Source organism: Delphinapterus leucas, unplaced genomic scaffold, assembly GCF_059928025.1.
Source record: "Delphinapterus leucas isolate spDelLeu-1000000601 "Yukka" unplaced genomic scaffold, BTC_Dleu_Yukka2 spDelLeu_asBTCV2_sq40, whole genome shotgun sequence".
Lineage (NCBI taxonomy): Eukaryota > Metazoa > Chordata > Mammalia > Artiodactyla > Monodontidae > Delphinapterus > Delphinapterus leucas.
The window spans coordinates 8029779-8101867 of record NW_028322249.1 but is presented as its reverse complement, the minus strand read 5'-3'; the positions used below and the strand labels follow the sequence as shown (position 1 = coordinate 8101867).

At 45.3% G+C, this 72089-nt stretch overlaps 2 long non-coding RNA genes across 2 annotated transcripts; both read left to right on the top strand.

Moving 5' to 3' along the window:
• The first annotated feature begins 21280 nt into the window (after positions 1 to 21280).
• LOC149743979 (uncharacterized) lies at positions 21281 to 22714 on the top strand. Its single transcript, XR_016391618.1, has 3 exons — positions 21281 to 21472; positions 21944 to 22076; positions 22575 to 22714. It is a non-coding gene; the product is annotated as an uncharacterized LOC149743979 (long non-coding RNA).
• A 30402-nt stretch (positions 22715 to 53116) lies between these two features.
• LOC149743978 (uncharacterized) lies at positions 53117 to 57608 on the top strand. The gene is made up of 3 exons (XR_016391617.1): positions 53117 to 53326; positions 54313 to 54443; positions 57453 to 57608. It is a non-coding gene; the product is annotated as an uncharacterized LOC149743978 (long non-coding RNA).
• The last annotated feature ends 14481 nt before the right edge of the window (positions 57609 to 72089 follow it).

Here is a 72089-nt window from a genome sequence, read left to right as displayed (position 1 = left end):
CTGGTAGTTTATTCTTAGCGCTGTCAACGTGCTTAGTTTTTTTAATTTTTTTTTATTTTTCAGGGCACCCTTTCCTCCCTCTCTCCAGTTTTTTTGTGTTTCTGTTTTGTTTTGTTTTAGTGAGGCATTTTGTCCCTCTGATCTTGAGTGGGTGGGCTGGCAGGACACTTGGAGAGGAGGCGTTCTGTCCCCTGATCTTGAGTGGCCTTTGGAAAATGACAGGCCAGACGGAAATTTACACAGGCGTCCGGTGATTCCAGAAATGCAGGGTGTCCGGCTAGGTGGGCGCCCGGCCTGTCGTCCCCCGTGGCGGCGTGGTGCGCGTGTTCCTTGTCTCAGGGTTTACGCTTGGGCCCCGCAGCCCAGCTTCCAAAGGGAAAGCGCAGCGGGCGCCTTGGGCCGGCGCCTTTGGGGCGCCCTTTCGTGCGCTCGGCTTGCGGGGGACCGGCCTCCAGGCGACCCGGCGGGGAAGCCCGCGCGACCCGGCCCTCGCGCGGGCTCCGTGTGTGTCAGTTTGTGGAAAGTGTGTCGCGCGCGGCCGGGGTCGGGGTCGGGACGCTGGGACCACCTGGGAGCCGGTGTAGAGGGATATGATTTCCATTTTCAAGGCGCATTCATCCTGTGCAGGGAGACAGCCTAACATAAAATTTGCCTAACAAAAACTATATTAACAGGTGGAAAGACTATCTCCCAGTTGAACAGCGGATGCCTGGGACTCGTTTCATTGCTTTCAAAGTTCCTTTAAAAAAGGTGAGCAAAAGTTAATACCGTATTCTTCCAGAAATCTGAATTCACCATATAGAGAGCCCTGGCTCTCAACCCCGTCGTACTCCATTTTCCCTTTTTATAGCAAATACTTTTTAATACCTCTTTTACTATCCAGAAATGGGATTCATAGACAAATACAACCAACTTTTGTACTTAATTAAAAAACAAAAAAAAACAATGCAATGCCCTAACTATAAATAAAGAATAAAGTAATTTATAAGAAAGTAATATGTATCTCAGTATGTAAATGTTTGGGGATGACTATACTAGAAATAAAGAAATAGTCGGTTACTTGTACCATGAATGCAATAAACTGTGGACTTTGATTGATAACGATGTGTCAGTGTTGGTTCATGAATTCTAACAAATGAAGCACACTGGTATGGCATGTTGATAGTGGGGAAGGCTGTGTGGGATGAAGGAGAGAGGGTGTAAGTGGGAACTGTGTACATTTTGCTCAGTTTTGCTGTGAATCTCAAACTGCTCTAAAACTAGTCTACTAATTAAGAAAAAAAGTGTGTGTTGCTGACACTTGAATAACCAAAGAGATCAATGGAACAGGGTACATGTATAAGCCAAATACATGAAAGAATATTTAGCAGTGAAAGCCATCCTTCCTATATGTAGATATTCAAGAAGTATTTATCTCTGTGTCTATTTTCAGGCACTCCGCTTGGAGCTGGCAATACAGTGGTAGGCAAAATTGATGTGGTCCCTGCCTTCTGGGAGTTTAGAGTCAGGTTAGGAGACCAACATGAAATAAACAAACATAGAAATAACTATATAGAAGTGAGCTTATTTTCTTCGGTCTAATCTCTCTGGAAGAAAGGATTGTAATATCGCTTGTAAGCTGCAGAGGAGGAAACTTGACTTTGAATCTCATATGTTAGCATCCCAGGGTTTGAATAAATGGATAACATAGTAAAGGATTTTAAACATATGTTCTTCCTTATTTTATTCTTTCTGACAGAGTTTTGAAAAGAATCTTGCTCCAGAAGAACGTTTCTCCCCCTTGGATCTCTTAACAAAATCCAAGGACAGAATGAAGAACTTGGGCTGATTATTGACTTAGCAAATACTCGCCGCTCTTACAAGCCAGAGGTAAATGGAAGGCGTAATTGAAAATGACCTTCTTTCTGATACTGTAATAATTCATAGTAGTTCAGTAGTTATCATCTTATGCTAAGGTGAGTCCTGGCCTTCTCTCGTGGGTTCAAAAAGGGAAGCTAGTGGTTTCCTTAAATACACATTTGTAATTGCTGTTTCAAAATGAGATGAAAGATATGAATTGAACTATAGTATTTGGCAGTAGGCTCTAGATATGCTTAAGAAATTCTATAAGCTTCCATGTTCTACATTTTGAAAATGAAGTAAACTTTTAGTAGTTACAGTAGTATCCTAAAAAGAAAGAAAGGTATGTCCATTATGTCTTTAGCACTTATGTTAAGCAGTTGCCTGAGCATGTTTAAGCATCAGTGTAAAAGACAATTGTTCTCTAAGTTTTATGCTTCCTTTTCCTGATGCCTTCTGATATAGTACAGAAACCCATCTATTCTCTTGGCCCATGTAGGACATTCCAGTGCAAAAGAATTATCCTCCTCCTGACCTGTTCCATGGCCTTGGGAGACAGTAACACCTAATGTCTTTTAATATTTGTAGAGCAGTTTGCCATTTAGAAAGTTCTTTCATATCCATTGACTTAGTTAATCTTCACAGCAATCCTTTGCTCTTGAAGTGGAAGTAGTACTGATTATCTCCTACTGAGTGCTTACCCTGCACTAAGCTCAGAGGATAGACAACTACAATTACTAATTTTACGGACGATGAAACTGACTCTCGGAAAAGGAAGAATTGAAATTTCAGCTCTGTTATTGCTTTTTTTTTATTGTGGTAAAATATAGAGAAATCATATTTCTTTTAACCGTTTATAAATATGCAGTTCAGTGGCATTAAGTACAGTCACAGTGCTGTGTAACCATCACCGCTGTCTAGAACCAAAACTTTTTCATCATCCTCAACAAAAACTCTGTAACCATCAAACAGTAACAACCCCATTTTCCCTCCCACCAACCCTTGGTAACCTCTATTCTATTTTCTGTCTCTGTGAATTGGCCTATTCTAGGTACCTCGTGTAAGTGGAATCTGCAGTATTTGTCCTTCTGTGTCTGGCTTATTGCACTAAACGTCGTGTTTTCAAGGTTCATCCATGTTATAGCACGTAACGAAATGCCATTTCTTTTTTGGCTTAGAAAATCCCATTGTGTGTATATAGACCACAGTTTGTTATTCAACGGTTGATTGACACTTGGTTGTTTTCCACCTTGTAGGTATTGTGAATCATGCTGCTGTGATCATTGGTGTACAGATATTTGTTCAAATCCCTGCTTTCAGTTCTGTTAGATGTGCAGCGTAGGTAGTAGCAGAGTTGTTGGATCATAGCCTACTGCCAAATACTAAGCTCTACGCTTAACCTGTGAGAAAGTGCCAAACTGTTTTCTACAGTGTCGTCTTGTTTTTAAACAACTATCACAAATTTTAAGCATATACAAAAGTATAAAACTACTGTGAGTGTTCCTTGTATACCCAGGAACTCATCCAGCTTTCTTATTTACCAACTGATGGCTGTCATGTTTTATCTATACCCCCACCTGTTTCACCCCATTCCGTATTATCTTGAAGCAGCTCCGAGACAACATGTAAATTACACCTGTACGTTTTTGGTACGTGCATTTAAAATATAGGACTTTTATTCCTTAATATCATTTTTTAATATTAAATACCCAGGGAGTGCTCAAATTTGCAGTTGTCTCCTAAACGTCATAAAAAATTGTCTATAAGAATTTTGAATTAGATCCAAATAAGGTCCACACTTTGCCGTGGATTGTTAGGTCTCTGAAGTCTTGTTTAATCTATAGGTTCTCCCTCCATGTCTCTCTCACTTTTTTTTTCCTCCTTGAATTTTGTTTTTAAAGAAACCAGGTAATTTGTCCCATCTAGATGCCGATGATTACATTCCATGTGTTGGTAACATATTCTTCAGTCCTTTTATTTCCTGTAAATCGGTAGTTGATCTGAATGAAGCTTGCATGTTTTGTTTTGGCAAGACAGTTTCATGGGTGATGATGTGTTCTTCCATGGAGACGTATATAGTTGTGTCTTTCTGTGGTATTAGCAGTCACTGATGATTCATACCTACATCCATTAATTCAGTTGAGGCTTCAAAGAATGGTGAATTCTGTTGTTCTTTTTTTCACTTATTAGCTGGGTATATTTGTACGAGGAGAAGATTCCCCTCATCAGCTGTTTGGTTGCTCAGTTGTAGAGGCATGATTCTCTTCTTTTATTTAACAGTTTTCAAAATAATGAGTTGATTCACAAATATCCTCCAGTGTTGACCAGTTTTGTAAAATTTTATTTATTCCTCTCACCGTGGACTCCGTTACAGTTATTATTCTAACTGAGGCCCTATCTTTGGCCAGTTGGAGCTTCTCGGTGACTCCTGAGTCCTTTGGACATGACATCAGTTGTTTCTAGACTTTTTCAGTGGTCAGAGCTAGGAAATATGTACGTTTGTTTTTAATATTTTTAAAATATGTCATAGGTTCCTACTGCTACTTTCCATTTAAATTCAGAACTAGAGAATTTTCACTTATCCTTTTCTGTCTTCTATTGATAGTCTACTTTCTCCCACCTCAAGAATACCAGTTCTCAACAATGCCTGAAATTGCCTCTGTTTCCTAATTCGAATCCAAGTTCTTCTGACTCTATTCTACTACTCTCCTTAAATCACAGCCGCTTTATGGCCCTTGAAGTGTAAGATAGAACATAAATGTAGGCAGAACTGTTTATATCATTTTGAGTTACATGTGCATTCATTCACATAGATTTGCTTTTCCTTTTGCATGCCTGGTAACTGTCCGTTCTGCAGTTTGAATGAAACTCAAGTGATAATTACTGGTTAAAGCAGCTTTGGAAAAAATGGCTCTCATCAGAATGACTGACATACAAAGTTTAATGTACTCTCCTGGTTTATATTCTGCCTTCTCTAATTAATTTTTTATTCTTTCCCTACAAAGGAAATAATACATATTTTCATGGTTTTGCCTTATAGGACTTACCAGAAACTCTTCCTTATTTAAAAATGTGTACAATTGGGCATCAGGTGTCAGATGACGACACTAGTTTTAAATTCCAGTGTGCTGTTAATGGGTTTCTGAAAGAACATAAAGATAACGGTGAGTTGCTTTTGTGTTTGTTTTTGTTTTTCCTTTACCTGAACTTTGGTATGCATTTTGAGTGGGGTTGGGGATTTTTAACATTTTTAATAGTTCTGACATTCGTGTCAAGTTGTGTTTGGTAACATTACGGTGGAAATGTCAGATGGTGCTACTAGAGTACGGTGTTTTTCCTGTTTATGGTCACAAACAATTGAGTTTAGTTTGGAAAGTGATCTTTGTGAGAAATATGAACTGAGCTAGCTTACTTATCTCTTTTTTAAAAATTTGAATGGAAAATACATAAAAACATAAAAATGTTCTTTTGTCCTGTTTATTGGTTGAGAGGTGGAAGAAAAGGTTTAGACTCTCAGGTTCTTAGCGTACATAAAAGAGAAAACAAAAAGCAAAGGTTCAGAGTGAGACAGATCCCTAGAAGCAAAACAAAACAGAGTGGACCAGGTAGAGTGGCTTCCTCATCATATATGTGTTTAAGATATTTTTGCTGCTTTTACCCTTCGGGTGCAAGTGAGGAAGAACACTACCACCTCTTACTCTTATCTTCAGACAGGAAGAACTTAAAAGGCTGGTGTTTTCTTGTTTCCGCTTTAAGATCTACTCTGTTGATAGTAGGTGTTAATAGCGTGTGAATTTTAAGGATCCACTTGCCTTTTTCTAGCATCTAACTATCAGAAGGAACATGGTGTTTGCCATGTTTTAAGACTGAGGAATCTTTTGTCTTTGGAACACCACTGACGCCCATGTGAAAGTGTTCATTTTGTCCTCTTTCTAAATTTAGCCTGAGGAGTGTGCACTTTATTAAATCAATGTAACAGACAGTAAATATTCCGTGTATATATAAAATGATGCACGTATATACATAAAACAGGGAGTAGGGGAGAGGGGATAGAGATGGAGGTGGGAAGATAGGGGATAGGAGGCGAGAGAGAGAGGGAGAGACTGGAATTTCAAGATAAATGTTCATTCTATAACCTGGTTGCTTAATGCAGGTACTAGCTCTTAAATATCTTCAGCCCTATTCACAGATCTTCCGTGTACTTTAGCTTTAAAACTTGAGAGGCTTGGCCTGTCCTGTGATAACCAGGGTGTCTAGAAAGGAGGCAAATTATCTGATGTGTTTAAACTGTAGTCACAGAAATGTTACCTCTTAAGACGTTAGGGCGCAGCTGCCGGCCTACTCACTTCCTCCAGGCTCCTTTGTGTGTGTTCTGTCTGTTCCGCGTGGGCTAGAAGATCCTTACAAGTGCATGAGAACACGTTTGTAAACCTTGATTGTTCACATGTTATACCAAGTGTAGTCCATTGCATATGCTGACTCCTCTGTGGGTCTTCTGCATGCAGTGGGCTAACTTCACCATGCTGTCTGCCATTGCAGTCTCAGGACCTTAGTTATGATCCATTGGTGACTTCCTCTGCTGTAAGGCCCTCCCACAGATGCCAGGCTCACTGATAACGAGGAGGAGACTATACTACGCACTCCCTAGAATTGGTAGAGACTCAGAAAATGAATTGTTGCAGTAAACACCGAGAGCCTTATAGGTTTGTTGTTAGGGCACGGGGATACAGAGGTGAGTAGAAGTCTTTGTTCAGTAGCAACTTCCAGTTGTCTAGGAAGAGAAACATGTAGTGAGTCTAAGTGGGTTAATTATGATAAAACAATCAAGTGCAGCAGGAATATAGAGGAGAAATTGAGGAAGGCCTGACTGAGGAGACAGCGTTTGAGCTGGGCTTGGGGGAAGAGGATTTTGCCGGAATGAGGAAAGGACAGCCCAGGTATTGGGGACAGGTACAAAAGGCCCAGGGCTTGAACTTGTGCTCTGGAGGGGCAGCCTCTGGTGTGACTAGAGGGTAGTGTGAAAGGGCAAAGAAGTCATACATTCATTTTCAGCAAATATTTGTATAACACCTTCTAAGTTGAAGGCACTGTTCTAGGAAGTAGGAAGAGAACAAAGTTCTTGCCCTTACGTACTTTCCATTCTAGTGGGGGAGAGAGATGAATAAATAAGTCAATATGTGGAGTGTCAAGCGGTGGTAAATGCTTTGGAGAATAACAAAAGAAGATGAAGAGGTGAGGGAATGTGGTAGGTGATCAGGGAAGTCTCCCCTCTATTAAGATGTCGATTGAGCAGAGCCTTGCAGTGAGAAACAAGCCATTGGATATCTGGGAGAGTGGAGATGGGGTGGGAGGGTGTGTTCTGGGAGAGTGGAGATGGGGTGGGAGGGTGTGTTCTGAAGCAGAAGGAATAGTAGGTGCAAAGTCCCTGAGGCACGCCTGTGCTTGGCATGTTTGAGGAATAGTAAGGAAGCCAGTGTGGCTGGACAGGGGAAAGTGAGCGAGGGCAGGGCAGTAGAGAATGAGATCAGGGGAGGCTGGCAGGGCAAAGGAGGGAGGTGGATGATGTAGGTCCTTGTAAGTCATAGTTTGAACTTATAATTCAGTTGGAGAGACAGACTGATATTTGTTTATAAAGAGTTCTCAATGCTGTGCTAACAACCTGGGCTGTATTCTGTGCTAAGTGAAGATGTTCAAGCGACAGAGCAATCCAGCCAAGTTTATATTTTAGAAAGATAACAGCGTCACTATCCAAGACACATTGTAGACTATGTATGTAGTACGTGTATAGTGTGCTGCTCTTCTATAAACTACAGGATACCTGTTACGTACAAATACTTACATACAAGATACAAGTGTGAATGTAAGCACTTGGGAAATATCTGAAAGAACCACACAAGAAACTGGGAGAGTCGGACAACTTTCCATGTCCCGTATGATTGGAATGCTGAAGGGTACACACACGAACTAATGGACGTGTGCTACCAGCCTCCGGCTAAGGAGGGAAATTGCAGGCATCAGAATCCTCTTTACCGATCAAGCGCGTTAATCCGCCTGCGTGATGACAGTCATCTCGACACGCCACGCGGTGGCGCATGCGCGGTAGAAGGAGGTCCGCGAGCTGCGTGGGCTTGTGCCTAGGCGCCTGTGGTTCGTGGCCTTGTGCTGGCACCGGGGATGCCGGGTTGGCGACTTTGGCACTCCTGGCGGGGGTGACATGAGCCAGTTCGTCGGCCACGAGGAAGGGCGGAAAGCACATCCCGGAAAGGTAATGCGCCTTGGCCCCTGGGCGTTGCCGGTGGAGCTCGGAGCCCCTGGGCCTGGGCTTCCGTCTCTTGTGCTGTCGCCTGTCACAGTGGCCCCCGGCGCTGTGCTAGGGGGTGCTGGTCGTCTCGCGGCTCAGTTCATAGTAGCTGAAAGGGACAGTGTGTGATGTTCTGATTTCTCCCCATCGTTTTAAAAGGGAGGCTCTGGCCATTGCTCCTTGGGTAAAATGCAGCGGGACTGCTTTTTAAGATGGGACTGTCAGTGTTGGGGACCCTCCTTAATTACCAGGATGGAATCCCCTTCAGTTCCTCAAGCTGTGTTGTTTAGGCACAGAAAATGTGAGTAATAGGCACTGGAACTAAGTTTGAGTGAAAAAACGCACCGGTACCGCCGAGTTTTCCATCGAGACAGTTGATCTGTGTTGTCTCTTGGAATTATAAAGGGCGTACTGTTGCTTCCTAACCAGTGTCCTTTGAGAGCTCTACCTCTGTACGTTCAAATGATGAATTTTGAGGCTTTGCTCATACGTGGAGTAAACCCTTAAATTCCCTAAGACCTTCCTTTCCTCCGTCTCATACCCCATTAAGCCCGCTTCAGTTTATCTCCTGAATTTCTTCTGAATCTGTCAACTCTTCCTCAACATCCTAATACTGAACTTGCCTGTCTGTTGCAATGAGGTCCTAACTAGTGTCCATATATCTTGTTTCCTTCCAATCCATTCTTCACACAAGAAACCTTAGAAGCAAGTTGGGACATTGCTCATAAACATGGCTCAAAAACATTGTTTTGAGAATAGAAAACAAACTGTTGGCCTTTAACACTCTGCGTGGTCTAGAATCCTGTCTGCTTCTCTGCTACGTGGACTCCAGCTTGGTGCCTCTCCAACTTTAATATGGGTATGCCTCTCCTGTGGATCTTGTTAAATGCAGGCTGTAATTCAGTAGTTCTGGGTGGGGCCTGGATTCTGTGTTTCTAACGAGCTCCTAGGTGACGGTGACCCTGAGAGCAAGGGTCCAGCTCCTGCCTTTCTCCCTTCTTTCTGGAAGAGCAGGACGTCTGCCCCCCCGGGAGGAGAAAACATCTGCAACGTGACTACTAGCAACCAGCTTCCCTCACAGGCAAGGGACCTTTACCACTGCTCCCTACCATTTTGTCTGAGGCGCAGCAAGCCAAAACACTGACATGCTGAGGTTTGCAGCAAAGAGGAGGTTTATTCACAAGGCAGCCAAGCGAGGAAGTGACGTGACAATAGCTCTCAAATCCGCCTCCCCAAAGGCAAGGGGCTTGGGGTATCTATGGGATAAAGAATAAAGAAGCAGGGCAGTATGAGGCACGGGGAGCATGAGGAAAGGTGATTGGGAAAAGGTGTGCCCATCATTGTCCTGAGCTGGCGTAACTAGGCTGCGGGGCTCAGCACATTCTCAGGCTGTAGTTTTCGGCCCTCTGATGGCAGGAGGTCAAAAGGCACTGGGCCAGGTGGAAGATCGGTGGTCCTCTCCAGTCTTAACCAGCTCAGCCTAACTAGACACAGCTGATTCCAAGTTCCTGGACAATACCCGGGGCAAACATCTTATTGCTTATGCTACGTGCTACTTGGAGGACGTGCAAGTGTTCAAGCTACCTTGAGGAGTGAAGACAGGATTTGACTAATCCTTACACATGGTTTCACCTCCAGATGAGCAGAAGAGGCCTGTAGGCTGAATCTGGCTCCTGGCACCTGGAATTGGAGGCAGATGGTTTAAAAACAGGCTCTCCCGCCCTCTGTGTTATCTTAGGTAGATAGACTATTGAACCTTCCTGTGCCTGTTTCTCCACCAGCAGCATGGGGACACTCAGAGTCCCTCTCTTGGGGGCTGTTATGGGGGTTCAGTGAGCTATAGATGCATGCACAGGCACACGGGAGACACCCAGTGTGTGTTAGCTTCATGCTTACTTTTTATTAGGAGACCAGTATTGTTAGAAGATTTCTGGTTTGGACAACAGATTAGATAGGTGGTCATTACTATAGTTTATGCAACAGCAATTCACATTACCATTTGCAAAAAAGCAGTTGGTTGTCTAACGGGGATTATAAACATCCATTTACCATGAGCTACTGAACAGATACTTTACACAGTAACTACTTCAAGTACTATTTAAGATCAATTCTCTATGTTGTCTTAAGCAGTTGTTAACCCCCAATTTCGTGAATAGTACCAAGTAAGTCACTTGAACATCAGCTAGAGCAATCTGTTATCACTTAGCAAGCCTAAAGCTATAGTTCAACAATTTTATTTACTGTTCTATGACAAAAATGACTCTCAACAGCTATGCCCTGGATAAGTAATCAGCTAAAGCTAGTTTGACTGACCAAATCTGATGTACTGAGTTAATAAGCCAGTTGATTTAGAAAGGTCTAATGCCTATTTCTCATCCATTCAGCATTCAACTGTTTCCCATGCCTAAAATGTCTTTTTTCCCATTCGTACATATCCAGATTCCTACTTCTGTGCCGTAGGGCTTGGCTGAACTACAACTGCCTTTAGTGACACTTTTCTCACCTGCACAATTGGAGATAATTTTAGTCTCCTCAAGACTCCCACGGGGTTACCTCTGTTGTGACACTTGACGATTTGGTGGCATATTTTACTTTATTTTATTTTAAATAGCCTTCCATTACTCCGTGCACATCAAACGGTAAATGCTTTCTCCTAGTAAACGTGTATAACGATTTTCTGAACTCTTCTGCTCTGGGCAAGATTCATAAATACACCAGGCAAACATAGTGAAAGAGGAGACAGTACTTGTGTTATATTCAGTTGGGTCTTGATACCTAAGTGTGACTCTTAACCAAGGAGTATGCAGTAATTAAGGACACAGGTTAAAGTTGTTTAGAGTGTGTCCTAAAGTCTCCCTGGCAGAATTTAAATCTCTCCTCTGGAAATTGTAGACCTGAGACAAATTACTTCCCTAAACTTCATTTCCTACATCTGAGAAAGCTAATAGTATCTACCTTGTAGTAGACTGAATAGTACCATTGCCCCCAAATGTCCACCTTCTAATCCCCAGAACCTATGAATGTCACCTTAAATGGCAGAAGGGACTTTGCCAATGGGATGAAAGTAAGGGTTTTGAGATGGGGAGATTCTTCTGGACTACCTGGATGGACCCAGATGTAACCACTGGTGTTCTCGTAAGAGAGAGGCAGAGGGAGTGTTTACTCCAAAGAGAATGTGATGATGAAGTTGGGGTTGGATTGATGTGGCCAGAAGTCAAGGAATGCTGTCAAGGAAACAGATTCTCCCTTAGAGCCTCTAGAAGGTGGATGGACGGCCTTGTCAACTCCTGGTTCCAGCCCAGGGAAACTGGTTTTGGACCTCCGCCTTCCAGAACCATAAGAGAATGAGTGTGTTTTGTTTTACGCAAGCTCATTGGTAGTCATTTGTTACAGCAGCCATAGGGAACTAATGCGTACCTCATAGGAACTATTTCTCCAATGAAAATGTGTGACTGGAAACACACTTGGTGGCATGTCTGACACACGGTAGGTATGCTACTGTGGGTAGTTCTTGGAAAGTAAAGCCTTGGTTTTTGAGGAATCATCAAAACCAGTACAATGGTTGCCATGTTTCTCCTTGTTCATCCTGGTGACAAAGCTGTAGAGAGAGCTCCATCCTTTCCCACAGGACGCCCACCCCTAGTACTTACAGGGAAGAGGTTATGTCTCACTTCAGGCACCTTCCTCTTTCCCTTTCTGCTTTTTGTTTCATTAATCTTCATCCAGCTGGCCTTTCTAAGTTAAAAAAACAAAACAAAACAAAACCATTTCTCAATGGATTCAGATACTACCCCAAGTTAATATTCCAACCATGTTCTTGTTCTTCTGGGTCTCACCACCAGAAATTTCTGAGCTGAAATCCTCTCTAGTTTCTAGGATCAGTCACTTTCTAATTTCTCCCTTCTCAAGTTCAGAGTCTTGTCAGTTTAGTCCCTTCCCTAACCACAACATCTATTAAGGTGACACAGCAAAGTGATGAAAGTCTAGACGGTCTGGTTTTCATCCTGGGTTTCTGCCCGCTACTTACTGTGTGGCATTAGGCAAGCTATTCAACCCCCCCTGGGCCTCAGTTTCCCCCCAAAAAGGTGAATATTATGAACATTACCTACCTATAGGGTTGCCATTATGAGGATTAAGTGAGTTAATATTTGCTAAGCACTTAGAATATTACTTGTTATAGTCTAAGCACTACAGTTGTGCTTGTTAGTAATAATAAATGCAATTCCAAGCGTATAACTTACTCAACTTTCTGTCATAACTTTGAAGTGTTGGTCTATCTGTTGGCCAGCGTTGCAGGGAAATGAGTCGAGGCATGGGCTGAGGCATTGCTACCAGTGCGTGGTGTGTTCCCAGAACTAGGAACAGCCGTGTGAAATAGGTAGTGGTTCTACTTGGAGACGGGGCAGACTGGAAAATGACAGCCCTGGAGGTGTGTCCATAGGTTTGGTGTCAGAGCTGCTGCCTGCTGAAGCACTGATGCCGGCCTAAGCCGTAAATGGGGGGGGGCGCTGGGGAAAACAGGGGCAGAATGGAAAGGGAAAATAGGGGAAGAACGGAAAAAGATAGCCTAGGGAGGAGGTGTGGTGTCCATAGCTTCGGGGTCAGAGGTGCTGCCTGCTGCAGCACCGATGACACCCGAAGCCGTAGATGGGGGGCTGGGGAAAAGAGGGGCAGAATGGAAAGGGAAAACAGGGGAAGAACGGAAAACGAAAGCCCGGGAAGGTGGTGTGGTGTCCATAGCTTCGGGGTCAGAGGTGCTGCCGGGAGCAGCACCAATGACACCCGAAGCCGTAGATGGGGGGCTGGGGAAAAGAGGGGCAGAATGGAAAGGGACAACAGGGGCAGAACGGAAAACGAAAGCCCGGGAAGGTGGTGTGGTGTCCATAGCTTCGGGGTCAGAGGTGCTGCCTGCAGCAGCACCAATGACACCCGAAGCCGTAGATGGGGTGCTGGGGAAAAGAGGGGCAGAATGGAAAGGGACAACAGGGGCAGAACGGAAAACGAAAGCCCGGGAAGGTGGTGTGGTGTCCATAGCTTCGGGGTCAGAGGTGCTGCCTGCAGCAGCACCAATGACACCCGAAGCCGTAGATGGGGTGCTGGGGAAAAGAGGGGCAGAATGGAAAGGGACAACAGGGGCAGAACGGAAAACGAAAGCCCGGGAAGGTGGTGTGGTGTCCATAGCTTCGGGGTCAGAGGTGCTGCCGGGAGCAGCACCAATGACACCCGAAGCCGTAGATGGGGTGCTGGGGAAAAGAGGGGCAGAATGGAAAGGGAAAACAGGGGCAGAATGGAAAACGAAAGCCCGGGAAGGTGGTGTGGTGTCCATAGCTTCGGGGTCAGAGGTGCTGCCGGGAGCAGCACCAATGACACCCGAAGCCGTAAATGGGGTGCTGGGGAAAAGAGGGGCAGAATGGAAAGGGACAACAGGGGCAGAACGGAAAACGAAAGCCCGGGAAGGTGGTGTGGTGTCCATAGCTTCGGGGTCAGAGGTGCTGCCTGCTGCAGCACCGATGACACCCGAAGCCGTAGATGGGGTGCTGGGGAAAAGAGGGGCAGAATGGAAAGGGACAACAGGGGCAGAACGGAAAACGAAAGCCCGGGAAGGTGGTGTGGTGTCCATAGCTTCGGGGTCAGAGGTGCTGCCTGCAGCAGCACCGATGACACCCGAAGCCGTAGATGGGGTGCTGGGGAAAAGAGGGGCAGAATGGAAAGGGAAAACAGGGGCAGAACGGAAAACGATAGCCTGGGAAGGAGGTGTGGTGTCCATCGCTTTGGGGTGAGATGGGCTGCCTGGCTGATCTGAGAAAAGCGAGTGAAAGTGGGAGAGCTTCTCCCTAGCTGCTAACTCTTCTCAAGGTCTAGCACGCACTGAACACTGGCCTGCCGGCTCAGCCTGGGTGTTGCCATTGCATTGTACGTGTCACAGAGCAAGGGCGGGCGGGTCAGGGGGTGGGCTGGGGGCCCCACACAAGCCCAGCCCCTGGAGAAACCCGGCCCGAGGGCAAAGAGCCCGAGCCCTTCTGGACTTTGTAGCGGCTGGGACTTGTCGCTGTGGGTGGCAGGTGTTTGGCACCGGATGGGCCACCATGCGGAGACTGTTGGGGACTGTGGAAGCCTTGTCCTCCAGAGCTCACGCTGCCTGGGCACCGGCTCTGCAGACCCCTCAGCCCTGGGTATGTATCGGCCAGCCCTTCCCCGCAACGGGGCCCAGAGGCCAGAGCCTGCCCAGAGCTGAGTGCAGGAGGCACCCAGAGCTTGCCAGGCTGTGGCCCGCCTCCTCCGTGGACCTCCCCAGCTTGTCCGCGAGCCCTGGAGACAGGAGCAGGAGCGCCTTCTCCAGGGCTGCTGAGCTGCCAGCATCACCGTGAGCCAGGCGGTGAAGGTTTCTGAGCAGGGGATGCAGAGCCCTGACCCGACTGGATGCTGCACCCCACGATGTCCCTTCCTGGCAGGTAGGTTCTTTCTTCACTTGTTTTTCGAAATTTGGTAAAAGAACATTTCAACCTTCGACTGTTCTTCAGGGTATACAGATGGTAGTGGCTTAGCCGGGATTCGAAGCAAGCCTGTGTGATTCCAGAGCTCGTGCTCTGGACTCTGGCGCCTCCTTATCATATATGCTTCATGTGTTACTTTTTCTTTTGTTTCTTGAAGTCCTTATGATACTTAGCCCTAAGTGCCATACCTGTAATGAACACATCCACTGCCCTGTAGGAGGTGTTCTTTTGTTCAACGCGTGAATTGGTCATCCACCACACTGGGTTCTAATCTCAGAAGATAGGTCAGGGACCACCAGTTGTCAGCATAGCACCATCCCACATTTCTAATTGAGGCTTGGAGCCTAGATTTTTCCCTTTGGTCTAGTTTGAAGGATCCAGGTATGTAAAGCTTATATTCTAGATAAATCATGGGCTATCCTGAAAGGAATTCATCAATGAATTATTCTGTATGGATTAGAAGCCAGTTTCTCTGGCTTTCCTGGAGTATATCCAGTAAGGCATCTCATTCATGTCTAGAAAGCAAATATATCATTTATTGCAACTTCAGCGTGGAGCGATGTATTGGTTTAAAATAAAGTACGAGCAACACAATTTGGTCATTGTGAGTATGCCGGCTGGGTCCACTCTTTACTACACATATGTAACTCTAGAGCTTCTTATGCCCCATAGAGGAGACATACTCTTGTGTGTCTAGGACAAGGGAAACATGTGTTGTTATTCAGGAGCTGGAAGCTACAGCATGACAGGAAAGAATTGAAAAATCCTGGTCTTGGTCTACACGTCACTTTACCTTGTCCGAATCTTGTTTCTTTGGCTTGCTTCATTGGAGTGTTTTCTCTCTCCTGGGACTGACATTGTGTGTTCTGTATCAGGCATGTGACATGTAGAAGTTTCAGAACCCAGAATCGTATAGATCAGTAAAAATCTATATATTTTTGTTTAAAATCTATTTAAAATCACACTGGGCATAATTCATATATTCCAAAAGTAGTTTGACCCTCTGCTCATGAGATTCTTTTTATGGTATGTCGAAGCAAATTTGGACTTCCATCCCCAATAAACTTTGAGGTTGGAGGACACAAAAGCTTTTGCTCAGACCTAAATTCTGTCTGAAAAAAAAAGGGTAACTATTATAAGCCCTTTCTAACCTCTCCAGGAGCAGAAATGATTTACAGCTATGGCATTGAACCATAATTTCTTGATCTCGTTTGAGAAGAGTTCAGTAAGAAACAGTGTCTTGATTTTTGTTCGTTGGTTCCCTGTTTTCTTGTCTTGCGTGCCAACAATCCACTGTAATACGTGAGTGAGTATGGCAGCAGGCTGAGTGTTCCCTGGAGCTCATTAAATGAACGTGTTTTCCTGAAATGACTTTTGTCTCCTTGTTTTCAGCCCCTCTTCTTTCCTCTGTCCTTTACTATAACCAGGGCTCAGCAAAAGCTGACTGGCTTTGTGCAGACCCTACTTAGGGTAGTCTTTTCTTCATTATTTTATTCATGGCCCCTCCATTTCATTGTTTGCCTTCTCGAAATGTGTTGAAATCTTTCTGTGGTTGATGACTTCCACAATGTCTTGGCTCTTATTGGTTGATTAATTTGGGTATTTCTACAGTTTCATTTAAACCTGGTTTCAGGAGGACCAGAAAGTAAATATATTTCCTAGTCTGCCATCTTGAGCTGAAAATCCCTGTGGATTTTAGCATCCAATGTTCCCATGGGTAAAAAACCCAACCTTGGCATCAATAGATGTACACTCAAGATTTCAGCTTTTCTTGAGCAATCACTAAGGATTTAATATGCGGTCACTTCTAATGGGAAAATAGTAACTATCTCATGGCGTTGATTTGAGGATTAACTTAGATAATGGACAAGAAAATGCTTGGTAAGGTTTTAAAATCTATAAAAAATGTTTTTTGTTATTATTTGATTTGTTGCTATTTCAACTTTAGCTGACAGTTGTTTGTGACCTTGCTTATGTGAGAAAATGCCTTCTGGTTTATTGTTTTGAAAGCCAGATTATATTTTTCAATAGCTCAATGGAAATGGCATCATTTGTGAAGTTGAAGGGTGAAGGCATAAATGTTTCTTGACATTTGAATCAACTATTGGTCTTCTGGGGCTTGTCCTTATTCTCCTGCAGTCTCTAATCAACATGGCATCCAGAGAGATCCTGTTAAAACGTAAGTCAGATCATGTCACTCCAGGCTCTTCAGTGGCTTCTTCACAGGAAAAGCAAAGTCCTCAAAGTGCCTCCACAGCCCTAGAAATCTGGGCCTCTGTTTCCTCTCTGACGGTTTCCTTCTCCTCTCCACTTTGCTCCCTCTGTTTTCCACACACTGACATCCTTTCTGCTCCTTGGATACTCCAAGCCCACTCTTGCCTCATTGCCTTTCCATCTGACTGTTCCCTCTGCTTGTACTATTCACTTCCCAGATATGCACCTTGCTCCCTCTCACAACCTTAGGTTCCCTCTTAAATTTTATCTTCCCCAGAAAGCCCTCAGTGATCACTTAGTTTCAGATCGCAGCCTCCTCCTACCAGCTAACAATCTCCATCCCCCTTCCCTGCTTGCTGTTTTTCTCCAGCACTTACCTGATATACTAGTTATTCTACCCATTTATTCAATTTTTATTTACGTATTTACACTTACGATTTTATATTTGCTTCTTTACTTTTGTCTCTCCCCTCAGCTCGAGAGAGGCTATATTCATCTGTGTTAATCACTGCTGTGTTTCCTGAACATGCCTAGAAAACATACTGAAGAAGGGTGCCTGAAATTTGGTAAGGGAGCCATCAGTTTTCTTGGCTGAATGAAGAAATATGCTCATAAATTAATGAACAAATCTCTGGGGTTTCTGAATTAAGGACTAATGGGAAGAGGAAGGCAAATGGTTGGGACAGGGTACTGCAAGAAGTAGTATTTGGAGTACTCTGATAGCTCTCCTAATAGATAACATTTTGTTCATTTAAATAGTTTTAACGAGAGAGCTGGGAACTAGGGACACACAGCATCGAGGTTTTATAATGCATTCTGTAGAGTTCTTTTCGAGTGTGTTCAAATATCATTGAAAATATATGCATGCATATAAACCTCTGTTACTTTATTTAGTGCTTTACAAGAGCCCCTCAAGGAAGGGGTAGTAGCAACTATCAGTATCCTTCCTTTATGATGAGCTTAATTTATTCAAAATTACATCCTAATTTATTTGTAACTGTGAAACTAGACTTAGTTATTTAGTAGACCCTCCCTAGAAACCTATGACGTTAATAAAACCAGCAAAAATGTGTTCAGGTTCCAGTGATACACACACTACAGACTCAATTATGTGTCATCCATTTTAATGAAGGGAAGAAGTGATTTAGCAAACACAGAGCAAACAAACAGAATATGAAGGTTTGTCCTCCATTAATATTAGTAATGGATAAAGTGGGCTCCAACGCCTTCAACGTAGCTTGAGACCCATCATCTCTGTGTCATGGGAAGGGGGATGCTCGGCCAGGATGTCTTTCTGTGTCACTGAGAAAATTTTCCGTAATGTATAGCGATACTTACTGAAACGGATATGGGGCATTTGGGTAATTAGGAATCCGTTAGCATATTTTTCCGGAAGCCTTGACTACGAAACGAAGATAGTAGATTTGGACACTTGCAGCTATGCAGAAGTTGTTTGGGTATTCATCTTTATGCCGAATGAAGTAAGCTTATTTCATCTCTGCAGCTTCCCATATGCCATTTTCCCACCTCTGTTTTGTGTTTGGAAAGACTTTTAGAAATTAAAACTCAAGTTAAAAAGTGAGTGACGGGCTTCCCTGGTGGCTCAGTGGTTGAGAGTCCGCCTGCCGATGCAGGGGACACGGGTTCGTGCTCCGGTCCGCGAAGATCCCACATGCCGCGGAGCGGCTAGGCCCGTGAGCCGTGGCCGCTGAGCCTGCGCTCCGCAACGGGAGAGGCCACAGCAGTGAGAGGCCCGTGTACCGCAAAAAAAAAAAAAAAAAAAGAAAAAGAAAGAAAAGAAAAGAGAGTGAGTGACAACTTAAATGATATATGGAATATTTTGCTGACTTAGAAGAGCATGCAGAATTAAATATGACCCAGTTGAAATGTTAATTTTATTTTAATGTGTATATTGGGGTGGAGTCTTAAAGGTGCCAGAAAACAAGCATTCACCCATCCTGTTTGGAAGTGCAGCACACAGGCACCTTCAGTTACCAGTTCTGTTCATTCCACAGAATCATCTTGGGAAAACATACTGTTTTTTAGGTACCTGGTGTATATCTTAACCAGTTTGAAGAATTTCCCAAATACCTGTTAATATGTAGTTCTCCGATTCCAATCTTGCCACGTCCTGTACCAGTGACACAGCACATAGGAGTTTTATTTCTCTTTCTTTCTCTGGGTTGTTGAGAACCCAACGAAAGAACAATGGAATGGCATCAAAGAGATCAGGGTTCTTGACTCAGATTTACCATAAAATAATAGTGTCCTCTTGGGAAAATTATAGTTGTTCTAGGCCCCTTTCCTTTTCTTTACTTTGACAGAGCTGCACTAGATGACCCCAAGTAACACTGCGCTCTTTGCAGTAGTAGCTTAGACGTTATTGGTTTTCTGAAACAAATGAAGACAGTGACACAGGAAACTGTGCAACATCTCTGTAACTATGTTTTCTTAGAGTTGCCTCCATTTTTCAGATGATAAGATGGCTGAGCACAGAAGTAGGTGTTTTGACCAGAGGTTCCAGAGTAGAGGGAACTGAACCACAAGTTTCCTTCATTCCTGAAGCTCACTTAGCCGAAACATAGGCTTCTGAATATTAAGCTGTAAAGCATATTATCAGTGTGCTTTAAAAGAAGCGGTTCTTCTAGGATTTCTAATTAATAGCAGGCGGTTTTGAAATTCTTAGAAGATCATCGAATTTTGTGAGATTTACAGCTCTATTTTCCTGTCAAGCAAGTTGTATCAGTGCCAGACAATCATCTGAGCTTCTGGATGCTTCTCTGAACCTCTTGAATTTTTCTTCTTGCTATCTGAAATTCATGCCCGATAAGCCTTTTTGTAGAGAGCGTGTACAGACTTGTCTATTTTCATATACGAAAGCGATGCAGTGAGCCAGGTCGGGGGTTAAGCCCTCATTCTCAGAGTGGTATTGAGCTCCTGGTGAAATGTAATCCTCATTTCCTCAGAATAGAAAAGCAGTTATCTCACGTTTTTAATGCCATTAACTCTTTATACATTTATGTATAATACATATATTTATTGTACCTACGAGGTGTGCTCTCTTTGGGAAGTACAAAGCTATTTGAGACGTAAGTTGTTCATTTTTTTGTTTTCCCACAAATACTGTGACCCTTTGAGCAGGAAGGTCTATGTTTTATTAACATCTAGAACAAGCAGCTAACACGGTGTCTAAGATGTAGTCAATAAATATGAAATAGGTAAATGAACACATTTTTAAGGAAGGGCCAGGGCATGAACAAATAGAAAATTTTCATTTTCGGTCACAAAGCCACAACAGACATAAAAATGATACAGACAACAAGTGCTACGGTCGTTCAAAGAAGGCATAGAATAGATACAACAAGGATCTCCCCTATGGCACAGGGAACTGTACTCAATATTTTGTAATAACTTATAAGGGAAAAGACTCTGAAAACGGAATCACTGCGCCGTACACCTGAAACGGACACGACATTGTAAATCAACTATATTTCAGTTAAAAAACAAACAAGCAGACAACAGCAACAACAAAAAACCAAAGAGGTCATAGAAGTTCTTATGAGATTCCAGAAGAGAAGAGAAGCCAAATGAGGACGGGAGAGGCGGCTTTTGAATCCGTTCAGAGGAGAAGTCACAGAGGAACTAGTCATTGATCTGAATTTGAGATTAAGATTAAGATGAATTAATCTGAATTAATTAAGATTGCAACACAGGGATATTACAGATGAAGGTAATCACATAAACTTACTATACTGAAACTTGCAGAGGTTATGAGTGTTGCTCAAGATCCCAAAGCAAGTGCATTGTGGAATCAGAATTTTAAGTGAGGCCTAATGAACTAAAAACAAACCAGCACAGAAACAAGCCCTTCCTGTGACACCACGTTGCCTTTGAAGTCGTTTTTTTTGGTGGGTTGGCAGAAACTGGTTCCAGTGTTTCTTGCAGGAATGACTGGCCATAGGACTGGGCGTCGTAGCTTCCTGCCAGGCGACCGAAGGTCGCAGGCAGGTGGGTCACTGGGACACACGCGGAGGGGCTCCTGGCCGGCCCCCTGGCCGCTCAGTGCCCCTGCCCCAGAGCGGGGGTGGGGGCCTCAAAGCAGCCTTGTCTGAGTCCCCTGCCACTAGAGAGAGTATTGGCCCAACACTTGTAGAAAACGGGGACCTTGCTGGCAGTTCAGTGGAGGGACACAAATACATCTTTGCCGACTTTCTGCTGAAGCTCACGAGGGTTCACTCCTAAGCCTCTTACAAGGTCAGCTGCCGAGGCTGCGAGAGATGAGTCAGGGCTCTCCCTCCACCACGGGGAGATCGCTGGTTAAAGCGCTCACGAGGGAGTGAACCGCGTGTCCGCACCGACACGCATGGGCAGACCTCGTCGATGCCTTCTGTCCGGGGTACGAAGCCCTCTCCTGCCTCTTCCAGGCTCTCTAGAAAGCATGTGCAGAGCCTCCCACTCCACCCTCGGACTCCGTGGGCCACAGCTGGAGGGACCAGCCAAGGAGCCGTGGCAGGAGGAGGCCAGAGGGCAGCGGGCCTCGGCCGGAGCCCGTCAGTCGGTCCCCATTCACACACCACCAGACGATCCTCTTGACCTGGGCAGTAGCCGCCAACCGACCGCTAAGGTGAGCCCGGCGCGCGCTTGGCTACCTGGCATGGCTGGGAACCCCAGGATCTCCTGGCAGAGGCGGGCATTCTCCTGGGCCGGGTCCGCGGGCGTCTGCGTGTGCAGGGCCTGAACCACCTTGGCCAGGACGATCTGGCACAGGTTGAAGAGGCCTGGGGCGTGGGAGGAAGGAGACGGGGGGCTGGCACCGTGTCCAGGCCGCGCTTGCCAGCCGGGCAGACCGGAAGCCCCCTTCCCTTCCCTCGGTCCGGCCGCATCTGGGTTGGCCTCCCGGGACTTGATGAGCTTGTCCAGCAGCTCCTGAGGGACGGTGCTGCCCGTGGCCCACCAAGACTGGCAGCAGCGCCAGGGCCTCACAGGGCACGGCGCCCCCGGCCCCAGAGCCTTCCCTCTGGTTCTCATCACCGGCTGTCACCAGACTTGCATGCAACGTGCTTTTCTTTTCTCTTGTCTTCTTTACGTCCCTCAGCCACGCAATGCGGTGAAGCCCTGACGCTCGCTGCCGCGTCGGTACACCCTGAGAACACGATGCTCAGCGAGCAAAGTCATACACAGAAGGACACACAGGGCGTGACCCCACTGAGGAGAAACGTCCAGAGCAGGTAGATCCACAGAGTCAGCGAGTGGGTTCCTGGTTGTCAGGGGCTGGCGAGGGGACGGAGTGATAGCTAAGGGCGTGAGGGACATTTTCGGGATGATGGAAATGGTCCAAAGCAGTAGTGACGTCTGTACGGCTCAGTAAACTGTCCCCACACGCCCCGGTGCAGCCTGTGAGAGCATCGCTCTCAGGATGAAGGGCTGACCACAGGAAGACTGAACGAGCAGTGGGTCCTGGGCCCAGACTCTCAGCTGGCGCCCCCCCCACGTGGGGAAGTCACTGGGACTTGCTGAGCCTCCACGGAGACTGGCAGCAGCCCCCGAGCTCACAGGGCACTGCGCCCCCGGCCCCAGAGCCTTCCCTCTGGTTCTCATCACCGGCTGTCAGCAGACTTGCAGGCAACGTTCCTTTCTTTTCTTTTGTCTTTTTTAAAGGCAACTCTTGAGTACATGTATTTAACATGCAGGGAACCAGCCCTGACTCCTTGATCTGGGTCTTCCAGCCTCTAGAGCCTCAAGGACATCCATTTCCGTTATTTACGCGCCCAGTGCCTGGGGTTTGATGATGGAAGCTGACACCGAGGGCGTCACCACGTGTGGGGTGATGTCAGTGAAAGAATCCCGTGGCGAGGGCCTGCCTGAGGACCACACATGCCCGGGCCCTCCCCGCCCCCGCCTGCAGCCCTGCGCCTGGGAGCGGAGCTGGTGCATCGCATGCCCGACGTCGTGGAAGTTGGTCTCCCGCTCATCATGCCGCAGCAGGGAGGGCAGGTTGGGCGTAGGCTTGGCGAAGTTGGCCACCGTGGCCGCGATGGCGACCTGGCAGCTCCCATCGTGCTGTAGGCAGGCCGAAGCAGGCCGCGTGCCCGGACTTCCCCACCCTGCGGAGGGACGTGGATGGGGCCCCGCTTCCACAGAGGAGCCCCGGCCCACGGCCGACAGGTTCCCCCACCACGCACGCACCGAGGATAGAGGTCAGGGAGAACTTGCCGATGGATGACCTTGCCCGAGGCCACGTCCCAGACCGTTTAGAGCCTCACGTCTTCGTGACACGTGCTCGTGCCCTCCTCCAGGTCGAAGGTCAGCCCCAGCAGCTCCTGGGAGATGCCCAGCAGCCCGCGTGTGACCGCCTGCACGGGGAAAGACTCCTTGAGCAGGTACTGGTCCACGTGGTAGCTTGTCTCCTCCCCCTGGTTCACGTAGTAGCGCAGGTCCCAGGCGTTGATGGGGCCGTCAAAGTGCAGGCCCCGCCTCTGGCACTCGGCCTTCTTTAGCTCCAGGATCACGGCCGCTCCTGCTCCCCGAGGGGCTTCAGCTTCTGGGCCAGCTCACCTGCGGGCGGAGGGGAGAGGCTCGGCTACGTCCCTGGGGCGGCCCCCCAGCCACCCCCGACCCTGCGCCCCTCGAGGCAGAATGAAGGGTCTGGGATGGTGACCCCCAAGGGCTGACACAGTGGGGTCTCAGGCAGCACCACGTCCGGTCAAGGTCCGCCTGACCCCGTCCCCACTGGGACTCAGGGGGAGGCGGTGTTACCTAGGACAGTGGCCACCACCTGGCTGGTCTTGTCCGTGTTCATCTCCAGCACAGAGTCGGCATGGTGCGGAACCCCAGCAGGCGGGACTTCAGGGCCTGCAGCCTCACCAGCTCCCTGAGGATCACGCAGTTCTCCTGGAAGCCAGAGACGGAAGGCGCTGGGGACCGAGGGCCACGCCCTCCCCACGGGCCCCGGGCCAGGTCTCTGCAGGCGGGCAGGGCTCCCAGGCCACTGGCGGGCACAGCCAATCCCCCTCCCTCCTCCTCCTGGCCCGGATTTCTAGACACTTTGGTGCTGTCCTAACACGTGGCCTTTATTAACACAGGTCCTTTTGGAAGCAGAAACGGCATGAACGTGATGGGCTCTAAGGCCAAGGGCAGGAAGAAATGCGGCCAGGCTCTCCAGGAGCCACCAAGGGGCCTCCCCGGGCTCAACAAGACAAACACGGCTGCCGTGCAGACAGTAGCTCAACCCCACGGCGCCCGAACACCCAGCCCCTGGACGGTGAGACACCTGTTGCTGCAGGTGGCCCGTGGCTCACTGATGAGGCCCGGCCCCAGGCGTACGCCACCTTCTCGGGGGCCACCTCTCCGGTCTGCAGTGGGGTTCTCCTGGGAGCCCCCCGTCACCACAGCACCAGCGTGGCCTGTCTGTAGCCCAAGAAGGTGGGGACGCAAGACTGTCCCCCGTGGCCCCCGCATCCCCCGCGAGGCCGAGCGAGCACCAGTGGTGTCTGCGGGGAAGGTGAAGGGCTCACGCACAGCCCCCATCTACAGAAGCACAGACTGCAGCCACATGCGCTATGGAACAAACACAAGTGTCCATGCAGGACCCGATGTCTGAATGTCAAGGCCATGCCCGGGCCACAGTGAGAAGGTGCATCCCCCATGCAAGCCACAGAGAGGGGATGGGGGGGGTCCATCTGCGATTCTGAGCTCATCGGGCATCACCCCAGAGGGAGAGGGAGAGGGAGAGGGAGAGAGGTAGACAGAAGTACAGAGGGAGAGAAAGAGAGAGGGAGGGAGAGACGTCTCTCCCTTCCCTGGGGGTTCTCTAGTGCAGCCAAGGCTGAAAACCACGGCATTTTGGGAGATGGGTCCTCGTGGAAGAGTTAAATAGTCGCTCATGGCATTATCGACACATACTAAAAAAGGCCCCAAATCTTGGGGAGTCAGGGAGGGGAGTGTCGGCTGCCTCGTAAACGAGGAGAGATTGGGCATCAGAGGAGGTGCCTGTGCAGCCTGCGCCCAGGGCCCCGCAGACTTCATCTCCCAGCGGTGGTCCTGGGCTGGAAGTCAGCGGGGAGGTCAGGCTGTCCAAGCATCAACGTTGACTTCAGGGCTGATCTAAAAGGCGCCTGGTGTTTGTTGAAGCAGAAAAAGGAGAAAGCAGTAGGGAGTGGATGGGAGTGGGAGGGGGAGGGAGCCCCCCTCCTCAGCACTTCTACCGCTCTCCCTCTCTCTCTCTCTCTCTCTCTCTCTCCCTCCCTTTCTCCCTCTCTCCCTCTACCTCGCTGCCTCTCACTCTCCCTCTCCCTCCATCTCTCCCTCTGCCTCTCTCCCTCCCTCTCTCCCTGTCCCTCTCTCTCTCTCCCTCTTTCCCTCCCCCTCTCCCTCTCCCCCTTTCCCTCTCCCTCTCCCCTTCTCCCTCTCTCCCTTCCTCTCTCCCTGTCCCTGTTCCCCTGTTCCGCACGCTCTGGCTCTACCTCTTTCCCTCTTCCTCTCCCTCCACCTCCTTCCCTCTCTGGAGAGGGAAGGAGGTGGAGGGAGAGGGAGAGAGAGATGGAGAGGGAGGGGGGGAGAGGGAGAGAGAGGGTGGAGAGGGAGAGAGTGATGGAGGGAGCGAAAGATGTCTCTCCCTCCCTCCCTCCCTCCCTCCCTCTCTCCCTCTCCCTCCCTCCTTCTCCTCCCTCTCCCTCTGGCTCCAACTCTCCTCCCTCCATCTCTCCCTCTCCCTCACTCCCTCCCAGAGAGGCAGAGATAAGGCAGAGGGAGAGAGGAAGAGGGAGAGATGGAGGGAAAGGGAGAGGGAGGGAGAGGGAGAGAGGGAGAGAGGGAGAGGGAGGGAGAGGGAGAGAGGGAGAGGGAGAGAGGGAGAGGGAAATAGGTCTCTTCCTCCCTCCCTCTCCCTCTCTCCTCCTTCTCTCCCTCTCTCCCTCTCCCTCTCTCTCTCCCTGTCCCTGTTTCCCTGTTCCAGTCTCCCTCTGCCTCTCTCCCTCTCCCTTGTCTCTGCCTCTCCCTCCATCTCTCCCTCTCTGAGAGGGAGTGAGGGCGAGGGAGAGATGGAGGGAGAGGGAGTGAGGGCGAGGGAGAGATGGAGGGAGAGGGAGTGAGGGCGAGGGAGAGAGGGAGGGAGAGGGAGGAAGAGGAAGAGTGGAAGGGAAAGGGCGAGGGAAGGAGAGGGGGAGAGGGAGGAGAGAGGGAGAGGGAGGGAAGAAGAGACCATTTTCCCTCTCCCGCTCTCCCTCTCTATCTCTCTCTCCCTCTGTCCCTCTCTCTCTTCTTCTCTCCCTCTCCCTCCATCTCTCCCTCTCCCTCTCTGTCTCTCCCTCCATCTCTCCCTTTCTGGGAAAGAGTGAGGGAGATGGAGACATGGAGGGAGAGGGAGGAGAAGGAGAGAGGGAGGGAGAGAGGTGTAGAGGGAGAGAGGGAGAGACGTCTTCGCTCCCTCCCTCTATCCCTCTCTCCCTTTCCCCCCTCTCTCTCCCTCTCCCCCTCCCTCTCCTGCTCTCCCTCTCCCTCTTTCCCTCTCCCTCTCCCTCCACCTCCTTCCGTCTCTGGAGAGGGAAGGAGGTGGAGGGAGAGGGAGAGCGGAACAGGGAAACAGGGACAGGGAGAGAGGGAGGGAGGAAGAGACCTCTTTCCATCTCCCTCTCACCCCCCCTCTCCCTCTCCTCTCCATATCTCTCTCCCTCCCTCTCCCTCTCCCTCCCTCTCTCCCTCTCCCTCTCTCCCTCTCCCTTGTCTCTGCCTCTCTATCTCTCCCTCTCTGGGAGGGAGTGAGGGAGTGGGAGAGTTGGAGGGAGGGAGAGGGAGAGAGGGAGGGAGGGAGAGAGGGATAGAGGGAGGGAGGGAGAGAGGGATAGAGGGAGGGAGGGAGGGAGGGAGAGGGATAGAGGGAGGGAGGGAGAGAGGGATGGAGGGAGGGAGTGAGAGGGAGGGAGGGAGGGAGGGAGGGAGAGACGGTCTTTCGCTCCCTCCCTCTCTCCCTCTCTCCCTCTCACCCCTCTCTCTCCCTCTCCCCCCTCCCTCTCCTGCTCTCTCTCCCTGTTCCTCCACCTCCTTCCCTCTCCGGAGAGGGAAGGAGGTGGAGGGACAGGGAGAGGGAAAGAGGTAGAGGGAGAGCGTGCGGAACAGGAAAACAGGGACAGGGAGAGAGGAAAGAAGAGAGGGAGAGGGAAGAGGGACGGGGGAGGCAGGAAGAGGGAGGGGGAGGAGGGAGAGAGACGGGGGAGAGCGAGGAGGTAGAGGGAGAGGGAGGGGAGAGGGAGAGGGATGGGGAGAGCAAGGGGGAGACGGAGGTGGAGAGGGAGTTGGGAGAGGGACAGGGAGAGGGACGGGGAGGGGGGAGAGGGAGGGGGGAGGGAGAGAGGGAAAGAGAGAGACGCAGAGGAAAGAGGGAGAGGGAAGAGAGAGAGGGACAGAGGGAGAGGGAGAGAGGGAGGAGGAGAGGGACGAGAGGAAGCAGGGAGAAAAGAGAGAAAGAACACACCATCTACATTTCTGTCAAATGACACCGGGGATCCTTACACAACCAGGAGAAAATAACACAGCGAGGCTCTTTCTCAGCTGGAACTGGAACTGCAGATGGGGCCAAACACCACCAGGGTGGCCACACATGTCCAGCTGCCGCCCCAGCCCCCTGAGTCTGGTCACCAGGGCTCTGAGTGTTTGCTCCAGGGACCTGGGGTTCACCCTGTCACCCTGGAGGTCGGGCCTAGACAGCATGGCCCCGGGCTGGACACATAGGGAGAAAAGCATCCCCACAGGCCAGCTTGTGCGAGCCGATTCAGCTGCCAGATTTTAGAGGCCCGGGATCACCCTGTGGCCCATGAAAGCCAGGAGCCAGGAGGGTCTTGCATCGGGATTCCTGTCCGTTGGACTGGAACGTTTATGTAAGGAGTCTTGGAAACAGTGGTAACAAGACTGAATTCGAAGGAGCTTTAGGATATTATGGACCACTCCGAAGTGTGTGGGTTGCTAAAAACCCTCCCGGCTTCACTCTTGTTGAAAATGAAGATCCCCGAGATGCAGCGGATGCTGTCTGAGAAGTAGACGGGAGAACACTCTGTGGCTGCCGAGTAAGAGTGGACCTGTCGAATGGGGAAGGGAGAAGTCGAAATCGTGGCCGCCTCCTTCTTGGGGTCGTCGCCCTCGAGATGATTATCGGAGGAGGAGTCCTCCCCCTCACCACAGATCTCCAAGACGGAGAAGCTTCTCCCGCAGCCGGAGCAGGTCCCTTTAGTAGATATAGGAGAAGAGAGAGATCACTGTCCCAGGAGAGAAATCGCAAGCCGTCCCGATCTTTCTCTAGGTCTCCTAGCCGATCCAGGTCAAATGAAAGGAAATAGCAGACCACTTTGCAAGAGGAGTGGTGCACAGGAAATACCTTCATTTGACAGGAGTATGTACAGAAAATTCAAGTTTTGTTTGAGACTTCCGAAGCTTGATGCACTTTTTAAATGTTTTAGCTGTTCCCGTTTGTCTGTCTCTTGGGACAGTGACACATAAAGGTGTCATTCTCTGTGGTTTGAAATGGGTCATATGAGGCATGTAATATGAAGAATTGTTTCTTTACAATGTTCTCTTAAGCAGAATTGAATTTGCTTTGAATTTTTGGTCTTGCCTAGACTGATAATAAAACTCTAACTCCTGCCCACCTAAAGTGTGATGTTTATTATTATGGAAACAACACTGGCAAACATTAAAAAGACTTTCTGTAGCTGGGATATGGTATGCAGCTGTAGTCAAGCAAGCAGTCTTTAAAAGGTACTGTGAACACAAGCCAGCAGGTAGAAATGAAAGCCGCACCCTTACCCTAGATTAGAGGTTTAAGAATTCCACTAGTCTTCACACTGGACAAGAGGTTGTCCAGTGAGTTTAGCATCTAAGAAGTTTCAAGGAAGTTAGTTAACCTTTGAGTTAGGTCATAAGTCCCCTCTGTGATTGCTGTACATGAATACATAGCTCTTTGTAAAGTTTTTTGGAAGTTGAGATTATCAAGACACCAATGTCCTGCCAGATTAAGAGTATATTGTAGAGCTGAACTTTGAGTTACTGTGCAATTTTTTTTTCATGCTGTCATCTGTAATATGTTTTGTGAGACTCCTTGGGATTAAAGTTTTGGTTCCAAACGGAACAAAGAAAACAAAAAAAGGATCCACCTGCCAATGCAGGGGACCCGGGTTCGAGCCCTGGTCCGGGAAGATCCCATGTGCCGCAGATCAACTAAGCCCGTGGGCCACAACTATTGAGCCTGCGCTCTAGATCCTGGGAGCCACAACTACTGAGCCCCCATGCCACAACTACAGAAGCCCGCACATCTAGAGTCCGTGCTCCGAAACAAAAGAAGCCACTGTAATGAGAAGCACATGCCCGCAACAAAGAGGAGCCCCTGCTCGCCGCAACTAGAGAAAGCCCGTGTGCAGCAATGAAGACCCAACGCAGCAAAAAAAAAAAAAAAAAAAAAAAGACGCTACTGGCCAGGTGATCAAGGGTAAAATTGTTTGTCACAAGTCCCGTTGATGGTGTGTATCCTTGATGTGTGTATCCTTGATGGTGTGTATCCTTGATGATGTGACCTGAGGAGAATGACATTTTTATCTCTGTCTGGATCTTCCGCCCCAAACCCCATAACTCCAGCCCAACCATAAGAAAAACATCAGAAAACCAACAGACAAACAAATTGAGGGACAAAATACCTGACCAGTCCTCCTCAAAACTTTCAAGGTATCAAAACCCAGGGACGTCTGAGAAATGTCACAGCCCAGAGGAGACTGGGACAGAAAAAGGGTGTTAGGGGAAAGCTAGGGAAATTCTAATAAAGTGTGGACTTTAGTTAATAATAACGTATCCATCTCGGTTCCTTAGTTGGATAAGCATGTCGTACTAACGTACTAAAGTACTAACGTGTTGGAAATAGGGGTACTGGGTCGGGGGTCCACAGCACTCTGTACACTCTGTACAGATCTTTGCAACTTTTTTGTAACTCTAAGCTATTCTAAAATTAAGCAACTACTAAACAGAGATAAGAATGTTATTTCCCTGATTTGAACATGGCTGAGTTTGTTTTCATGGTCACATTTGTGCTATCTGGATGTGTCTTGGAATCAGTAGCAAAGGAGAGTTGCCAGCCCCTGGGAAGATGCGGCTGGTTTGCAGGTGGCTTGCTCTGGAGCTGAAGACCAGGGTGGGAAGTCTGCAGCCTCGGGCTGCACTTAGAACCATGGGAGGGGATGGGCCAGCTCAGTTAGGGATGGAACCTATAAATAAAACTTTTTCTTTTCCATTATGGCTTATCACAGGATATTGAATATAGTTCCCTGTGCTAGACAGTAGGACCTTGTAGCTTATCCATCCTATATTTAATAGTTTGCGTCTGCTAACCCCAAACTCCCAATCCAACCCTCCCTCACTCTTTCTCCCCCTTGGCAACCACAAGTCTGTTCTCTATGTCTGTGAGTCTGTTTTTGTTTCGTAGACAAGTTCATTTGTGTCGTATTTTAGATTTCACATATAAGAGAGATCATATATGTGTCTTTCTCTTCTGACTTACTTCACTTAGTATGATAATCTCTAGGTCCATCCACGACGTTGCTGCAAATAGCATTATTTCATTCTTTTTATGGCTGAATATATTCCATTGTATATATGTACCACATCTTCTTTATCCACTCACCCATCAGTGGACATTTAGGCAGCTTCCACATCTTGCCTATTATAAATAGTGATGCAATGAACACTGGGGTACATGTATCTTTTCTTTCTTTTTCTTTCTTTTTTCTTTCTTTTTCTTTCTTTCTTTCTTTTTCTTTCTTTCTTTCTCTCTCTCTTTCTTTATTTTTTTGTTACACAGCATGTGGGATCTTAGTCCCCTGGCCAGAGATGGAACCCATGCTCCCTGCACTGGAAGCACAGAGTCTTAACCGCTAGACCACCAGGGAAATCCCAGGGGTGTATGTATATTTTTGAATTAGAGTTTTCTCCAGATCTATGCCCAGGAGTGGAATTGCGGGACCCTATGGCAGCTGTATCTGTTCTCTGCACGTCTCACATCAACCACGTGCGCTCCAATCCTTGCTCTCAACGTCATCTTCGGGGAACACAACCTGCGACAGGGACCTTGACAAGAAGAAATGGCTCAGGGAAAAGCTAGCTGCACAGGGAGGAGATAGAGGCCATCGACCCTGGGGTGTGGCGGGGAGAGTGGGCACAGAGATTGGTCATTTCATCCCTGATACTCAGCCCTCCTGGCTGCCCCACTCTAGGTCACCTCGGGATACAGAGGTGACCCGGTTAGAGTCCCAGCCTGTGCAGGAATCTCGGGGCACAAGCGGGTCTGAATAATATTAGTGCAGGGTCTCCCCCATGGCACTGGGGTTATTTGGGGCGGGTCATTCTCTGCTGGGGGCCCCTCTTGGGCACTGTGTGGGGTTCAGCAGCATCCCTGTCCCCACCCATTTGATTCCAGGGTCCCCTCCCCCCCAGTTGTGACAACCACAGATTTTCCCCAGACATCACTGAAGAACTGGGGGAGGCGGAAGCAGGATGGCCCTGGGTGAGGACAGCTGTGTTGAAGCAAGCAGCCTGGCTTAGGGCAAGGTCTGCCCCAATCCCGTCAGAGCCTGCATTTAGAACTGCCCCTTCCCTCTCCCACCTCCCATGCCCTGCAGTGGTCTCCGAGACATCATCCCCACGTAAGAAATCACACCTTCTCAGTTTACTGTCCCCAGCACCTAGAAGAGTGTCTGCTATGTAGTAGATGCTTCATAAATACTTGCTGAATAAAGGAGTTGAATAAAGGGATGAGTGGATGAATGAATGAAGGTTACCATGGAAGGAGGGGGGAGATTCCCTTTCTGGCTCTCGGGGATTGGGATATCAAGTGAAAGATCCATCCTAAATAGGCTGACCAGCCTTCTGGGTTCCCCAGAAATGAGGGTTTCCCCATAGTTCCAGCGCTCAAACCTGAGCGGTCCTGGGCAAAGTGGGGGCGGGTGTTGGTCACCCTGTGTAAACACAGTAACAATTCCAACTGCAATAGCAATGGCCAAGGACCTCTACGGTCTTACTGACCAGGCACAGTTCTTCACCTGGCGGGGAAGGGTGGGCCAGGATTGGAATTCCGGTGATCCAGGGTGGGCGGGTGAGGGCACACCCCGGGCTTGCGTAGGGGAGTCCAGGAAGGTTCTGGAGGAAGTGACAGTGACACAGGAGGGAGGGAGGAGTCTAAGGAAGAACGTCCCACACGACAACGTGTGCCAATGGCCCTGGGCCCAAGGTCACACCTGACCAGGGCTTGCTTGTTTTCTTTTTTTCTAATTTACTTTTCCCCACATGGATATGCAATTGTCCTAATGCCATTTATTGAAAACTCCTTAATTTCCTCACTTTCTGTCATATCAAGTTCTCATCTATCTGTTTCTGGACCTTTATTCTCTACCATAGAGCTATACGTCCCATCCTTGCACCACTAGGGCTGTTTCATCACTATAACTTTATTTTTTACTCATTTATTTCTTTGGCCGTGCTGGGCGGCATGTGGGATCTTATTTCCCTTGACCAGGCTTTGAACCCGCACCCCTTGCAGTGGAAGCTCGGAGTCTTAATCGCTGGACCTCCAGGGAAGTCCCCAGGGCTTGCTTTGACATCCATCGAATGGTGGCGGGTGGGCACGGGGAGCAGCTGTCTGTGAGCCACCCTGTGTAGAAATGCAGGGTGGAGGGCAGGACAGCTGGAGCGGGAGGGGAAAAGGCGGAGGAGGGAGGGAGGGAGGGATGGCGGGCGGGCGAGAGACAGACAGAGAGTTTCCGGAGACAATAGCTCTGGCCGTGTCCTAGGGCATGAAAGCTGAAAATAGCTCCTAGTGCCGGGAGCCCTGGAGCCGGAGCCTGGGAGCCATTGTGACTGGCACTCCTCCCTGGTGTGTGTGTGTGTGTGTGTGCGGGGGCGGGGGGCTCTGGACTTCTCAGGCTGGGAATGGGGTGCACGGAGCAAGGACGGAGCAGGGACGGAGCAGGGACCCTTCTCTCTGGGACCTCGCAGGCCATCCTTAGCTCACAAAGCTGAGCCACTCCCGGCCCTACGAGGGGGGGGCTTATCCTCCCTGTCCCCTGGATCACACCCCCTCACACACGACTTCCCCTTGTGTGCTCCCAGCAACCAAGAGAATCTGTTTTTAAAAGATTTGGGGGAGGGAGGTAAACATACAAACAAGAGCAGAATGGATACTTTTTCCGAATGGGAATGGCTCTGTGTAACCCCATCCCCAGGGTAACCAGAGTCCTGACCTCTAACACCCTTGACGAGTCAGCCTTGGTCTGGGCTTGCAGACCCACGGAAGCTTCCTCATCCCCTCCTTCAGACCCCGTCTCTCCCTCGGCGTCTTTGTGAGAGGCACCCGGGGAAGTGGGACTGCTAGGCTGTACTGCTGCTAGAACTGCACCTGGGCTCCACCAGGCTCCAGCCCCCCGCCCTGTGCACCTCTCTGTCCCTGAGGCACCTCAACTGGTAGGAGCGGCATCACCTTCCCTCCCGGGACTTGTGACACTTAAGGGAGACACAGAAAGGACAAGCGTTTGGCTCCCTGGCTGGCAAAGAGCAGGTGCTCAATTGTCATAAGTGGCCGTATCAGTGAGGGTTCTCCAGACAAACAGAATCCATAGGGTGTGTGTGTATAGACACACACACGTACATATGTACACGCATACAAAAATATACAGCTGTGTATATATGCAGTACGCATACAGACATATACACATATAGTATATACAATACGCAAATACATATATACACACATATATATAAAATGCATAGTTTGTATATATACAGTATGTATACACACATATACACGTAATATATACAATAGACACATACAGATACACTATACATACACACATATGAAATGCATCGTTTGTGTATATACAGTATGTACACATACGTATAACATATGCAATGTACACACCTAGGTACGTCTATATCATACATATATACACACATAGAAAGATATTTAGGTGTGTATATATACAGTATACATACATACACATATAATATATGCAATACATACACGTACATACATATAGACACGCATATACACCTACATAGAAAAGCATGTAGAATAAAAATATATATGTACTGCATATATAAATTCCTTGTATTCGTTCCTCCTTTACGCAAAGTGGACCAATTTCAGTGTTAATCTCTTCTGAAAAATCCCTTCCTGGCCACATCTGGAATAATGTTTGTGGTTGCCGGGGCCCCACGCAGTGCGCACATGAGATTAACCATCCCCGTGGCGATGATGACACTTTATTTTCTCCCTTGACCATTGTCACTACTATTCCAATTAAAATAGCAGTGCTATGAGGGCAGGGCATTTCCTTTTTGGCCAGTACTGAGCGTCCGCGGTCTGGTGCCTAGCATAGGCTAAATACACGGCAATTTTGTGAACAGAAGCCGGGATTCCAGCTGTCATATTTAATAGGAATTATAGTCTTATTATTGGGGGGGAGGGGTTGTGTCACGGTACGTCGAGGTCGGGAGTCGAACTCGCCACCACTGGCCCTGAGAGGTTTTGCCGGGTCCCCGCTTCGGGCCGGTGGGTGTGGCCAGGGGCAGCCGATGACGTGCGTATGTGCGTGCGTACGTGCGTGCGTGCGTGGGAGCGTGCGTGCGTGAGAGCGTGCGAGTCCACGGGGCGAGCCGCGCGCGCCGGGAGTGTTTCAGCCCGGCCCCCGGCTCATTGTGGCCGCCTCACGCCGGCCCGAGTTCGCAGCAGCGCTGGAGGCCCCGGGCCTGTGAGCACAAAGAGGGAGCCGGGGGCCGGACGGGAGCGCTGTGGCGGCAGCTGAGGCCCAGGCCAGGCCCCCCTCAGCCTCCCGCCTGCCCGTCTGCCCCGCCCCCGCCGGCGGCGCCGCGCCCCTCCCCCAACCGCCAGACTAGCGCGGTGCGGGGCCCGCGCGCGAAGACATGGGGGAGAAGCTGGAGCTGAGGCTGGAGTCGCTCTTGGGGACCGAGCCCGCCGTCTACCCGTGGCCGCTGCCGGTCTACGTAAGTGCCACCCGTCCCCTCCTCCCGGACCCCCGCTCCTGTTCCCCCACGGCGCGCGCTGAGCCCACCGAGAAACGGAGCGACTCGAGTCGCCAGACCCTCTTTGGAGCCCCCCTTCCCGCCCCGCCGTGGTTCTCCGCGGCAGTTTCCAGCCCCCGCGCGCAGGGTGGGCAGAGGGGAGCCGGCGCCGGCCGGGGGCGCCGACTCGGCCGCGGCGACCCCGCGCTTCCGAGGGGCGCCTGAGCCGGTCTGCGGTTGGCTCTGCAGGGCTGGGGACCCCGGTCCCCCCGGGCCTGGACTGCCGGCGGGCTTGCCCTTCTGTACTTTAGGATCTGACACGTAGGGTTTCTTTTTCCTGGTAGCTTATTCTTAGCTCTGTCAACGTACTTAGTTTTTAAAATTTTTTTTTCTTTTTCAGGGCACCCTTTCCTCCCTCTCTCCAGTTTTTTTGTGTTTCTCTTTTGTTTTGTTTTAGTTAGGCATTTTGTCCCTCTGATCTTGAGTGGGTGGGCTGGCAGGACACTTGGAGAGGAGGCGTTCTGTCCCCTGATCTTGAGTGGCCTTTGGAAAATGACGGGCCAGACGGAAATTAAATTTAATTGATATATAATATTGTATCCGTCCAAGGTGTACAATGTGATGATTAATATATATAGTGTGTGTGTGAAATGATTACCACAATAAGTTTAGTTAACCTTAATTCACATAATTACAAATGTTATCTTTGTGATGAGAACTTTCAAGATCTACTCTCTTAGCAACTTTCAAACATAAAATACGGTATTGTTAACTGTAGTGACCGAGCTGTACATTACATCACCATTACTCACTTGTCTTATAACTAGAAGTTTTTACCTTTTGATCATCTTCCCTCATTTTCGTCACCTCCAACCCCCAGCTCTGGCAACCGTCATTCCATTCTTTCTATCATGAGTTCAGTATTTTAGATTTCACATATGAGATCATAAAGTATTTATCTTTCTCTGTCTGACATTTCATTTAGCATAATGCCCCCCAAACCCACCCATGTGGTCACAAATAGCCAGATTTCCTTCTTTATCATGGCTGACTAATAGTAGGTCGTATGCACCCCCATTTTCTTCATCCATTCATCCACAAGAAAACACTGAGGTTGTTTCCATGTCTTGGCTACTGTATTGGGTTGGCCAGAAAGTTCATACAGTTAATGAATACACTGTTCAGTCAAACTTGGTGAAAATGAGTCTTTTATTTTTACTTAAAATAAATCTTTGACAAAGCCAGCTAGGCATCCCTTTGAGTAACGACTTATATCACATTGAAATATTTTAAACATATGAACAGTAATAGCTGAAATGACAAATGTTACTAATATGGACACAATTTATCAAGGAGAATATGTTAGAATATGTTAAAATGCAGATGGACAGTGAAAGAACAACTATAACTTTTAACTAAATATTGTCTTGATATTTAGACCATTGGTTAAAATCATGATAACAGGTTTCATCCGTTTCAAGAAAGCAGAATATTTGCAGATCACTTAACATTTACTAGGTATGTTCTCAGCCTGGAAGGATATATTTCACTTACATGTGTCATTTAATTTAACCACATCCCTCTGTAATAGATAGTGGTATCCCTATTTGCAGATAGGAGACAGGCTCAGAAAGATTAAGAATGTTACCTAATTCTAGTAAGTAGCCAAACCTAAACTGATCTAATTCCAGGGCAAAGCTCTTTCTGGCACATCAGTGTGGGTCTTTATCTCTTTGAGAATTGTTGAACATTAAAAGCCTTCTTCCAGGTAAATGCATAAAGAAACAACATGAGCAATGATATAACAATACAAGTCTCACTAAATAATTGGCGTGTTTGGCCTTGCTTTTGCTGATAGATCTTTTGCAAAATTGCTTTTCTCTGAGATATTTAAAGTGGACTTTAACTATTTTCTTGGAAGACTTTCCTAAATTATACCTATCAGAAAGCTGCTTTGCTTTAAGGCCGAAGAAAAATGAAAGCTTACTTAACTACACTTAGGTGCCAGGGTCATACTATGAGCTCTACACCTGCCAGGATTCACGCTAAGATAGATAGGGTGGCTCAGCAAACTGTCCATAGTCCTGTGATTTCTTTCTGATATTCTGAAGTAGAAATAATTTCATAACTGTTCACAAAAGAGAGAAACACTGTTTCTTGGTCCTCAATATCATACTGCTGTAGGCTAATTCTTTCTCTCTTCTGTTGCCCCTTAGTATAGAGAGTGTGTTTTGGGGACCCTCCTTCACGATCTTCTCCATTCCAAGAGCATCTTACATAAATCCAGGACTTCTCAAGCAGCCAGTTTTGCCAGATGGTCTTAGGGTTGGTTGTACCCATATATGTATAATCTGAACTTCTCAAGTAAGGTCCTTAGAGAGCATAATGGCTAAGAGAATTGGTGCTGATACCAGACCTGAGTCCAAATACTGCCTATGCCCCTAACTAGCTGTGTAACCTTGGAGAAGTAACTTAAGCCCCTTAAAGGGATTAGATTTCTCACCTGGAAAATGGTATAATAAATGCATCTACCTCCTATGGTTAGTGTGTAAATTAATGTAACTTGAGATGGTGCGTGTTAAGCATTAGCACAGTGCCTGTCTCTTGTTAGTAATACCTGCTTTTCTTATTAATTATTCTCTTTATATTCCCAGTTCCAGCTGGGTGCCTAACATATAATAGTTGTTCAGCAAATAGTTACTGGATTGAACCAGCTCTGAAATTGAAGCATTGGGTCAACAGCAAAGTAGTCACCCCACCATCATTTCTCCCAGAGAAAGGGAGAATAGATGGAAGCCAGCCATCATACTTTCTTTTCTTATTCTAAACTTCCCATCCAGCCCCAGCAATAAAATAATCTTCCTGGACCCTAACAATTTCAAGGATTCTTCAAATCACACTATTTGAAAATAGCTGGGTTGCCCTAATCTAATATGTCCCAGGACCCCAAGGTCACCAAGCTTCTATTAATGAAGTCTAGTTAAGATAAATGATAACAGTTAGTCAACCAACTGCTTATGAGCTCATTGGGCTTTTTAAAATTTACTATCTGCACTTCATAGAGACACAGGTATTTTGCTTTTGTAGGACATTCAACAGTCAAAGTAGTCTTTTAAAAAGCACAAATCAGACGCTATTATTGCACTGCTTCTAACCTCTAAAGGCTATCTATTGTAAAGAGATGAAATTTTCAACTACTTAGCCAGGCTCACAGGGACCATGTGCTCTGGTCACTTACTACATCTTTCCCTGACCTTCATGGGGCTCGAGGCACAGTTGTCCTTTTCAGTCCCTCAGATGCAACAAGCTCTACTTCTTGCTCTCCCAGCTTTAGATTGGCTAATCCATCTACCCAGACCAATTTCCCTCTTATCGTTAAGGTCTCGGTTCAAACGCCACCACTACTATCTTGACCAAAGAGACCTGCCTCCTCAGTGCCTCTCCATCCCTTTGTCCAGTCGTATTTCTGTCACTGTACAACATTTATTTACACGTTGACTCTGTCTTCCTCCACCACTGGACATTTGCTTAAGAGCAGGGACTTTGTAATTTTTTGCTTCCAAGGCTTGCAGCGGACACTGGCACGTAGGTGTGTAGGAAATGTGTGTCTAATAAAGAATAAATATGTGAATGAAAAAAAAAACTGTGAAACACTAACACAAGATTATTCTTCTTTCAAAAGAATAATGAAAAATAATTTCATTCAATAAGAGTCATTCTTAGTTACTGATCCATGACTTAGTAGATCCCATTCAATTTAAAATGTCCCCTTTTTTTCTGATACTTTCACAAGTCATTAATTAAGTGTTGCTCACTTTTAAGGCCAATCTGTGAGACATTATTTAACTTGTCTCCTCTAAAGTTCCAGCATGAACTCAGGCGGGGCTTCACCAAGTACTGATCATGTGACCTTGGCCTCTCATTGCCTCCGTTTTCTCATTTGTAACATGGGTATAATAATCGGCTTATTTCATACGCCTATGAGGAGGAAAACTTCATGTGTGTGTGTGTGTGTGTGTGTCTATATATATGTATTTAAACAGTGTCTTAGAATAGTGTCTGGCACATGATAAGCATTATAGAAGTATTGACTGCTGCTACTAGTACTGTTATTATGAGAACTAACTGTTGAGAATAATCCTTCATATAGTGGTTTATTCCACTGAAGATAAAGGAAACTCATAGAATGTTAGAGATCAGATTAAACACGGAAAGCCAGTAAAATATACCAGGACAGAAGATGATGAGAGTGTGAAAGGATAGAGGAAAAAAAATGGTTTTTGTTTTTCTTTTTCTTTTTTAAAAAAGGAAAGAGCCTAGAAATAGGACAAAAACTATTCATTGGCTATACTGACATGGAGATCGCTGGTGACCTTCATAAGTAAAATTTCAGGACAGTGGGCAGAGAGATTACGGTGAGGGAAGTCAGATGGATGTAAATTATAGAGTAGATGGGACGTGAGGAAATGGAAACAATATATGATGATAACAATTTTGAAAAGTTCAGACATGAATTGGCTAAAGAAGATATGCAGGGATTAGAGGAGGAGGGAGGCTTTCGTGTTACACGTATAGTTTTTAACATTTTAAGTTGGAGTTACTAGTCTAGAATGAGGTTGAATTTTGGCAAGAATCATTCATAAGGAGTAGATGGGTTGTAGAAAATGCAGTGCTGTGAAGTACTTGAGAAGATGAGAGAAAATGAAATGCTATCTGTAGTGCACGTGGCCTTTGAACTTGAACTCCTGTAGTGCAAGGGAATACAAAGATCAATGCAAATGCTAATGAATTAACGGATTTGGCAGTGGACTATTTACTGACTTCTGTGTTCCTAATGAGTTAGGAAGCGCCTCACCAGCTCAGAGTGAAGGAAGTAGAGAGGATGGAGGAAAATTTGAGGAGGGTAGGGAAAGCTTCTAAGAAAATAGTCCTTAAGGAGAATTAGAAAGAACTTACTGTAAGTCAGAGCAATATTTCCAGTCTTGAAAATCCATTTGAAGTTGGTGTTTATTAATTTATTGGAATACCAATTTTCCCTGCCACATGATGTTTCTCCAGCTACCTGGATATAAGTTACACAGAGGCAGAAAAGAATGAGAGATAACAATCGAGGGAAAATACAATTAGTATTTTTTTTTTCCCTTTTTCCACTTCCCCGCTCCAACTCTGGGGAGCCTTCATGGACGTGGCTGCCCTCGCAGCCTGCAGCAGCACGCTGTTATCAAAGAATTCAAAGAAATGGAACATAGGTTTCCAACTTAATAATTCAGCAAAATCAAAAATTGTATATAATGTTTTCTGTCGGCAAAGATTTTTGCAATATAATTTGGTTCCATCTTTTGACAAGTAATTTGGCAATGTCTAGCAAGATAAAAATGTTAATAGCTTTTTACACATTAATTCTAATTCTGGAAGCTTATGCCGATAAATAATTTATAATCCAGAAAATTATTATATAAAGATGCTCATTGTCATGTCATTTGTAATAACAAAACATTGGAAACACCTTTAATTGTTAAGAATAGGAAAACAGTTTAGGAAATTATATCCACTTAGTAGAAAGTGACACAGTTACTATATTATAATTACAAGATGATGGAGCAAAATAAAATAATGCTTAATAAAGAAAGAATGAAGAAAGCTGACCTAAAATTGTGTCTTCCTTATGACAGTAATTATGTAAACATATCAATATTTATTAAAGCTTAAAACCAAGATAAAGTTTTAAAAGCTCTGTACCAGTAATGGGGATTTTATGTTCGTTTCAAAATATTTTTTGACACAACTCTTAGAATTTTGTTTTGTCTACTCCTTTTCTTAAGAATTTCTGATTATTACCTCACTTTTCATTTCATAGTTTCAAATAAAGCCAGCAATTTTATCATCAGAGAAGATTAGACTTATTGGACAGTTCATAATTCCAAGTTATTTGGTATAAAAAGACCATATACACTTGTAGGTGCTTTCAAAATAAAATTTCGAGAAGTTTTTTCTTTTTGCTTAGTCTTTCCTAGTATGGAGATGAAGCAAACTACCTAAAATTGCTAGCCATTCTTTTTTCATTTTTCTCATTTTATTGATTTATCTTGCCCTTCACAGAAATGATAAGAAATGAGTCTGCAGTTGCATCTGCCAATTTCTTAAATCCTCTATTATCCACATTATGAAATCATACTAGTATGAATGCTTCCAGTATTTTCAGAACTCTTTAGTTAGTATACTTTAGCATTCTGTATGAAGTATCTTATGTAAGTGTAAAATTTAGACTCAACTTCTGGAAGCTTTTGATTTCTTAGTTCAAAAGTGAGAGATCCTTAGTTCAGCCATATGATTAACAATTACTTGTATAGTAAGAAGCTCCTAAATTATTGTTTTATGGGTACCTGGCAGTTTTCTTGCCATTTCTCAGAAGTTCTCTATTAAACACATTCTCTCTCTTTCTCTCTCTCTATCTCTCTGTCTCTCTCTGTCTCTCTCTCTCTCTCTCTGTCTCTCTCTCTCTCTCTCTCTCTCTCTCTCTCTCTCTCTCACACACACACACACACACACATTGTGATTAAAAGCACAGATTTTGGCATTATGAAATCTAAGGTTCAATTTCCAGTTGTGTAGTTTCTGGGCCACTTCACTTTAGGCAAGTAACCTAATGTCTCTGAACCTTGTTATTTTCATCTGTAAAATAGAAATTGCAATTATATCAGACAATCCTCAAAACATCCGTAATGATTTTAGAGTTTCAGAGTCAGGTAAAAGCAGGCACTCAGTAAATGGCTAGTGCTTTTATTACTTTATTATTATTTAGGTCTTGGTTTTCCTTGAGTGTGTGAGTCCCCATAATGAAATGTAATTTCCAGTAGATTGAGTAACACCTGTTTTCACCAAAAATTTTAACTGAGTTCATTACTTTCTGTGCAACCCAGATTAGTTTTCTGCCTCCTTTTCTGTGCCGTATGTAGGTGTTCAGTAGATTTATTTAATAAATGTATGAATGCATGAACGCGTAGATGAATTTTTAAATGCTTCTTTTTGAGAAGGTAGAACAAATGTGACACAGTAGAACAGATAAGAAAATAATCCATGGAAAAAATGGCAAAGTCATGTATGTGTCCAGGGCCAGCCTAAGAAGAATTACTTTTTTTTTTTTTTTTAGGAAAAATGTGTTGAATAGCTTATTTTAATTATTCTTAAAAGTTAAGTACAGGGACTTCCCTGGCGGTCCAGTGGTTAAGACTTCGCCTTCCAATGCAGGGGGGTGTGGGTTCAATCCCTAGTCGGGGAGCTATGGTCCCACATGCCTCGCAGCCAAAAAACCAGAACATAAAACAGAAGCAGTATTGTAACAAATTCAATGAAGACTTTAACAAATGGTCCACATCCAAAAAAAAAGTTAAGTACAAAACTTTGCTGATGATTTACATATTTAGGACCAATAAAATAATGTGAGATTAGCTGTACTAAAACAGAATGTTGAGCTACATTCACATTAAGTGACATTATATAGTCTGAGTTTATGGAAAACTTCTGAGATGGTGAGTGACCTTTGAGCAGAAAAAGACAGAAGGAGAAATGGCCTTTTCTACATTCTATTGTGCCTCTAAGTAAAATGCTTGGTAATCTAGCTACAAAGCTCTATGTCATTGGCCTTAGGCACGTACTGTGATGTACCTTGTGAAGATCAGATTTTGCCATGGAGAGGATTTGTAAAAGTATCACACATTCCAGTACCGTTGGCAACCACAGCTACCAAAAACTCCAATTTAAATTGATGAGCCTAATATCAGATGATAGTATCATTTCCTTGTGGGTGTTCTGGGAAAAGGTGGGTAGGAAATGTATAAAAGTGAATACTTTATTGACTGAAATAACACTTCATCATTTTGAAAACATAAAATACATTAAAGTTGTTATAGCATCATACATGAATATTTCACTGTATTTTAGACCTTGCCTACAAGCAATGTTTTCTGCCCTTTGAAAGAGAACCATGCTTGTGGTATGCATTAATCATAGAAAAGATTAAACACTGAAAAGAAATTCAGCCTTTAAAGACAATTTGCTTTGATTGATTCAGTGGGTTCTCCTAAAAAGTTAATACCCAGAATTATTGCTTGTTAAATTGGAGTTACAAATTCTTTCAGAGTTACTTAGTATTTTCTTTAATATCAGTATCAAGGAAGGCAAAGCAAATTTACATATTTATTAGGAAATACAGGCACATAATCATAAAACAAGAAAACACAACGTTTTTATAGACTTTATTTTTTAGAAGTGTTTTAATTTTACAGAAAAATTGAGAAGATAGTATAAAGTGTTTCCATATACACTATACCCATTTCCCTCTGTGACGATCAACTTATATTAGTATGTTACATTGTTACAATCAGTGAACAAATATTGATACATTATTGTTTACTATAGTCCATACATTAGTCCAGTTCCTTAGTTTTTACCTAATGTCCTTTTTCTATTCCAGGATTTCATCCAAAACATCACATTACATTTAGTTGCCATGTTTCCTTAGGCTCCTCTTGGGTTTGATAGCTTCTCAGATTTTCCTTGCATGACCTTGGCAATTTTGAGTAGTTAGGCTTGTGTAGGATGCCCGCTACTAGAATTTGTTTGATGCATGTTTCATTGATAATATTGGGATTATGTGTTTGGGGGAGGAAGACCACAAGAGTAGAAGGGTTATTTTGTCAGATCACATCAAGTGTACAAAGTATCAATATGCATTATGAATGCTGAGGTCGACCTTGATCACCAGGCTGAGGTAGTGTTTTTCAGGTTTCTCCATTGTAAAATTACTGTTTTCCCTTCTCCATATTGTACTTTTTGGAAGGAAGTCAATATGCTCAGCCCACAACTAAGGAATAGAGAGTTATGCTTAAGATGGAGTACTACATAAACTATTTGGAATTCTTTTGCACTGGAGATTTATCTATTCTCCCGCATTTATTTATGTATCCAATTATTTATTTATATCAGAAGAACTCACGGATTTTTATTTTATACTTTGGGTCATAATCTAATTCTACGTTAGTTACTTTGTTCCTCAAATTGCTCTAGTCCTGACCCTTGTGAACTCTTTTCAGTTCAGTGGCTCGTGCGCCACTCTGAGGTATCCCCATCCTATATATTTTTTTGGAACTTCCTTACTTTCTGACACTATAAGATGGCCTTGTATATAAATCTTGTATATTTACTGCCCCAGTCCTAGAATCAGCTATTTCTTCAAGGATAACTAGGTCTTTTTAGTGGAGAACAGCATTAGACAGCAGGATCTGGGTGTGGGGTGTGCTAATTGCTGCCCGGATGTCATTGCTTCTAGATCTTCTCAGCTGACAGAGCAAAGAGATAACATGTGTGTACACTCCCCACGTATATGGACATATCTATAAGTATCTCTCTACATAACCATGTGTGTTAAGGTAATATGAAGCAATATTAAGCTAAGCATGAATGTATATTGATGTTTCCAACTTTAATCTGTTACCACATAGATCATCTTAGCCTTATCTCTTGCTTATCTTTAAATTTCAACTGCGGCAAAACACTTGACTTTTAGAAGTATGAAAATCAAATTGTAGCTACTTTGGGAAGCCACATCATCTAGCAGAAGAATTCTTAAAGGGCAAGGTGTATATCATCAAATTTTAATTTACAGTCAGCAGTACTTTGTAACATCCATAGGCCTCCAGACCTCTGCTTCCAAGAAGATGAAGTAGCCCATTTCTCCCAGGTTCTTCCACTTAAAACTAAAACCCTGAACATAACAACAGACAAACATAGGAAGACACTGAAAGGTGGAAATGAGAAGGCAGACTTAACTAGGGACTTTGGGACTTGAGGAATAACATGGTGATGAGTCCCCTGTGTTTCCTGTTGCTTCCCATACATCCTGGAGAGGGTATTACAGGAACCCCCAATCAATAACCACCAACAGAACAACAGACAAAAAAGCTTCAAAAAAGAAAACACAAAACCCCCGTTCCCCCTAGCCAAGGTATGAGGAAAGGGGTTGTCAAAGACAGAAAACCATTTGGGCAATAATATACACACTACTCGAGCCAAGTGCCAGTGGAATATTGCACCCATCCCCTATGTCCTGTGGTTTCAGTTGGGCCAAGCTACGATTTGATCTTCCACACCACCCCACTCCTGCCCTCCAGAAGAGGCAGCGCTCTGATTCGCCACCAGGGCTGTTTCAGTGTGGTGCAGTGGTGAGCTGAGCCTCCACCCCTTTGCATTAGCAAAGAGACTTTCAAAGGTGGTGCCTGACAGGCTAGTTAACACTGGGCTGCCCTCACACAGTCGTGGGGTCCAGTGGTGGGACCTAGCCTCCGTCTCTCCCTGACATCGATAAGAATAGGATGTTACAGGTTGGAGGGAGTAGGCACCCCACTAACCCCCAACACATGGTGTCAGTGAGACCCAATGGGGTGCTGAATCCCCATAACCGTCCTGAGGCAGTAAGACAGAATGAGATGGCACAAGCAGGGCTAGTTGGCAGTTCTCTTCCTCTTACCCTGGTGTCAGTGGGGCCAGCAGGTAGCTGACCCTCTACCCACACCCGGCATCAACAAGAAGGAATGAAGTGGGAGGAAGGACAGCAAACACAGCAAACACTTCACCTCTCCCCTCCCCTGGTGTCAAGAAATCTACTGGGGAGATGAACTTCCACTCCTACTAAAAGGCAACAGAATGATATTAATGTTCCCACTTTTGGGGGGAAGGTGTCAGAAGGGTCAGTAGGATAGCTGAACTTCTACTTGATCTGTCTGCAGTGAGAGAATGTAAGTGCCCACTTTTGCTGGGGTTTTGACAGTAGGGCCCAGTGGAAATCTGTACGTAACCCCCCAGTCCTCATACTCCACCTCCAATAGGATGACTTCCTTCTAAAAAGTAATAATAAAATTAAATGGGATACAGAGTCATATAATAACTCACAATGTTTAGAATCCAATTGAAAAATACTCATGGCACCAAGAACCAGGAAATCACAGAATAAATGAGAAAAGACAATAGACCTACACCAGCACTGAGATAAAACATCTATTGAAATTATCAGACAGGGGTTTTAAATAAGCTGTCACATAAATGCTTCAATTAGCAATTATGTGTTCCTTGACGGAAATGGGAAAAATAGAAAATGTGAACAAAGAACTAGAAGTTATAAGAATGAAAACAAATGAGAACAGTAGAACTGAAAAATACAACAATCCAAAAACTTTGCTCAAGAGTAGAGTGGAGATTACAAAGCACAGAATCATGAACTTAGAAGAGATCAATACAATGTACCACATGTACAGAGAAAAATAGGCTGAGGGGTAGAGATGGGAGAAAGAACAGGATCTCAAGAACCTGTAAACAGTAACAAAAGCACTAACATTCATATCATCAAGGTTCCAGAATGAAAAAAGAGAGCACGTAGGACTGACAAAGTATTCAGAGAAATAATGACTAAAACGTTCCCAATTTTTTAGAAGACATAAGCACACATCCAAGGATCTGAGCAAATCCAAAGAGGAAAAACACAAAGGTATCCTTGTCAAGACGCGTCATAATTAAACTTCTGAAAAGTAGAGACAAAACAAATCTCGAAAGTGGACAGGCAGAAACGATGCATCACTTATTGAGAAACCAATTCCAATGACAGCATATTTCTTGTCTAAAATTATGGAGTCAGAAGCATTGACATAACATTTTTCAAGTAGTAAAAGAAAAGAACTCTCAGCCACAAATTCACACTTTTTATATCCACTTTCTTGTTTGACTTATATTAATGGACTACCAACTCATCTTTCTATATCCGGGCCTGCCATCAGACTTCTCCAAAAATCTAGTCACAGTATTTCCAGAGTGATCTTTCTGAAAAAGAAACAGATTTTTCTTATAAAAGTACCTGATTGTGTTATGAAACTTTTCTCTCTTCTAAGTTACCAGGTAAAATCCTTCAATGGATTCCCATCTTTCTTGGAGTAAAATCTCACATCCAAACTCTCTTTGTCCTTTTGGGCTGCTGTAAGATTATACTGCAGGTTGGGTGGCTCATAAACACCAGGAATTTTTTTTCTCACGGCTCCGGAGGCTGCGAGTTCAAGAATAGGGTGCCAGTATGGTCAGATGAGGGCCCTCTTCTGAATCACAGACTTCTCATTGTATCCTCACATGGCAGAAGAGCTTAGGGAGCTCTGTGGGGTCTCTTTTATAAGAGCACTAATACCATAATCATTTCCCAAAGGCCCCACCTACTAATACTATCAGCTACGGAAATTAAGATTTCAACGTATGAATTTGGAGGGGAACACAAAGACTAGACCATAGCACTTACTATACATACATGGACTATGCATGATCTGGCTTCTACCCCCCTCTCCATTGTCTTCTTTTTCTACACGCCAGTGAGCATTTCTCTTTTTTTTTTTTTTCTTTTTTTTTGCGGTACGCGGGCCTCTCACTGTTGTGGCCTCTCCCGTTGCGGAGCACAGGCTCCGGACGCGCAGGCTCAGTGTCCATGGCTCACGGGGCCTAGCCGCTCCGCGGCATGTGGGATCTTCCCGGACCGGGACACGAACCCGTGTCCCCTGCATCGGCAGGTGGCCTCTCAACCACTGCGCCACGAGGGAAGCCCTAGTGAGCATTTCTTATACTGATTATGAATGGAACTCCTTTCTGGACTGATCCTTAACCATTCATTTTCTGGCAACTGTGAATTTATCTTCTCTTTTCCTCAAAACTTCACCCTTCCTTCATGTTACATATCCATTTCAATTGCCTTCTACAGGAAGCCCTACTGATATCGCCCATATACTACTGTCCACAGCATGAATTAAGGTCTTACTGTGTCTTCCTATAGCACTCTGTAATATCTTTTACGGTAACCATGGATTTTCTTACTTGAGTGTCACAATACATTGAATTGTAGGTGGCACTATAATGATTTTAGTAACAGTAACACTGGTGCCTAGTTTATCCCATGACATACTTTAGGTGTTCAATAAATGTGTGTTGAATGAGTGAATGAATGAATGGTCAATTTGAAATCTTAATCATGTTACTTTTCAAAAATCTGTTAAAAGATACCACAGTTTTCCAGAAGATTAGGGAGTTAGGACCTGAAACTTGATTTAACAGAGGAAATTTTTACTCATACATCATGCTTAAATACCTCAAAGTAAAACCATAAACCCAGGAATTTAAGGTTATCCATTTGGACTTTCAAGCCAATAGTTAATATCTCCTGCCCCGACTGTATTAGATGGTTTCGATGCTCCACTCATATCTCCCCAGCACTCATCATTCCAGTATATGCTGATAGAATCATGCTGCCGCCTGCAATTATCCACCTTAGGGCAGGCCAGAAGTGTACAGGAGTTAATGTATCTGGGTGTAGCTTTCAACCAAGGACAGAGGGGACTGGAAGATAAGTACTTCAAGTTTCTCACCGATTCTTGGGATAACTCTGAGACATGTTCTGTAGAGTTTCACAGAACTCGCCTGAAGTACTGGCAGCAGTTCCCTGCAGGAGTAATTTATTCGGTAATACACCTCTGTTGGCTTCCTTCCATGCCTCCATTCTCAATTCCCACTCCACTTCTGAGTTTTCTGGAAGCACCTCCCAGATGAGCAGTTTGCACTCAAATTATCGCCTCAAGTTCTGCTTCTAGGGGAACTCAGTTGATAGCCTCCTAACAACCCAGTGCTCCTTACAGAGCCGTCACTGGTACAAGTACCAAGGCACGGCACATTACGTATCACTCCTCCTAAATCCTAATATTTTTAAACAGATAGGAAAGAGCATGACCTTGAAGAGAAAAAGAGTTCATATGAGGATGGCCAATGGATAAAGGGAAGGAGAGACAGTGCCATTTGTTTTCCATTAATGATAGTGTGAAATGTATGGGCAGATGGTCTAACAGGTGTGACTATAATTTGAGGAGCCTGCTCCCTTGGTTACAGAAGACTGCTATTGTTATTATTTTGGAACCACAACCTCATGACTTTATAGTTTCACTTGATGTAACCTTCTCCTTTACCTTTAAATCTTCGTACATCACTGAATTGCAGCCAATAGATTTATTTTCTCCCTATGGCTCCATCACAGAAAAAGACACACGTGCACACACACACACGCGCGCGCACACACACACACACACACACAGAGTTTTGTGTATGCCAGTGCTAGAAAAGACAAGCTCATGGTGCATGTATGCAATGGATATTGTACATTACAGGTCTCTGTGAAATAGTCTTCTGCAGGTTCCTATGTTTATTTTATGAATAATTAACTTTAGTAAAGTTAATTTCCTGAAGATCTTGTTGAAGACTGAAGAAAGGAAGTAAATTGTAAAGAAAAAGACTTCGAAACTTGCCCTTTTCGCCCTCTCTTTGTGTCTTAATGAACAAAGGATAACTGGGCCTTTTTTGAAGCCTTTGCTTGAGTTGAAGACACAAAATGCAACCTGTACTCTTATCATAATATGTTCAGTTTATGAGTACCCAAACTTATAAACCGTGAATTTCCCTAAAGTTATTATACCATCTAGAAGATGTTTGCTTGGACGTTTACTTAAAACCAAACAATTGAGGTCTATGTGTCCAAATAATTTCCTTCTCTCTTGCTGTCTCCATTTCAGTTTCCTGAGTTTCTGGGAAGGCCTGGTTTCCCCAAAGGAAGGATTTCTGGTAGAAGTCTGAAGGTCTGACCCAAGAAGAAAAAAATCCAGTACAGCCAATGAATTGAGGACAAGAAGTTTTCCGATCAGGTAGGAACATTTAATCTCATACATTACGATCGCCTTAAGTAAGGTGTGCTGATAGCTGGATATGATTTAACTGCTTGGAAAAAGATGCATATATATTATATGACCTACCCCACAAGGAAGCTGTTCTCAATTCTCTTAGAGGTTGTGGTGTTTATCAGAGAGCGCCTTGGGGGAAAATGAATACAATAACAGTATGATGCTTTTTTTTATTATTAGCTCATTGTTGCCAAGTACACTTGGTGACCTTGGTGCCTGTGGTTTAATCCAGGGGGTTAGACATGTGGAACAGCACATTAACCCTCTTTAGTATTTTCTCCCAAGACAAATCATTTTTATAGGTTGTCTCCATGGTCTTCTAGTTGCTTATCAAAATTAAGCATCAAGCCTTCTAAGTGTGCAATAGCCCCAGTCAGTGTGAGGAAATCAGCTTGGTTCTTATTGGGGCACAGCTTCTTGGCCTTGGCACAAAGTGACTTCACATAGGGAGTTAGAAGGAGGAGAACGGGACATGAGAAAGGGGAGTTCTGTGTTCTCATTTACCTATGCATGTTGAAACTCCACTAACAGCTTTATTTTCATTAGCAATTTGTGATAAAAACTTAGGGTAAAGGGAATAATGAAGCTGTCCCATTATATGGCAGGACAAAAGATAGTAGTGACATCAAAATCAGGGCCTGTCCATCTCGTTTGCAGCTATATACTGAGTGTTTAGCATAGCATTTGACCCCTCATCAGTATTCAATAAGAAGATGCGTGTTGAATGATTTAGGGATGAATTGATGAATGAAAAAAGTTAATATGGTAGAAAATGTGTTTTATCCTTGTATTTTCGTGTGTTGACTTCTGTATTTCAAGACCCAGCACTGTAACTGACACATAGAATATAAGCAATAAAATGTGTTGAAAGAATGAATGAGTCCCCACTATTCTAAGAATAATTTTAAGACCAACACAGACCCCATATCTGCCAGAGGTATCCAGAGGTGAAAGCCTGGATCTCAGCTAGTGGTAGAGCTGACAGGATTTATCTAGTTTTAATAATTTACAGCTCATCCCATTACATTTAGGCATAGTACCTACATGAGCCATACAATTAAATGTTGACTGAAAAACAATGCACAACCTAGAAGTTGAGAATTATGTTTTATGTGGAAGACATACTGAGGACTGAAATCAGGAGACAGCCTCTCAGATAGCTCTGAGGGACTGTTCTGAAGAGCTAAGGGAGGGCACAGGGTATTTAGAGGTTCTTGCAAAAAAAAAAAAAAAGACAGGTAGTTGGAACATCAAAAGATTACTGTTAATTAAAGAAACTAGACATCTTAAGTTAATAAATGTAGCACTTTTCTATATATGGTGAGATGCAAGAATCTGGTCTCCTGGAAATCATTCCCTTGATTTGCACTTTAATTATCTAGGGCCAGTATCCTGTTTTCTCCATCCTGAATCCCCTCAGGGTGCGGCTTTGGGTGTGGCTTCAGTGGCTGATGGCTTGATGGCTGTAACATCCTGTGTTACTGATAAGGCTGGCTACATTCTTTCTCCACATAAATGACTTGAATATGGATAGTAAATCTGTGGATTTGCAAAACGTAATTCTTGGAGCATTTTTATAAGGACAAAGTTAAGGGCAATTTCAGAATCACTAGTGGCTAAAATTGCTATTTATACTTTTCCACTGGTAGGTAGTAATCTGCTGTTGCTGTCTTCAGTATTCCCAAGGGATAACAAAAGCCATTTAATTCAAGAAAGAAAGGTAAAATTTAGCACAATGCAGCTTCCACAAAACCAAACACACACCCAACTCTCTCAGATATGAAGTAGTAATCTAAAATAGAATCCTGGAACTAATTGCAAAACAAGAGCAAATGTACTCATATTGGATAATTTTATTCTTTTATTAATGTTTGATACATATATGTATTTATTATTAAAATTCAAAGTTGCTGTATGGAGAAATAGTTTTGTACCAATAGTGTCTTTGTATGTGTTTATCAATAATGTATGAGATTGCCTCCTATGCTCCTTTTCTTTTATTGGGGGGGGGGAGGGGGTGTGTCACGCTACGTCAAGGTCGGGAGTCAAACCCGCCACGACTGTCCATGAGGGGTTTTCCCGGGTCCCCACTTCAGGCCGGTGAGGGTGGCCAGGGGCAGCCGAAGACGTGCGTACGTGCGTGCGTGCGTGCGTGCGAGCCTGCGAGTCCACGGGGCGGATCGCGCGTGCCGGGAGTGTTTCAGCCCGGCCCCCGGCTCATTGTGGTCGCCTCACGCCGGCCCGAGTTCGCAGCAGCGCTGGAGGCCCCGGGCCTGTGACCACAAAGAGGGAGCCGGGGGTCGGACGGGAGCGCTGCGGCGGCAGCTGAGGCCCAGACCAGGCCCCCCTCAGCCTCCCGCCTGCCCGCCTGCCCCGCCCCCGCCGGCGGCGCCGCGCCCCTCCCCCAACCGCCAGACTAGCGCGGTGCGGGGCCCGCGCGCGAAGACATGGGGGAGAAGCTGGAGCTGAGGCTGGAGTCGCTCTTGGGGACCGAGCCCGCCGTCTACCCGTGGCCGCTGCCGGTCTACGTAAGTGCCGTCCGTCCCCTCCTCCCGGACCCCCGCTCCTGTTCCCCCACGGCGCGCGCTGAGCCCACCGAGAAACGGAGCGACTCGAGTCGCCAGACCCTCTTTGGAGCCCCCCTTCCCGCCCCGCCGTGGTTCTCCGCGGCAGTTTCCAGCCCCCGCGCGCAGGGTGGGCAGAGGGGAGCCGGCGCCGGCCGGGGGTCACAGACTCGGCCGCGGGGATCCCGCGCTTCCGAGGGGCGCCCGAGCCGGTCTGCGGTTGGCTCTGCAGGGCTGGGGACCCCGATCCCCCCGGTCCTGGAATGTCGGCGGGCTTGCCCTTCTGTACTTTAGGATCTGACATGTAGGGTTTCTTTTTCCTGGTAGTTTATTCTTAGCGCTGTCAACGTGCTTAGTTTTTTTAATTTTTTTTTATTTTTCAGGGCACCCTTTCCTCCCTCTCTCCAGTTTTTTTGTGTTTCTGTTTCTGTTTTGTTTTAGTCAGGCATTTTGTCCCTCTGATCTTGAGTGGGTGGGCTGGCAGGACACTTGGAGAGGAGGCGTTCTGTCCCCTGATCTTGAGTGGCCTTTGGAAAATGACAGGCCAGACGGAAATTTACACAGGCGTCCGGTGATTGCAGAAATGCAGGGTGTCCGGCTAGGTGGGCGCCCGGCCTGTCGTCCCCCGTGGCGGCGTGGTGCGCGTGTTCCTTGTCTCAGGGTTTACGCTTGGGCCCCGCAGCCCAGCTTCCAAAGGGAAAGCGCAGCGGGCGCCTTGGGCCGGCGCCTTTGGGGCGCCCTTTCGTGCGCTCGGCTTGCGGGGGACCGGCCTCCAGGCGACCCGGCGTGGAAGCCCGCGCGACCCGGCCCTCGCGCGGGCTCCGTGTGTGTCAGTTTGTGGAAAGTGTGTCGCGCGCGGCCGGGGTCGGGGTCGGGACGCTGGGACCACCTGGGAGCCGATGTAGAGGGATATGATTTCCATTTTCAAGGCGCATTCATCCTGTGCAGGGAGACAGCCTAACATAAAATTTGCCTAACAAAAACTATATTAACAGGTGGAAAGACTATCTCCCAGTTGAACAGCGGATGCCTGGGACTCGTTTCATTGCTTTCAAAGTTCCTTTAAAAAAGGTGAGCAAAAGTTAATACCGTATTCTTCCAGAAATCTGAATTCACCATATAGAGCCCTGGCTCTCAACCCCGTCGTACTCCATTTTCCCTTTTTATAGCAAATACTTTTTAATACCTCTTTTACTATCCAGAAATGGGATTCATAGACAAATACAACCAACTTTTGTACTTAATTAAAAAACAAAAAAAAACAATGCAATGCCCTAACTATAAATAAAGAATAAAGTAATTTATAAGAAAGTAATATGTATCTCAGTATGTAAATGTTTGGGGATGACTATACTAGAAATAAAGAAATAGTCGGTTACTTGTACCATGAATGCAATAAACTGTGGACTTTGATTGATAACGATGTGTCAGTGTTGGTTCATGAATTCTAACAAATGAAGCACACTGGTATGGCATGTTGATAATGGGGAAGGCTGTGTGGGATGAAGGAGAGAGGGTGTAAGTGGGAACTGTGTACATTTTGCTCAGTTTTGCTGTGAATCTCAAACTGCTCTAAAACTAGTCTACCAATTAAGAAAAAAAGTGTGTGTTGCTGACACTTGAATAACCAAAGAGATCAATGGAACAGGGTACATGTATAAGCCAAATACATGAAAGAATATTTAGCAGTGAAAGCCATCCTTCCTATATGTAGATGTTCAAGAAGTATTTATTTCTGTGTCTATTTTCAGGCACTCCGCTTGGAGCTGGCAATACAGTGGTAGGCAAAATTGATGTGGTCCCTGCCTTCTGGGAGTTTAGAGTCAGGTTAGGAGACCAACATGAAATAAACAAACATAGAAATAACTATATAGAAGTGAGCTTATTTTCTTCGGTCTAATCTCTCTGGAAGAAAGGATTGTAATATCGCTTGTAAGCTGCAGAGGAGGAAACTTGACTTTGAATCTCATATGTTAGCATCCCAGGGTTTGAATAAATGGATAACATAGTAAAGGATTTTAAACATATGTTCTTCCTTATTTTATTCTTTCTGACAGAGTTTTGAAAAGAATCTTGCTCCAGAAGAACGTTTCTCCCCCTTGGATCTCTTAACAAAATCCAAGGACAGAATGAAGAACTTGGGCTGATTATTGACTTAGCAAACACTCGCCGCTCTTACAAGCCAGAGGTAAATGGAAGGCGTAATTGAAAATGACCTTCTTTCTGATACTGTAATAATTCATAGTAGTTCAGTAGTTATCATCTTATGCTAAGGTGAGTCCTGGCCTTCTCTCGTGGGTTCAAAAAGGGAAGCTAGTGGTTTCCTTAAATACACATTTGTAATTGCTGTTTCAAAATGAGATGAAAGATATGAATTGAACTGTAGTATTTGGCAGTAGGCTCTAGATATGCTTAAGAAATTCTATAAGCTTCCATGTTCTACATTTTGAAAATGAAGTAAACTTTTAGTAGTTACAGTAGTATCCTAAAAAGAAAGAAAGGTATGTCCATTATGTCTTTAGCACTTATGTTAAGCAGTTGCCTGAGCATGTTTAAGCATCAGTGTAAAAGACAATTGTTCTCTAAGTTTTATGCTTCCTTTTCCTGATGCCTTCTGATATAGTACAGAAACCCATCTATTCTCTTGGCCCATGTAGGACATTCCAGTGCAAAAGAATTATCCTCCTTCTGACCTGTTCCATGGCCTTGGGAGACAGTAACACCTAATGTCTTTTAATATTTGTAGAGCAGTTTGCCATTTAGAAAGTTCTTTCATATCCATTGACTTAGTTAATCTTCACAGCAATCCTTTGCTCTTGAAGTGGAAGTAGTACTGATATCTCCTACTGAGTGCTTACCCTGCACTAAGCTCAGAGGATAGACAACTACAATTACTAATTTTACAGACGATGAAACTGACTCTCGGAAAAGGAAGAATTGAAATTTCAGCTCTGTTATTGCTTTTTTTTTATTGTGGTAAGATATAGAGAAATCATATTTCTTTTAACCGTTTATAAATATGCAGTTCAGTGGCATTAAGTACAGTCACAGTGCTGTGTAACCATCACCGCTGTCTAGAACCAAAACTTTTTCATCATCCTCAACAAAAACTCTGTAACCATCAAACAGTAACAACCCCATTTTCCCTCCCACCAACCCTTGGTAACCTCTATTCTATTTTCTGTCTCTGTGAATTGGCCTATTCTAGGTACCTCGTGTAAGTGGAATCTGCAGTATTTGTCCTTCTGTGTCTGGCTTATTGCACTAAACGTCGTGTTTTCAAGGTTCATCCATGTTATAGCACGTAACGAAATGCCATTTCTTTTTTGGCTTAGAAAATCCCATTGTGTGTACATAGACCACAGTTTGTTATTCAACGGTTGATTGACACTTGGTTGTTTTCCACCTTGTAGGTATTGTGAATCATGCTGCTGTGATCATTGGTGTACAGATATTTGTTCAAATCCCTGCTTTCAGTTCTGTTAGATGTGCAGCGTAGGTAGTAGCAGAGTTGTTGGATCATAGCCTACTGCCAAATACTAAGCTCTACGCTTAACCTGTGAGAAAGTGCCAAACTGTTTTCTACAGTGTCGTCTTGTTTTTAAACAATTATCACAAATTTTAAGCATATACAAAAGTATAAAACTACTGTGAGTGTTCCTTGTATACCCAGGAACTCATCCAGCTTTCTTATTTACCAACTGATGGCTGTCATGTTTTATCTATACCCCCACCTGTTTCACCCCATTCCGTATTATCTTGAAGCAGCTCCGAGACAACATGTAAATTACACCTGTACGTTTTTGGTACGTGCATTTAAAATATAGGACTTTTATTCCTTAATATCATTTTTTAATATTAAATACCCAGGGAGTGCTCAAATTTGCAGTTGTCTCCTAAACGTCATAAAAAATTGTCTATAAGAATTTTGAATTAGATCCAAATAAGGTCCACACTTTGCCGTGGATTGTTAGGTCTCTGAAGTCTTGTTTAATCTATAGGTTCTCCCTCCATGTCTCTCTCACTTTTTTTTTCCTCCTTGAATTTTGTTTTTAAAGAAACCAGGTAATTTGTCCCATCTAGATGCCGATGATTACATTCCATGTGTTGGTAACATATTCTTCAGTCCTTTTATTTCCTGTAAATCGGTAGTTGATCTGAATGAAGCTTGCATGTTTTGTTTTGGCAAGACAGTTTCATGGGTGATGATGTGTTCTTCCATGGAGACGTATATAGTTGTGTCTTTCTGTGGTATTAGCAGTCACTGATGATTCATACCTACATCCATTAATTCAGTTGAGGCTTCAAAGAATGGTGAATTCTGTTGTTCTTTTTTTCACTTATTAGCTGGGTATATTTGTACGAGGAGAAGATTCCCCTCATCAGCTGTTTGGTTGCTCAGTTGTAGAGGCATGATTCTCTTCTTTTATTTAACAGTTTTCAAAATAATGAGTTGATTCACAAATATCCTCCAGTGTTGACCAGTTTTGTAAAATTTTATTTATTCCTCTCACCGTGGACTCCGTTACAGTTATTATTCTAACTGAGGCCCTATCTTTGGCCAGTTGGAGCTTCTCGGTGACTCCTGAGTCCTTTGGACATGACATCAGTTGTTTCTAGACTTTTTCAGTGGTCAGAGCTAGGAAATATGTACGTTTGTTTTTAATATTTTTAAAATATGTCATAGGTTCCTACTGCTACTTTCCATTTAAACTCAGAACTAGAGAATTTTCACTTATCCTTTTCTGTCTTCTATTGATAGTCTACTTTCTCCCACCTCAAGAATACCAGTTCTCAACAATGCCTGAAATTGCCTCTGTTTCCTAATTCGAATCCAAGTTCTTCTGACTCTATTCTACTACTCTCCTTAAATCACAGCCGCTTTATGGCCCTTGAAATGTAAGATAGAACATAAATGTAGGCAGAACTGTTTATGTCATTTTGAGTTACATGTGCATTCATTCACATAGATTTGCTTTTCCTTTTGCATGCCTGGTAACTGTCCGTTCTGCAGTTTGAATGAAAATCGAGTGATAATTACTGGTTAAAGCAGCTTTGGAAAAAATGGCTCTCATCAGAATGACTGACATACAAAGTTTAATGTACTCTCCTGGTTTATATTCTGCCTTCTCTAATTAATTTTTTATTCTTTCCCTACAAAGGAAATAATACATATTTTCATGGTTTTGCCTTATAGGACTTACCAGAAACTCTTCCTTATTTAAAAATGTGTACAATTGGGCATCAGGTGTCAGATGACGACACTAGTTTTAAATTCCAGTGTGCTGTTAATGGGTTTCTGAAAGAACATAAAGATAACGGTGAGTTGCTTTTGTGTTTGTTTTTGTTTTTCCTTTACCTGAACTTTGGTATGCATTTTGAGTGGGGTTGGGGATTTTTAACATTTTTAATAGTTCTGACATTCGTGTCAAGTTGTGTTTGGTAACATTAAGGTGGAAATGTCAGATGGTGCTACTAGAGTACGGTGTTTTTCCTGTTTATGGTCACAAACAATTGAGTTGAGTTTGGAAAGTGATCTTTGTGAGAAATATGAACTGAGCTAGCTTACTTATCTCTTTTTTAAAAATTTGAATGGAAAATACATAAAAACATAAAAATGTTCTTTTGTCCTGTTTATTGGTTGAGAGGTGGAAGAAAAGGTTTAGACTCTCAGGTTCTTAGCGTACATAAAAGAGAAAACAAAAAGCAAAGGTTCAGAGTGAGACAGATCCCTAGAAGCAAAACAAAACAGAGTGGACCAGGTAGAGTGGCTTCCTCATCATATATGTGTTTAAGATATTTTTGCTGCTTTTACCCTTCGGGTGCAAGTGAGGAAGAACACTACCACCTCTTACTCTTATCTTCAGACAGGAAGAACTTAAAAGGCTGGTGTTTTCTTGTTTCCGCTTTAAGATCTACTCTGTTGATAGTAGGTGTTAATAGCGTGTGAATTTTAAGGATCCACTTGCCTTTTTCTAGCATCTAACTATCAGAAGGAACATGGTGTTCGCCATGTTTTAAGACTGAGGAATCTTTTGTCTTTGGAACACCACGGACGCCCATGTGAAAGTGTTCATTTTGTCCTCTTTCTAAATTTAGCCTGAGGAGTGTGCACTTTATTAAATCAATGTAACAGACAGTAAATATTCCGTGTATATATAAAATGATGCACGTATATACATAAAACAGGGAGTAGGGGAGAGGGAATAGAGATGGAGGTGGGAAGATAGGGGATAGGAGGCGAGAGAGAGAGGGAGAGACTGGAATTTCAAGATAAATGTTCATTCTATAACCTGGTTGCTTAATGCAGGTACTAGCTCTTAAATATCTTCAGCCCTATTCACAGATCTTCCGTGTACTTTAGCTTTAAAACTTGAGAGGCTTGGCCTGTCCTGTGATAACCAGGGTGTCTAGAAAGGAGGCAAATTATCTGATGTGTTTAAACTGTAGTCACAGAAATGTTACCTCTTAAGACGTTAGGGCGCAGCTGCCGGCCTACTCACTTCCTCCAGGCTCCTTTGTGTGTGTTCTGTCTGTTCCGCGTGGGCTAGAAGATCCTTACAAGTGCATGAGAACACGTTTGTAAACCTTGATTGTTCACATGTTATACCAAGTGTAGTCCATTGCATATGCTGACTCCTCTGTGGGTCTTCTGCATGCAGTGGGCTAACTTCACCATGCTGTCTGCCATTGCAGTCTCAGGACCTTAGTTATGATCCATTGGTGACTTCCTCTGCTGTAAGGCCCTCCCACAGATGCCAGGCTCACTGATAACGAGGAGGAGACTATACTACGCACTCCCTAGAATGGGTAGAGACTCAGAAAATGAATTGTTTCAGTAAACACCGAGAGCCTTATAGGTTTGTTGTTAGGGCACGGGGATACAGAGGTGAGTAGAAGTCTTTGTTCAGTAGCAACTTCCAGTTGTCTAGGAAGAGAAACATGTAGTGAGTCTAAGTGGGTTAATTATGATAAAAGAATCAAGTGCAGCAGGAATATAGAGGAGAAATTGAGGAAGGCCTGACTGAGGAGACAGCGTTTGAGCTGGGCTTGGGGGAAGAGGATTTTGCCGGAATGAGGAAAGGACAGCCCAGGTATTGGGGACAGGTACAAAAGGCCCAGGGCTTGAACTTGTGCTCTGGAGGGGCAGCCTCTGGTGTGACTAGAGGGTAGTGTGAAAGGGCAAAGAAGTCATACATTCATTTTCAGCAAATATTTGTATAACACCTTCTAAGTTGAAGGCACTGTTCTAGGAAGTAGGAAGAGAACAAAGCTCTTGCCCTTACGTACTTTCCATTCTAGTGGGGGAGAGAGATGAATAAATAAGTCAATATGTGGAGTGTCAAGCGGTGGTAAATGCTTTGGAGAATAACAAAAGAAGATGAAGAGGTGAGGGAATGTGGTAGGTGATCAGGGAAGTCCCCTCTATTAAGATGTCGATTGAGCAGAGCCTTGCAGTGAGAAACAAGCCATTGGATATCTGGGAGAGTGGAGATGGGGTGGGAGGGTGTGTCCTGGGAGACTGGAGATGGGGTGGGAGGGTGTGTTCTGAAGCAGAAGGAATAGTAGGTGCAAAGTCCCTGAGGCACGCCTGTGCTTGGCATGTTTGAGGAATAGTAAGGAAGCCAGTGTGGCTGGACAGGGGAAAGTGAGTGAGGGCAGGGCAGTAGAGAATGAGATCAGGGGAGGCTGGCAGGGCAAAGGAGGGAGGTGGATGATGTAGGTCCTTGTAAGTCATAGTTTGAACTTATAATTCAGTTGGAGAGACAGACTGATATCTGTTTATAAAGAGTTCTCAATGCTGTGCTAACAACCTGGGCTGTATTCTGTGCTAAGTGAAGATGTTCAAGCGACAGAGCAATCCAGCCAAGTTTATATTTTAGAAAGATAACAGCGTCACTATCCAAGACACATTGTAGACTAGGTATGTAGTACGTGTATAGTGTGCTGCTCTTCTATAAACTACAGGATACCTGTTACGTACAAATACTTACATACAAGATACAAGTGTGAATGTAAGCACTTGGGAAATATCTGAAAGAACCACACAAGAAACTGGGAGAGTCGGACAACTTTCCATGTCCCGTATGATTGGAATGCTGAAGGGTACACACACGAACTAATGGACGTGTGCTCCCAGCCTCCGGCTAAGGAGGGAAATTGCAGGCATCAGAATCCTCTTTACCGATCAAGCGCGTTAATCCGCCTGCGTGATGACAGTCATCTCGACACGCCACGCGGTGGCGCATGCGCGGTAGAAGGAGGTCCGCGAGCTGCGTGGGCTTGTGCCTAGGCGCCTGTGGTTCGTGGCCTTGTGCTGGCACCGGGGATGCCGGGTTGGCGACTTTGGCACTCCTGGCGGGGGTGACATGAGCCAGTTCGTCGGCCACGAGGAAGGGCGGAAAGCACATCCCGGAAAGGTAATGCGCCTTGGCCCCTGGGCGTTGCCGGTGGAGCTCGGAGCCCCTGGGCCTGGGCTTCCGTCTCTTGTGCTGTCGCCTGTCACAGTGGCCCCCCGGCGCTGTGCTAGGGGGTGCTGGTCGTCTCGCGGCTCAGTTCATAGTAGCTGAAAGGGACAGTGTGTGATGTTCTGATTTCTCCCCATCGTTTTAAAAGGGAGGCTCTGGCCATTGCTCCTTGGGTAAAATGCAGCGGGACTGCTTTTTAAGATGGGACTGTCAGTGTTGGGGACCCTCCTTAATTACCAGGATGGAATCCCCTTCAGTTCCTCAAGCTGTGTTGTTTAGGCACAGAAAATGTGAGTAATAGGCACTGGAACTAAGTTTGAGTGAAAAAACGCACCGGCACCGCCGAGTTTTCCATCGAGACAGTTGATCCGTGTTGTCTCTTGGAATTATAAAGGGCGTACTGTTGCTTCCTAACCAGTGTCCTTTGAGAGCTCTACCTCTGTACGTTCAAATGATGAATTTTGAGGCTTTGCTCATACGTGGAGTAAACCCTTAAATTCCCTAAGACCTTCCTTTCCTCCGTCTCATACCCCATTAAGCCCGCTTCAGTTTATCTCCTGAATTTCTTCTGAATCTGTCAACTCTTCCTCAACATCCTAATACTGAACTTGCCTGTCTGTTGCAATGAGGTCCTAACTAGTGTCCATATATCTTGTTTCCTTCCAATCCATTCTTCACACAAGAAACCTTAGAAGCAAGTTGGGACATTGCTCATAAACATGGCTCAAAAACATTGTTTTGAGAATAGAAAACAAACTGTTGGCCTTTAACACTCTGCGTGGTCTAGAATCCTGTCTGCTTCTCTGCTACGTGGACTCCAGCTTGGTGCCTCTCCAACTTTAATATGGGTATGCCTCTCCTGTGGATCTTGTTAAATGCAGGCTGTAATTCAGTAGTTCTGGGTGGGGCCTGGATTCTGTGTTTCTAACGAGCTCCTAGGTGACGGTGACCCTGAGAGCAAGGGTCCAGCTCCTGCCTTTCTCCCTTCTTTCTGGAAGAGCAGGACGTCTGCCCCCCCGGGAGGAGAAAACATCTGCAACGTGACTACTAGCAACCAGCTTCCCTCACAGGCAAGGGACCTTTACCACTGCTCCCTACCATTTTGTCTGAGGCGCAGCAAGCCAAAACACTGACATGCTGAGGTTTGCAGCAAAGAGGAGGTTTATTCACAAGGCAGCCAAGCGAGGAAGTGACGTGACAATAGCTCTCAAATCCGCCTCCCCAAAGGCAAGGGGCTTGGGGTATCTATGGGATAAAGAAAAAAGAAGCAGGGCAGTATGAGGCACGGGGAGCATGAGGAAAGGTGATTGGGAAAAGGTGTGCCCATCATTGTTCTGAGCTGGCGTAACTAGGCTACGGGGCTCAGCACATTCTCAGGCTGTAGTTTTCGGCCCTCTGATGGCAGGAGGTCAAAAGGCACTGGGCCAGGTGGAAGATCGGTGGTCCTCTCCAGTCTTAACCAGCTCAGCCTAACTAGACACAGCTGATTCCAAGTTCCTGGACAATACCTGGGGCAAACATCTTATTGCTTATGCTACGTGCTATTTGGAGGACGTGCAAGTGTTCAAGCTACCTTGAGGAGTGAAGACAGGATTTGACTAATCCTTACACATGGTTTCACCTCCAGATGAGCAGAAGAGGCCTGTAGGCTGAATCTGGCTCCTGGCACCTGGAATTGGAGGCAGATGGTTTAAAAACAGGCTCTCCCGCCCTCTGTGTTATCTTAGGTAGATAGACTATTGAACCTTCCTGTGCCTGTTTCTCCACCAGCAGCATGGGGACACTCAGAGTCCCTCTCTTGGGGGCTGTTATGGGGGTTCAGTGAGCTATAGATGCATGCACAGGCACACGGGAGACACCCAGTGTGTGTTAGCTTCATGCTTACTTTTTATTAGGAGACCAGTATTGTTAGAAGATTTCTGGTTTGGACAACAGATTAGATAGGTGGTCATTACTATAGTTTATGCAACAGCAATTCACATTACCATTTGCAAAAAAGCAGTTGGTTGTCCAACGGGGATTATAAACATCCATTTACCATGAGCTACTGAACAGATACTTTACACAGTAACTACTTCAAGTACTATTTAAGATCAATTCTCTATGTTGTCTTAAGCAGTTGTTAACCCCCAATTTCGTGAATAGTACCAAGTAAGTCACTTGAACATCAGCTAGAGCAATCTGTTATCACTTAGCAAGCCTAAAGCTATAGTTCAACAATTTTATTTACTGTTCTATGACAAAAATGACTCTCAACAGCTATGCCCTGGATAAGTAATCAGCTAAAGCTAGTTTGACTGACCAAATCTGATGTACTGAGTTAATAAGCCAGTTGATTTAGAAAGGTCTAATGCCTATTTCTCATCCATTCAGCATTCAACTGTTTCCCATGCCTAAAATGTCTTTTTTCCCATTCGTACATATCCAGATTCCTACTTCTGTGCCGTAGGGCTTGGCTGAACTACAACTGCCTTTAGTGACACTTTTCTCACCTGCACAATTGGAGATAATTTTAGTCTCCTCAAGACTCCCACGGGGTTACCTCTGTTGTGACACTTGACGATTTGGTGGCATATTTTACTTTATTTTATTTTAAATAGCCTTCCATTACTCCGTGCACATCAAACGGTAAATGCTTTCTCCTAGTAAACGTGTATAACGATTTTCTGAACTCTTCTGCTCTGGGCAAGATTCATAAATACACCAGGCAAACATAGTGAAAGAGGAGACAGTACTTGTGTTATATTCAGTTGGGTCTTGATACCTAAGTGTGACTCTTAACCAAGGATTATGCAGTAATTAAGGACACAGGTTAAAGTTGTTTAGAGTGTGTCCTAAAGTCTCCCTGGCAGAATTTAAATCTCTCCTCTGGAAATTGTAGACCTGAGACAAATTACTTCCCTAAACTTCATTTCCTACATCTGAGAAAGCTAATAGTATCTACCTTGTAGTAGACTGAATAGTACCATTGCCCCCAAATGTCCACCTTCTAATCCCCAGAACCTATGAATGTCACCTTAAATGGCAGAAGGGACTTTGCCAATGGGATGAAAGTAAGGGTTTTGAGATGGGGAGATTCTTCTGGACTACCTGGATGGACCCAGATGTAACCACTCGTGTTCTCGTAAGAGAGAGGCAGAGGGAGTGTTTACTCCAAAGAGAATGTGATGATGAAGTTGGGGTTGGATTGATGTGGCCAGAAGTCAAGGAATGCTGTCAAGGAAACAGATTCTCCCTTAGAGCCTCTAGAAGGTGGATGGACGGCCTTGTCAACTCCTGGTTCCAGCCCAGGGAAACTGGTTTTGGACCTCTGTCTTCCAGAACCATAAGAGAATGAGTGTGTTTTGTTTTACGCAAGCTCATTGGTAGTCATTTGTTACAGCAGCCATAGGGAACTAATGCGTACCTCATAGGAACTATTTCTCCAATGAAAATGTGTGACTGGAAACACACTTGGTGGCATGTCTGACACACGGTAGGTATGCTACTGTGGGTAGTTCTTGGAAAGTAAAGCCTTGGTTTTTGAGGAATCATCAAAACCAGTACAATGGTTGCCATGTTTCTCCTTGTTCATCCTGGTGACAAAGCTGTAGAGAGAGCTCCATCCTTTCCCACAGGACGCCCACCCCTAGTACTTACAGGGAAGAGGTTATGTCTCACTTCAGGCACCTTCCTCTTTCCCTTTCTGCTTTTTGTTTCATTAATCTTCATCCAGCTGGCCTTTCTAAGTTAAAAAAACAAAACAAAACAAAACCATTTCTCAATGGATTCAGATACTACCCCAACTTAATATTCCAACCATGTTCTTGTTCTTCTGGGTCTCACCACCAGAAATTTCTGAGCTGAAATCCTCTCTAGTTTCTAGGATCAGTCACTTTCTAATTTCTCCCTTCTCAAGTTCAGAGTCTTGTCAGTTTAGTCCCTTCCCTAACCACAACATCTATTAAGGTGACACAGCAAAGTGATGAAAGTCTAGACGGTCTGGTTTTCATCCTGGGTTTCTGCCCGCTACTTACTGTGTGGCATTAGGCAAGCTATTCAACCCCCCCTGGGCCTCAGTTTCCCCCCAAAAAGGTGAATATTATGAACATTACCTACCTATAGGGTTGCCATTATGAGGATTAAGTGAGTTAATATTTGCTAAGCACTTAGAATATTACTTGTTATAGTCTAAGCACTACAGTTGTGCTTGTTAGTAATAATAAATGCAATTCCAAGCGTATAACTTACTCAACTTTCTGTCATAACTTTGAAGTGTTGGTCTATCTGTTGGCCAGCGTTGCAGGGAAATGAGTCGAGGCATGGGCTGAGGCATTGCTACCAGTGCGTGGTGTGTTCCCAGAACTAGGAACAGCCGTGTGAAATAGGTAGTGGTTCTACTTGGAGACGGGGCAGACTGGAAAATGACAGCCCTGGAGGTGTGTCCATAGGTTTGGTGTCAGAGCTGCTGCCTGCTGAAGCACTGATGCCGGCCTAAGCCGTAAATGGGGGGGGGGGGGCGCTGGGGAAAACAGGGGCAGAATGGAAAGGGAAAATAGGGGAAGAACGGAAAAAGATAGCCTAGGGAGGAGGTGTGGTGTCCATAGCTTCGGGGTCAGAGGTGCTGCCTGCTGCAGCACCGATGACACCCGAAGCCGTAGATGGGGGGCTGGGGAAAAGAGGGGCAGAATGGAAAGGGAAAACAGGGGAAGAACGGAAAACGAAAGCCCGGGAAGGTGGTGTGGTGTCCATAGCTTCGGGGTCAGAGGTGCTGCCGGGAGCAGCACCAATGACACCCGAAGCCGTAGATGGGGGGCTGGGGAAAAGAGGGGCAGAATGGAAAGGGACAACAGGGGCAGAACGGAAAACGAAAGCCCGGGAAGGTGGTGTGGTGTCCATAGCTTCGGGGTCAGAGGTGCTGCCGGGAGCAGCACCAATGACACCCGAAGCCGTAGATGGGGTGCTGGGGAAAAGAGGGGCAGAATGGAAAGGGAAAACAGGGGCAGAATGGAAAACGAAAGCCCGGGAAGGTGGTGTGGTGTCCATAGCTTCGGGGTCAGAGGTGCTGCCGGGAGCAGCACCAATGACACCCGAAGCCGTAAATGGGGTGCTGGGGAAAAGAGGGGCAGAATGGAAAGGGACAACAGGGGCAGAACGGAAAACGAAAGCCCGGGAAGGTGGTGTGGTGTCCATAGCTTCGGGGTCAGAGGTGCTGCCTGCTGCAGCACCGATGACACCCGAAGCCGTAGATGGGGTGCTGGGGAAAAGAGGGGCAGAATGGAAAGGGACAACAGGGGCAGAACGGAAAACGAAAGCCCGGGAAGGTGGTGTGGTGTCCATAGCTTCGGGGTCAGAGGTGCTGCCTGCTGCAGCACCGATGACACCCGAAGCCGTAGATGGGGTGCTGGGGAAAAGAGGGGCAGAATGGAAAGGGAAAACAGGGGCAGAACGGAAAACGATAGCCTGGGAAGGAGGTGTGGTGTCCATCGCTTTGGGGTGAGATGGGCTGCCTGGCTGATCTGAGAAAAGCGAGTGAAAGTGGGAGAGCTTCTCCCTAGCTGCTAACTCTTCTCAAGGTCTAGCACGCACTGAACACTGGCCTGCCGGCTCAGCCTGGGTGTTGCCATTGCATTGTACGTGTCACAGAGCAAGGGCGGGCGGGTCAGGGGGTGGGCTGGGGGCCCCACACAAGCCCAGCCCCTGGAGAAACCCGGCCCGAGGGCAAAGAGCCCGAGCCCTTCTGGACTTTGTAGCGGCTGGGACTTGTCGCTGTGGGTGGCAGGTGTTTGGCACCGGATGGGCCACCATGCGGAGACTGTTGGGGACTGTGGAAGCCTTGTCCTCCAGAGCTCACGCTGCCTGGGCACCGGCTCTGCAGACCCCTCAGCCCTGGGTATGTATCGGCCAGCCCTTCCCCGCAACGGGGCCCAGAGGCCAGAGCCTGCCCAGAGCTGAGTGCAGGAGGCACCCAGAGCTTGCCAGGCTGTGGCCCGCCTCCTCCGTGGACCTCCCCAGCTTGTCCGCGAGCCCTGGAGACAGGAGCAGGAGCGCCTTCTCCAGGGCTGCTGAGCTGCCAGCATCACCGTGAGCCAGGCGGTGAAGGTTTCTGAGCAGGGGATGCAGAGCCCTGACCCGACTGGATGCTGCACCCCACGATGTCCCTTCCTGGCAGGTAGGTTCTTTCTTCACTTGTTTTTCGAAATTTGGTAAAAGAACATTTCAACCTTCGACTGTTCTTCAGGGTATACAGATGGTAGTGGCTTAGCCGGGATTCGAAGCAAGCCTGTGTGATTCCAGAGCTCGTGCTCTGGACTCTGGCGCCTCCTTATCATATATGCTTCATGTGTTACTTTTTCTTTTGTTTCTTGAAGTCCTTATGATACTTAGCCCTAAGTGCCATACCTGTAATGAACACATCCACTGCCCTGTAGGAGGTGTTCTTTTGTTCAACGCGTGAATTGGTCATCCACCACACTGGGTTCTAATCTCAGAAGATAGGTCAGGGACCACCAGTTGTCAGCATAGCACCATCCCACATTTCTAATTGAGGCTTGGAGCCTAGATTTTTCCCTTTGGTCTAGTTTGAAGGATCCAGGTAGGTAAAGCTTATATTCTAGATAAATCATGGGCTATCCTGAAAGGAATTCATCAATGAATTATTCTGTATGGATTAGAAGCCAGTTTCTCTGGCCTTCCTGGAGTATATCCAGTAAGGCATCTCATTCATGTCTAGAAAGCAAATATATCATTTATTGCAACTTCAGCGTGGAGCGATGTATTGGTTTAAAATAAAGTACGAGCAACACAATTTGGTCATTGTGAGTATGCCGGCTGGGTCCACTCTTTACTACACATATGTAACTCTAGAGCTTCTTATGCCCCATAGAGGAGACATACTCTTGTGTGTCTAGGACAAGGGAAACATGTGTTGTTATTCAGGAGCTGGAAGCTACAGCATGACAGGAAAGAATTGAAAAATCCTGGTCTTGGTCTACACGTCACTTTACCTTGTCCGAATCTTGTTTCTTTGGCTTGCTTCATTGGAGTGTTTTCTCTCTCCTGGGACTGACATTGTGTGTTCTGTATCAGGCATGTGACATGTAGAAGTTTCAGAACCCAGAATCGTATAGATCAGTAAAAATCTATATATTTTTGTTTAAAATCTATTTAAAATCACACTGGGCATAATTCATATATTCCAAAAGTAGTTTGACCCTCTGCTCATGAGATTCTTTTTATGGTATGTCGAAGCAAATTTGGACTTCCATCCCCAATAAACTTTGAGGTTGGAGGACACAAAAGCTTTTGCTCAGACCTAAATTCTGTCTGAAAAAAAAAGGGTAACTATTATAAGCCCTTTCTAACCTCTCCAGGAGCAGAAATGATTTACAGCTATGGCATTGAACCATAATTTCTTGATCTCGTTTGAGAAGAGTTCAGTAAGAAACAGTGTCTTGAGTTTTGTTCGTTGGTTCCCTGTTTTCTTGTCTTGCGTGCCAACAATCCACTGTAATACGTGAGTGAGTATGGCAGCAGGCTGAGTGTTCCCTGGAGCTCATTAAATGAACGTGTTTTCCTGAAATGACTTTTGTCTCCTTGTTTTCAGCCCCTCTTCTTTCCTCTGTCCTTTACTATAACCAGGGCTCAGCAAAAGCTGACTGGCTTTGTGCAGACCCTACTTAGGGTAGTCTTTTCTTCATTATTTTATTCATGGCCCCTCCATTTCATTGTTTGCCTTCTCGAAATGTGTTGAAATCTTTCTGTGGTTGATGACTTCCACAATGTCTTGGCTCTTATTGGTTGATTAATTTGGGTATTTCTACAGTTTTATTTAAACCTGGTTTCAGGAGGACCAGAAAGTAAATATATTTCCTAGTCTGCCATCTTGAGCTGAAAATCCCTGTGGATTTTAGCATCCAATGTTCCCATGGGTAAAAAACCCAACCTTGGCATTAATAGATGTACACTCAAGATTTCAGCTTTTCTTGAGCAATCACTAAGGATTTAATATGCGGTCACTTCTAATGGGAAAATAGTAACTATCTCATGGCGTTGATTTGAGGATTAACTTAGATAATGGACAAGAAAATGCTTGGTAAGGTTTTAAAATCTATAAAAAATGTTTTTTGTTATTATTTGATTTGTTGCTATTTCAACTTTAGCTGACAGTTGTTTGTGACCTTGCTTATGTGAGAAAATGCCTTCTGGTTTATTGTTTTGAAAGCCAGATTATATTTTTCAATAGCTCAATGGAAATGGCATCATTTGTGAAGTTGAAGGGTGAAGGCATAAATGTTTCTTGACATTTGAATCAACTATTGGTCTTCTGGGGCTTGTCCTTATTCTCCTGCAGTCTCTAATCAACATGGCATCCAGAGAGATCCTGTTAAAACGTAAGTCAGATCATGTCACTCCAGGCTCTTCAGTGGCTTCTTCACAGGAAAAGCAAAGTCCTCAAAGTGCCTCCACAGCCCTAGAAATCTGGGCCTCTGTTTCCTCTCTGACTGTTTCCTTCTCCTCTCCACTTTGCTCCCTCTGTTTTCCACACACTGACATCCTTTCTGCTCCTTGGATACTCCAAGCCCACTCTTGCCTCATTGCCTTTCCATCTGACTGTTCCCTCTGCTTGTACTATTCACTTCCCAGATATGCACCTTGCTCCCTCTCACAACCTTAGGTTCCCTCTTAAATTTTATCTTCCCCAGAAAGCCCTCAGTGATCACTTAGTTTCAGATCGCAGCCTCCTCCTACCAGCTAACAATCTCCATCCCCCTTCCCTGCTTGCTGTTTTTCTCCAGCACTTACCTGATATACTAGTTATTCTACCCATTTATTCAATTTTTATTTACGTATTTACACTTACGATTTTATATTTGCTTCTTTACTTTTGTCTCTCCCCTCAGCTCGAGAGAGGCTATATTCATCTGTGTTAATCACTGCTGTGTTTCCTGAACATGCCTAGAAAACATACTGAAGAAGGGTGCCTGAAATTTGGTAAGGGAGCCATCAGTTTTCTTGGCTGAATGAAGAAATATGCTCATAAATTAATGAACAAATCTCTGGGGTTTCTGAATTAAGGACTAATGGGAAGAGGAAGGCAAATGGTTGGGACAGGGTACTGCAAGAAGTAGTATTTGGAGTACTCTGATAGCTCTCCTAATAGATAACATTTTGTTCATTTAAATAGTTTTAACGAGAGAGCTGGGAACTAGGGACACACAGCATCGAGGTTTTATAATGCATTCTGTAGAGTTCTTTTCGAGTGTGTTCAAATATCATTGAAAATATATGCATGCATATAAACCTCTGTTACTTTATTTAGTGCTTTACAAGAGCTCCTCAAGGAAGGGGTAGTAGCAACTATCAGTATCCTTCCTTTATGATGAGCTTAATTTATTCAAAATTACATCCTAATTTATTTGTAACTGTGAAACTAGACTTAGTTATTTAGTAGACCCTCCCTAGAAACCTATGACGTTAATAAAACCAACAAAAATGTGTTCAGGTTCCAGTGATACACACACTACAGACTCAATTATGTGTCATCCATTTTAATGAAGGGAAGAAGTGATTTAACAAACACAGAGCAAACAAACAGAATATGAAGGTTTGTCCTCCATTAATATTAGTAATGGATAAAGTGGGCTCCAACGCCTTCAACGTAGCTTGAGACCCATCATCTCTGTGTCATGGGAAGGGGGATGCTCGGCCAGGATGTCTTTCTGTGTCACTGAGAAAATTTTCCGTAATGTATAACGATACTTACTGAAACGGATATGGGGCATTTGGGTAATTAGGAATCCGTTAGCATATTTTTCCGGAAGCCTTGACTACGAAACGAAGATAGTAGATTTGGACACTTGCAGCTATGCAGAAGTTGTTTGGGTATTCATCTTTATGCCGAATGAAGTAAGCTTATTTCATCTCTGCAGCTTCCCATATACCATTTTCCCACCTCTGTTTTGTGTTTGGAAAGACTTTTAGAAATTAAAACTCAAGTTAAAAAGTGAGTGACGGGCTTCCCTGGTGGCTCAGTGGTTGAGAGTCCGCCTGCCGATGCAGGGGACACGGGTTCGTGCTCCGGTCCGCGAAGATCCCACATGCCGCGGAGCGGCTAGGCCCGTGAGCCGTGGCCGCTGAGCCTGCGCTCCGCAACGGGAGAGGCCACAGCAGTGAGAGGCCCGTGTACCGCAAAAAAAAAAAAAGAAAAAAGAGAGTGAGTGACAACTTAAATGATATATGGAATATTTTGCTGACTTAGAAGAGCATGCAGAATTAAATATGACCCAGTTGAAATGTTAATTTTATTTTAATGTGTATATTGGGGTGGAGTCTTAAAGGTGCCAGAAAACAAGCATTCACCCATCCTGTTTGGAAGTGCAGCACACAGGCACCTTCAGTTACCAGTTCTGTTCATTCCACAGAATCATCTTGGGAAAACATACTGTTTTTTAGGTACCTGGTGTATATCTTAACCAGTTTGAAGAATTTCCCAAATACCTGTTAATATGTAGTTCTCCGATTCCAATCTTGCCACGTCCTGTACCAGTGACACAGCACATAGGAGTTTTATTTCTCTTTCTTTCTCTGGGTTCTTGAGAACCCAACGAAAGAACAATGGAATGGCATCAAAGAGATCAGGGTTCTTGACTCAGATTTACCATAAAATAATAGTGTCCTCTTGGGAAAATTATAGTTGTTCTAGGCCCCTTTCCTTTTCTTTACTTTGACAGAGCTGCACTAGATGACCCCAAGTAACACTGCGCTCTTTGCAGTAGTAGCTTAGACGTTATTGGTTTTCTGAAACAAATGAAGACAGTGACACAGGAAACTGTGCAACATCTCTGTAACTATGTTTTCTTAGAGTTGCCTCCATTTTTCAGATGATAAGATGGCTGAGCACAGAAGTAGGTGTTTTGACCAGAGGTTCCAGAGTAGAGGGAACTGAACCACAAGTTTCCTTCATTCCTGAAGCTCACTTAGCCAAAACATAGGCTTCTGAATATTAAGCTGTAAAGCATATTATCAGTGTGCTTTAAAAGAAGCGGTTCTTCTGGGATTTCTAATTAATAGCAGGCGGTTTTGAAATTCTTAGAAGATCATCGAATTTTGTGAGATTTACAGCTCTATTTTCCTGTCAAGCAAGTTGTATCAGTGCCAGACAATCATCTGAGCTTCTGGATGCTTCTCTGAACCTCTTGAATTTTTCTTCTTGCTATCTGAAATTCATGCCAGATAAGCCTTTTTGTAGAGAGCGTGTACAGACTTGTCTATTTTCATATACGAAAGCGATGCAGTGAGCCAGGTCGGGGGTTAAGCCCTCATTCTCAGAGTGGTATTGAGCTCCTGGTGAAATGTAATCCTCATTTCCTCAGAATAGAAAAGCA